The 72,089-nt window shown below is 47.5% G+C and overlaps 1 protein-coding gene across 1 annotated transcript; it reads left to right on the top strand.

The window, feature by feature from the left end:
* The first annotated feature begins 14,295 nt into the window (after positions 1–14,295).
* Positions 14,296–61,392, top strand: LOC141027321 (uncharacterized). Its single transcript, XM_073504322.1, has 4 exons — positions 14,296–14,420; positions 60,082–60,413; positions 60,503–61,174; positions 61,358–61,392. Exons 1-4 carry the CDS (start codon positions 14,296–14,298, stop codon positions 61,390–61,392), a joined length of 1,164 nt encoding a protein of 387 aa, XP_073360423.1.
* The last annotated feature ends 10,697 nt before the right edge of the window (positions 61,393–72,089 follow it).

Raw genomic sequence — 72,089 nt, 5'->3', positions numbered from 1 at the left:
TTGGTTGGAGTGAGTATTTGTCCAGTTATCAAGCAGATGCCTTGTTTATCTGTATTTGGTTGTTAGGTTGCTTTTTTTAGCATTTGTCCAGTTATCAAGCAGATGCCTTGTTTATCTGCATTTGGTTGTTAGGTTGCTTTTTTTAGCATTTATCCAGTTATCAAGCAGATGCCTTGTTTATCTTTATCTGCTAGTTAGGTTGGTTGCAGTGAGCATTTGTCCAGTTTTCAAGCATATGCCCTGTTTATCTGTATTTGCTTGTTAGGTTGGTTGAAGTGAGACTCTGTCCAGTTTTCAATGGCTATATTTGGTTGTTATACTGGTCATTTATGCCTTGTTTATTTCAGTCATTCACAATGTGTGGTTCATTGTGTGCAAGTCAGAACTGTGCCGCTCGACTACATCAATACCAGTTTGAACGGCTATATTTGGTTCCACTTATTCCTGGTATAGTTAACACATGCCCTTTATTTCAGTTTTACACATTTATCCAGTGTGATGTTTAAGCATTACCTACGTTCTATTCATTTTCAACAATACCAGTTTGAATTGCAATATTTGATGGCTGTTAAGCCTGCTGTCAGTAACATTGCCTTCCATTTTATATTTGCTTTAACAGCATGCTGAAACCAACACATTCAATCTATCATCTGGAGATGATGTTGTTTACCTTGCTATATTTGTTTGATGTTAAGATTGTTGTACTTATCATGCCTTTCCACTACTTATGCAGGACAACAACGGGAGTGGCCACCATTTTCTGCCGAGGTTAGCTTCATCCCTCGGCTTGTACTCCCCCCGTTGTTCCATAATGTAGTTCATATAGATCCAGGCCTGGACACTAGTTAGCTTCTAATATTGACTTGTTGCTTGTAGGTACATATGCCCTTGGCAAGGATTCACGCATCGACCCTTTTTGCGTATGGGGCAATGAGATATTGATGAACAAGCATCAAGGGAGGAAACTGATAAGGATTATTAGCAAAAAGATACGAATGGTGGCAAGCAAATTATTTGCTTATGCTCGATCCAACACAACAGTGAGCTGTAGGATGGTAACTACAAACTCTGCAGCCTTCTCTTTTTACTGCCCATAATGGGTTGTTAGACAACAACGTCTGAATCTTTTTCGTTCCCAGTGGTTCCCGAAGCAGTTCACTCAAGATTACCTCACAAAGTACATGATTGGTGGACACACAATGAAGGTTAAAGTATTTCATCCAGACTACAATGAGCATCGAGAAGTCCTAATGAAGACAGTGAAGGATGGACGGGCAGCCATCACAAGGGGTTGGCCTAGAGTCGTGCGCGCCTTACGCATGGAGGAGGGCACAATATGGGCATTCCGCTTCACCTTCTCCAGCAACCATAATGTCTTTCGCCTCTCTCTTTACAGTCTTTAGTACAACTGTGGTTCATCATTCTTTACTTGGTGCTTCTGTAGTTCTTCAGTATATGTGCCTGTGCATTGAATTATGGATTCATGGTTGAACCTATATTTGTAATGAACATGGTAGGATATGAAATAAGTGATTGCCTACTTTCAAATTCATAACATGTGATTTTTAAATTAGGGATTAATTGGATTAATTATGGATTAAATAGGGATTACACTGCACACGGTTTGCGAAAGCGAAACGTCTGCGATATACGTGGAGATCAGAAACGTTTCTAGGATCCACTACGTGTGCGATCAATCTCCACTGCACACACGACTTTCTCTTGAAAACTGTTTGCGTTAGGCCACCTTACGCAAACGTTTATCACATAAAAAGTGTGTGTGATTGACAGCCTTTGCCACACAGTTTCTTTCTACGCACCGTGTGTGATGCATTCAATAACGCAAATGATAAAATTATTAATATCGTGTGCAATGGCAACGCTATCACAAACAATTTAACGGGAAAAGTTGTGTGTGATGTACCTGTGAACTGAAACGTTTTCCTTGGAGCGGCTGTGTGGGATGTGCATACGAACGGAAACATTTAGCGGGGACTGACTGTGTGGGATGTACTTGCGACCGGAAACAATTTTGCCGTATAATTGTAATTTTTATCTGTACTATACGTATTTCCGTATCTGAGCGCTCGCTGGTCGCACACGACCTCATTTTACTGAACGTGTGTGCCAAGAGGGCATATCCCCGACGGTTTCTGGGTCGTGTGGGAAGGACCCCCCTATCGCCCACACTCACTTGGAGACGGTTCCAGATGCCGTCACGGAAAGGGGTTTTAAACCGTTTGTTTAGGACCGACGCGCACGAGTGTAATTTTCTTTATTGTGGCATGAATGTTCAGATCCATAAGATTCAAAACAAAAGTTTAATATTGACATAAAAACAATAATACTTCAAGCATACTAATAAAGCAATCATGTCTTCTCAAAATAACATGGCCAAAGAAAGCTATCCCTACAAAATCATATGGTTTTGCTATACTCCATCTTCATCACACAAAATATTCAAATCATGCACAACCCCGATGACAAGCCAAGCAAGTGTTCTCAAACCTTTTCAACTTTCACGCAATACATGAGCGTGAGCCATGGACATAGCACTATAGGTGGAATAGAATATGGTGGTTGTGGAGAAGACAAGAAGAAGGAGATAGTCTCACATCAACTAGGCGTATCAATGGGCTATGGAGATGCCCATCAATAGATATCAATGTGAGTGAGTAGGGATTGCCATGCAACAGATGCACTACAGCTATAAGTTTATGAAAGCTCAAAAAGAAACTAAGTGGGTGTGCATCCAACTTGCTTGCTCATGAAGACCTAGGGTAATTTGAGGAAGCCCATCATTGGAATATACAAGCCAAGTTCTATAATGAAAAATTCCCACTAGTATATGAAAGTGACAATATAGGAGACTCTGTATCATGAAGATCATGGTCCTACTTTGAAGCACAAGTGTGGAAAAAGGATAGTAACATTGCCCCTTCTCTCTTTTCTCTCATTATTTATTTTGGTGGGCTTCTTGGCCTCTTTTATTTTTTGTAAAGTCCAGAGACTCACCTCAACTTGTGAGGGAATCATAGCTTCCATCATCCTTTCCTCACATGGGACAATGCTCTAATAATGATGATCATCACACTTCTATTTACTTACAACTCAAGAATTACAACTCGATACTTAGAACAGAATATGACTCTATATGAATGCCTCCAGCGGTGTACCGCGATGTGCAATGACTCAAGACTGACATGTATGAAAATTTTGAACGGTGGCTTTGCCACAAATACTATGTCAACTACATGATCATGCAAAGCAATATGACAATGATGGTATGTGTCATAATAAACGGAATGGTGGAAGTTGCATGGCAATATATCTCGGAATGGCTATGGAAATGCCATAATAGGTAGGTACGCTGTCTCTTTTGAGGAAGGTATATGGTGGGTGTATGGCACCAGCGAAAGTTGTGCGGTACTAGAGAGGCTAGCAATGGTGGAAGGGTGAGAGTGCGTATAATCTATGGACTCAACATTAGTCATAAAGAACTTACATACTTATTGCAAAAATCTATTAGTCATCGAAGCAAAGTACTACGCGCATGCTCCTAGGGGGATAGATTGGTAGGAAAAGACCATCGCTCGTCCTCGACCGCCACTCATAAGGAAGACAATCAATAAATAAATCATGCTCCGACTTCATCACATAGCGGTTCACCATACGTGCATGCTACGGGAATCACAAACTTTAACACAAGTATTTCTACAATTCACAATTACTCACTAGCATGACTCTAATATCACCATCTTTATATCTCAAAACAATCATAAGGAATCAAACTTCTCATAGGAATCAAAGTGTTTATATATTCTGTTTTGGATGATTAATGGGCTTATTTATACACTTTTATATTATTTTTGGGACTAACCTATTAACCGGAGGCCGAGCCCAAATTGCTGTTTTTTGCCTATTTCAGTGTTTCGCAGAAAAAGAATATCAAACGCAGTCCAAACGGAATGAAACTTCCGGGAACGTGATTTTCGGAACAAACGTGATCCAGAGGACTTAGAGTGGACGTCAAGCAACCAACGAGGAAGACAGGAGGTAGGGGGGCACGCCTACCCCCCCTTGGCGCGCCCTCCACCCTCGTGGGCCCCTCGTGGCTCCACCGACCTACTTCTTCCTCCTATATATACCTACGTACCCCCAAACCATCAGAAACAGAGCCAAAACCCTATTTCCACTGCCGCAACCTTCTGTACCCGTGAGATCCCATCTTGGGGCCTCTTCCGGCGCTCCGCCGGAGGGGCCATTGATCACGGAGGCTTCTACATCAACACCATAGCCTCTCCGATGATGTGTGAGTAGTTTACCTCAGACCTTCGGGTCCATAGTTATTAGCTAGATGGCTTCTTCTCTCTTTTTGGATCTAAATACAAAGTTCTCCTCGATTCTCTTGAAGATCTATTCGATGTAATCTTCTTTTGCGGTGTGTTTGTCGAGATCCGATGAATTGTGGGTTTATGATCAAGATTATCTATGAACAATACTTGAATCTCCTCTGAATTTTTTTATGTATGATTGGTTATCTTTGCAAGTCTCTTCGAAATATCAGTTTGGTTTGGCCTACGAGATTGATCTTTCTTGCAATGGGAGAAGTGCTTAGCTTTGGCTTCAATCTTGCGGTGCTCGATCCCAGTGACAGTAGGGGAAACGACAGGTACTGTATTGTTGCCATCGAGGATAAAAAGATGGGGTTTACATCATATTGCATGAGTTTATCCCTCTACATCATGTCATCTTGCTTAAAGCGTTACTCCTTTCTTATGAACTTAATACTCTAGATGCATGCTGGATAGCGGTCGATGTGTGGAGTAATAGTAGTAGATGCAGGCATGAGTCGGTCTACTTGTCACGGACGTGATGCCTATATACATGATCATACCTAGATATTCTCATAACTATGCTCAATTCTATCAATTGCTCGACAGTAATTCGTTTACCCACCGTAATACTTATGCTATCTTGAGAGAAGCCAATAGTGAAACCTATGCCCCCCGGGTCTATTTTCCAGCATATTAATCTCCCGTCAACAAGTTATTTCTATTACCGTTTATTTTGCTTTCTTTACTTTTAGTCTTTATCATAAAAATACCAAAAAATATTATCTTATCATCTCTATCAGATCTCACTTTTGCAACTAGCCGTGAAGGGATTGACAACCCCTTTATCGCGTTGGTTGCAAGGTTCTTATTTGTTTGTGTAGGTGCGTGGGACTTGAGCGTGGACTCCTACTGGATTGATACCTTGGTTCTCAAAAACCGAGGGAAATACTTACGCTACTTTGCTGCATCACCCTTTCCTCTTCAAGGGAAAACTAACGCAGTGCTCGAGAGGTAGCAAGAAGGATTTCTGGCGCCGTTGCTGGGGAGTCTACGCACAAGTCAAGACATACCAAGTACCCATCACAAACTCTTATCCCTGGCATTACATTATTTGCCATTTGCCTCTCATTTTCCTCTCCCCCACTTCACCCTTGCCGTTTTATTCGCCCTCTTTTTCCGTTCGCCTATTTTTCGCTTGCCTCTTGTTTGCTTGTGTGTTGGATTGCTTGTTTGTCACGATGGCTCTACCTAGATTTGGTGATCTTCACCTTAAAAGGTTAGAAGAGATTGAAGCAACGTCAGAAGTTTTATGACTTTACAATTTGAGCATAATAATTTCTTTAGAAACGAGCTTAAGGAACAAAAAAGCTTTATGGGATACATGAATAAAGAGCTCGGTGATATGTCTAAAGAATTTTATGGTTCGAAATCTCAAATTTCTCATCTCGAAAAATTAATAGCTGAAATTTCGGATAAGCAGGCCACCTTAGTTAATAAGATGGCTGCAAAACTGGAAGTTTTTTATGAGAATAAAGATGAAGATTCAAAAGTTATTGATGTGTCCCCTATTAAATCTTTGTTTTGCAATATGAATCTTGATAATGATGGGTCTGGAGAGGAGTCAACTTTAGTTAGAAGGCGTCCCAAAAATTCGGAGTCTTTAGATCTTGATGCAAAAATTGGTAAAAGTGGGATTAAGAGGTCAAAACTTTAGATATCAATGAACCCACTATTTTGGATTTCAAGGAATTTAATTATGATAATTGTTCTTTAATAGATTGCATTTCCTTGTTGCAATCCGTGCTAAATTCTCCTCATGCTTATAGTCAAAATAAAGCTTTTACTAAACATATCGTTGATGCTTTGGTGCAATCTTATGAAGAAAAACTTGAGTTGGAAGTTTCTATCCCTAGAAAACTTTATTATGAGTGGAAGCCTACTATTAAAATTAAAATTAAAGATCATGAATCCTATGCTTTGTGCGATTTGGGTGCTAGTGTTTCCACGATTCCAAAAACTTTGTGCGGTTTCCTAGGTTTTCGTGAATTTGATGATTGTTCTCTAAACTTGCATCTTGCGGATTCCACTATTAAGAAACCTATGGGAAGAATTAATGATGTTCTTATTGTTGCAAATAGGAATTATGTGCCCGTAGATTTCATTATTCTTGATATAGATTGCAGTCCTTCATGTCCTATTATTCTTGGTAGACCTTTCCTTAGAACGATTGGTGCAATTATTGATATGAAGGAAGGAAATATTAGATTCCAATTTCCGTTAAGGAAAGGCATGGAACACTTTCGTAGAAAGAAAATAAAATTACCTTATGAATCTATTATGAGAGCCACTTATGGATTGCCTACCAAAGATGGCAACACTTAGATCTATCCTTGCTTTTATGCCTAGCTAGGGGCGTTAAACGATAGCGCTTGTTGGGAGGCAACCCAATTTTATTTTAGTTTCTTGATTTTTATTTATGTTTAGTAATAAATAATCCATCTAGCTTCTGGTTAGATGTGTTTTTATGTTTTAATTAGTGTTTGTGCCAACTGAAACCTATAGGATCTTCTTGGTTAATAGTTATTTGATCTTGCTGAAAATTCCAGAAACTTTCTGTTTACGAAAACAATTTTAAAAAATCACCAGAACGTGATAAAATATTGATTCCAATTGCAGTATATCAATAAAAAAATTATCTAGGTCTTCCTATTTTGGTAGGTTTTTCTGAGTTCCAGAAGTTTGCGTTAGATACAGATTACTACAGACTGTTCTATTTTTGACAGATTCTGTTTTTCGTGTGTTGTTTGCTCATTTTGATGAGTCTATGGCTAGTAAAAGAGTTTATAAACCATAGAGAAGTTGGAATACAGTAGGTTTAACACCAATATAAATAAAGAATGAGTTCAATACAGTACCTTGAAGTGGTGTTTTGTTTTCTTTCGCTAACGGAGCTCATGAGATTTTCTGTTGAGTTTTGTGTTGTGAAGTTTTCAAGTTTTGGGTAAAGATTTGATGGATTATGGAACAAGGAGTGGCAAGAGCCTAATCTTGGGGATTCCCAGGGCACCCCAAGGTAAATCCAAGGACACCAAAAAGCCAAAGCTTGGGGATGCCCCGGAAGGCATCCCCACTTTCGTCTTCGTCCATCGGTAACTTTACTTGGAGCTATATTTTTATTCACCACATGATATGTGTTTTGCTTGGAGCGTCTTGTATGATTTGATTCTTTGCTTTTTTAGTTTACCACAATCATCCTCGCTGAATACACTTTTGAGAGAGACACACATGATTCGGAATTTATTAGAATACTCTTTGTGCTTCACTTATATCTTTTGAGCTATATAGTTTTTGCTCTAGTGCTTCACTTATATCTTTTAGAGCACGGTGGTGGTTTTGTTTTATAGAAACTATTGTCTCTCATGCTTCACTTATATTATTTTGAGAGTCCTACAAAACAGCATGGTAATGTTCTTAAATTGTGAAATTAGTCCTAATATGATAGGCATCCAAGATTAGTAAAAACATTCTTATAAGTGCGTTGAATACTAAGAGAAGTTTGATGCTTGATGACTGTTTTGAGATATGGAGGTAGTGATATTAAAGTTGTGCTAGTTGAGTAATTGTGAATTTGAGAAATACTTGTGTTAAAGTTTGCAATTACTGTAGCATGCACGTATGGTAAATGTTGTGTAACAAATTTGAAACATGAGGTGTTCTTTGATTGTCCTCCTTATGAGTGGCGGTCGGGGACGAGCGATGGTCTTTTCCTACCAATCTATCCCCCTAGGAGCATGCGCGTAGTGCTTGGTTTTTGATGAGTTGTAGATTTTTGCAATAAGTATGTGAGTTCTTTATGACTAATGTTGAGTCCATGGATTATACGCACTCTCACCCTTCCATCATTGCTAGCCTCTTCGGTACCGTGCATTGCCCTTTCTCACCTTGAGAGTTGGTGCAAACTTCGCCGGTGCATCCATACCCCGTGATACGATACGCTTTATCACACATAAACCTGCTTATATCTTCCTCAAAACAGCCACCATACCTTCCTATTATGGCATTTCCATAGCCATTCCGAGATATATTGCCATGCAACTTTCCACCATTCCGTTTATTATGACACGCTTCATCATTGTCATATTGCTTTGCATGATCATGTAGTTGACATCGTATTTGTGGCAAAGCCACCATGCATATTATTTCATACATGTCACTCTTGATTCATTGCATATCCCGGTACACCATCGGAGGCATTCAGATAGAGTCATACTTTGTTCTAATATTGAGTTGTAATCATTGAGTTGTAAATAAATAGAAGTGTGATGATCATCATTCATAGAGCATTGTCCCAAAAAAAGAAAAAAAAGAGAAAGGCCAAATAAAAAAAAGGCCCAAAAAAAAAGAAAAGAAAATAAAAAGGGGCAATGCTACTATCCTTTTTCTCCACACTTGTGCTTCAAAGTAGCACCATGATCTTTATGATAGAGAGTCTCTTGTTTTGTCACTTTCATATACTAGTGGGAATTTTTCATTATAGAACTTGGCTTGTATATTCCAACAATGGGCTTCCTCAAATGCCCTAGGTCTTCGTGAGCAAGCAAGTTGGATGCACACCCACTTAGTTTCTTTTGTTGAGCTTTTATGCATTTATAGCTCTAGTGCATCCGTTGCATGGCAATCCCTACTCCTTGCATTGACATCAATTGATGGGCATCTCCCTAGCTCGTTGATTAGCCGCGTCAATGTGAGACTTTCTCCCTTTTTGTCATCTCCACATAACCCCCATCATCATATTATATTCCACCCATAGTGCTATATCCATGGCTCACGCTCATTTATTGCGTGAAAGTTGAAAAAAGTTTGAGATTACTAAAGTATGAAACAATTGCTTGGCTCGTCATCGGGGTTGTGCATTATGAGAGCATTCTTGTGTGACGAAAATGGAGCATGACCAAACTATATGATTTTGTAGGGATGAACTTTCTTTGGCCATGTTATTTTGAGAAGACATAATTGCTTAGTTAGTATGCTTGAAGTATTATTACTTTTATGTCAATATTAAACTTTTATATTGAATCTTTCGGATCTGAATATTCATGCCACAAATAAGAAAATTACATTGAAAATTATGCTAAGTAGCATTCCACATCAAAAATTCTGTTTTTATCATTTACCTACTCGAGGATGAGTAGGAATTAAGCTTGGGGATGCTTGATACGTCTCCAACGTATCTATAATTTTTGATTGTTCCATGCTATTATATATTCTGTTTTGGATGATTAATGGGCTTATTTATACACTTTTATATTATTTTTAAGACTAACCTATTAACTGGAGGCCCAGCCAAATTGCTGTTTTTTTTGCCTATTTCAGTGTTTCGCAGAAAAAGAATATCACACAGAGTCCAAACGGAATGAAACCTTCGGGAACGTGATTTTCGCAACAAACGTGATCCAGAGGACTTGGAGTGGACGTCAAGCAACCAACGAGGAAGCCACGAGGTAGGGGGCGCGCCTACCCCTCTAGGCGCGCCCTCCACCCTCGTGGGCCCCTCGTGGCTCCACTGACCTACTTCTTCCTCCTATATATACCTACGTATCCCCAAACCATCAAAAATAGAGCCAAAACCCTATTTCCACTGCCGCAACCTTCTGTACCCGTGAGATCCATCTTGGGGCCTTTTCCGGCGCTCCGCCGGAGGGGGCATTGATCACGGAGGGCTTCTACATCAACACCATAGCCTCTCCGATGATGTGTGAGTAGTTTACCTCAGACCTTCGGGTCTATAGTTATTAGCTAGATGGCTTCTTCTCTGTTTTTGGATCTCAATACAAATTTCTCCTCGATTCTCTTGGAGATCTATTCAATGTAGTCTTCTTTTGCGGTGTGTTTGTCGAGATCCGATGAATTGTTGGTTTATGATCAAGATTATCTATGAACAATATTTGAATCTCCTCTGAATTCTTTTATGTATGATTGGTTATCTTTGCAAGTCTCTTCGAATTATCAGTTTGGTTTGGCCTACTAGATTGATCTTTCTTGCAATAGGAGAAGTGCTTAGCTTTGGGTTAAATCTTGCGGTGCTCGATCCCAGTGACAGTAGGGAAGACGACATGTATTGTATTGTTACCATCGAGGATAACAAGATGGGGTTTACATCATATTGCATGAGTTTATCCCTCTACATCATGTCATCTTGCTTAAAGCGTTACTCCGTTCTTATGAACTTAATACTCTAGATGCATGCTGGATAGCGGTCAATGTGTGGAGTAATAGTAGTAGATGCAGGCAGGAGTCGGTATACTTGTCACGGACGTGATGCCTATATACATGATCATACCTAGATATTCTCATAACTATGCTCAATTCTATCAATTGCTCGACAGTAATTCGTTTACCCACCGTAATACTTATCCTACCTTGAGAGAAGCCACTAGTGAAACCTATGGCCCCCGGGTCTATTTTCCATCATATTAATCTCCCGTCAACAAGTTATTTCTATTACCGTTTATTTTACTTTCTTTACTTTTAGTCTTTATCATAAAATACCAAAAATATTATCTTATCATCTCTATCAGATCTCAGTTTTGCAAGTGGCCGTGAAGGGATTGACAACCCCTTTATCACGTTGGTTGCAAGGTTCTTATTTGTTTATGTGGGTGCGTGGGACTTGAGCGTGGCCTCCTACTGATTGATACCTTGGTTCTCAAAAACCGAGGGAATTACTTACGCTACTTTGCTGCATCACCCTTTCCTCTTCAAGGGAAAACCAACGCAGTGCTCGAGAGGTAGCACCCTCCGGCTGGATGTCGGAAAAGGCCCAAGATGGGACCTCATGGGAATAGAAGGTTGCGGCGGTGGAAAAGTGTTTTCGTGGATGCTTCTGGTGGTTCTGAAATATATGTGAATATATAGGAGGAAGAGCTAGGTCAGGGGAGTCCCGAGGGGCCCACAAGGTAGGGGGCGCCCCCCTAGGGCGTGCCCTCCACCCTTGCCGCCGCCTCGTGGCTCTTCTGACTTGTACGCCAAGTCTCCTAGGTGTCTTTTGGTCCAAGAAAAATCATCGCGAAAGTTTTATTCCGTTTGGACTCCACTTGATATTCCTTTTCTGGGAAGCTCAAAAACAAGGAAAAAACAGAAACTGGCACTGGTCTCTAGGTTAATAAGTTAGTCCCAAAAATAATATAAAATAACATATCAATGCATATAAAACATCCAAAACAGATAATATAATAGCATGGAACAATCAAAATTTATAGATACGTTGGAGACTTATCAGGTTCCATGGCCAACGACGTATCAAAAATTATAGATAAGTTCGTCTCCATTCCGTCGCTCCCATGGCCGACCCCCGCCAAATCTGCGTCGAGCATCGGGCTGCTTGCGTCACCCAGACGGCACGCGTGGGCTGCGGTTTCCTGCGCCACTCTGCTTCTCCCGCAGCTAACGCTGCCATTGACCGTGCCGCTCACAAGCAGCAGGATTCGTCGCTGCCGCCCTCCGTGCGTGGCGTCGTCCTCCCACGGTCGTCACGGGCTGGCGAATGCGCAGGCTGTGCTATTCATGGCGTGCGAGCTACTGCGGTACCGCCCCGCCAACGAGGGCTACGATGCCTGGCTAGGGCGCATCACCGAGCTCGTCAACGCCGCCAGTGAGGCCCCGGCACCGTCCCATTCGGTCCATCCCCCGCCCTCCCGGGCGGGCGACGTGGCCCATGGCGCGCCTCCTCCTCCTCCTCTGCACGGCACCGACCCCGAGCCTAGGTGCGACGTGCCCCTGCGTGACCCTCTGCATGGGGCACCGGCACCTGCTCGGGATGAGACAAGCTGCCAGGTGGGGCAGCGGCCACAAGGTGACACACGTGTGCTCCCCGCACCACCGCGCCAGCATCAGGACCACGCGCCGCTCGAGGCTGCGGTGCGTGGATGTCAAGAGCAAGCTCCCCTCGGGCATGCCGCGCCCATGAGTGCAGCGGACTGTCGCGCCTTCACACTAGAGCTTCGCCACATTGTTTGGCCTGCAAGTTCAAGCCAGACCTGCCTCCACGCTACGACGGCACCCCCGACCCAGCGGAGTTTCACCAGCTCTACTCGCTGAGAATCGAGGCGGCGAATAGTGACAACAAGGTCGTGGCGAACTGGTTCCCCATGGCCCTCAAGGACGGCACGCGCTCCTGGTTCCTGCACCTTCCAGAGGGCTCGATGTCGTCGTGGGATGAGCTCCGTGAGTGGTTCATCGCCAACTTCCAAGGCACCCGCGACGGCGCCCTTGCTGTCAACGACCTCTGACGTGTAAAGCAGCAGCCGGGTGAAACTCTCCGCAAGTACATGCAGCGCTTCACGAACGTCTGCCCCAAGATCCCGAAGGCCTCGGATGAAGCCATCATCTTGGCGTTCACCGAGGGTGTCAAGGATGTCAAGATGCGCGAGGAGCTCTCAATCCACGACGACTTGTGCTCGGCTTTGGAGATGTTCAACCTGGCAGACAGGTGTGCCAGGGCTGAAGAGGGCCGCCTTTCCCTCCTCTAACACCCTGAGGCTGACCCTGAACACAATAAAGCCAAGGCCAAATGAAGCAAAGTGCAAGGGACCCACGGTACTGGCAGCAGAGCCCGAGACGAAGCGCGACCGTGACCACGATGAACCTCCCAAGGATGACTGCCCATTCTGCGTCTTCCATGACGTGCACAACCACAACACCAATGATTGCCAGGAGCTCAGGGCACTCCGTGACGAGCGCCTCGGCCGCCGCCCCGAGCGTGGTGATCGTGGCTTCAGCCATGGTGTAGGTCACTGGGACAATCGCAACACTCGCCAGGACTAAAGCGACCAACCTCGCGAGGACCGCTGGAGTGATCAGCCTCGCGACGGCCCCTGGCGCGACCAGCCTCGTGAGGCCCGTCCTCAGGACAATACCGGCCTCCCTCCGCTGCCGCCGCCACCAAGAAGGAATGATGACAACCGACAAGATGATGGGGCTGGGGGCTTCCAGGAATCCCGCGTGATTGCCTGCATCCTAGGTGGTGCCCAGGCCCCTGCCTCAAACCGCATCTTCAAGTAGTTCTCCTGTGAGGTGTACGCGGCCCTCCCGAAGCTTGAGGTCGCGCGTCCCCTCAGGTGGTCGCAGTATGGCATTACCTTCGACTCCAAGGACCACCTCAAGTGCTCGGCCACCGCTGGCGCGCTCCCCATGCTCTGCGCGCCCACCATCAGCAATGTCTCGGTCAACAAGATTCTCATCAACGGTGGCGCCGGGCTCAATGTTCTTTCCGTCGAGACGTTCGAGATGCTTCATGTGCCCTATGATTGGCTCATGCCCAGCAAGCCATTCTCAGGGGTGACCGACGGCTCCACTGCCCCCCTGGGGCAGGTGCACCTCCTTGTCACCTTCGGCAAGCGCGACAACTACCACACCGAGCTCATCGACTTCGACGTCGCCCACATCAACCTCCCGTACAACACCATCCTGGGGTACCCTCCCCTCGCCAAGTTCATGGCGGCTGTCCATCATGGCTACAATGTCCTCAAGATGCCAAGGTGCAGCGGCATCATCATGGTCGCCTGCAATGAGAAGGATGCACTCTGCTCTCTTGAACGCGCCTACCGAGCCACAACGCCCGAAAACTCTGATGACAAAGGCGGCATCCTGCCTCTGGAGGCCACCCCCGCGAAGAAGAGGCAGCTCCTCCCCAAGAGCCGTCAGGAGGCCAAGATGCATGCTAGCGGCGCCTCAGGCTCCGCGCCCGCTGCTGGGGCGCCTCTCCCACCCGCATAGGAAGGCGCGCCCGGTGCCTCCCTCAGGACGGGCTCGAGGGCTTCCGGCTAGAGAGCCTCCGGCCTGACCGGTGCGACGAGGGAGGTGTTCGGGCACCACTTGGAGGCGTGCCTCGGTGCGCGAGGCGCCAGGCGCACGAGAGTTCATCACCAAGGCGACCGAGGAGCTTCAGGAAGCCCAGGCCATGCATGGCGAGCGCCCCCCCGCGCGATCCCCCAGTGCAGCTGCCGCCCCCGACGTGGGTGGCGGTCTGCGCGTCTGCGTCAACATTCCGGGCCTCAACATGGCCGCTTCACAGGACCTCTTCTGGTCATCGCGCGTCTACCGTAGTGGGGGCTAGCCCTGCAACTACATCTGCATGCCGTTCACCATAGTGAACATGGGCGCCTCATACCAGCGCTTCTCGCAGCATGCTGTATATGACGTCTCATGAGGCCAGGCACTCAGCGGTCGCGTCTCAGGAGGCCCCGGACCCTTGGGAGCCCCCTGGGCCACGTGAGCTCCCCAGGCTTCCGGAGCCGCCTAGGTTGCAAGGATCAATCTTCGCGGCACGCTTCTTCAGCTACCTCGACGCTTCTACAACACCGGTGCTAGGTGACTTTTGGGTTTGATCAAATGAGGGCGCCCTCCGGGCTGCATTATCCTTAAGTTGTGTGGGCCTGATCCTGCAGCCGTGTCACTTTGTTCATGTACCTTGAACCAATTATGCTTTCATGAGTCGCCGTGGTTGTTAACTTTGCATTTAATGATATACTAGTTGGGGAACGTAGTAATTTCAAAAATTTCCTACACACACGCAAGATCATGGTGATATGATGACCCACAAGTATAGCAGATCTATCATAGTCCTTTCGATAAGTAAGAGTGTCGAACCCAACGAGGAGCAGAAGGAAATGACAAGCGGTTTTCAGTAAGGTATTCTGTGCAAGCACTGAAATTATCGGTAACAGATAGTTTTGTGATAAGGTAATTTGTAACGGGTAACAAGTAACAAGAGTAAATAAAGTGCAGCAAGGTGGACCAATCCTTTTTGTAGCAAAGTACAAGCCTGGACAAATTCTTATATAAAGGAAAACGCTCCCGAGGACACATGGGAATTATCGTCAAGCTAGTTTTCATCACGCTCATATGATTCGCGTTCGTTACTTTTATAATTTGATATGTGGGTGGACCGGTGCTTGGGTACTGCCCTTCCTTGAAAAAGCATCCCACTTATGATTAACCCCTATTGCAAGCATCCGCAACTACAAAGGAAGTATTAAGGTAAACCTAACCATAGCATGAAACATATGGATCCAAATCAGCCCCTTACGAAGCAACGCATAAACTAGGGTTTAAGCTTCTGTCACTCTAGCAACCCATCATCTACTTATTACTTCCCAATGCCTTCCCCTAGGCCCAAATAATGGTGAAGTGTCATGTACTCGACGTTCACATAACACCACTAGAGGAAATACAACATACATCTCATCAAAATATCGAACGAATACCAAATTCACATGACTACTTATAGCAAGACTTCTCCCATGTCCTCAGGAACAAACGTAACTACTCACAAATCATATTCATGTTCATAATCAGAGGGGTATTAATATGCATAAAGGATCTGAACATATGATCTTCCACCAAATAAACCAACTAGCATCAACTACAAGGAGTAATCAACACTACTAGCAACCCATAGGTACCAATATGAGGTTTTGGGACAAAGATTGGATACAAGAGATGAACTAGGGTTTGAGAGCAGATGGTGCTGGTGAAGATGTTGATGGAGATTGACCCCCTCTCGATGAGAGGATCGATGGTGATGACGATGGTGATGATTTCCCCCTCCCAGAGGGATGTTTCCCCGGCAGAACAGCTCCACCAGAGCCCTAGATTGGTTCCGCCAAGGTTCCACCTCGTGGCGGCGGTGTTTTGTGCCGAAAGCTTCCTCTTGATTTTTTCCAGGGTGAAAGACTTCATATAGCAGAAGATGGGCACCGGAGGCCTGCTAGGGGGCCCACAAGACAGGGGGTGCGCCAAGGGGGGTAGGGCGCGCCCCACCCTCGTGGCCAGGGTGTGGGCCCCCTCTGGTTAATTCTTTCGCCAGTATTTTTTATTAATTCCAAAACGTGCCTCCATGAAGTTTCAGGACTTTTGGAGTTGTGCAGAATAGGTCTCTAATATTTGCTCCTTTTCCAGCCCAGAATTCCAGCTGCCGGCATTCTCCCACTTCATGTAAACCTTGTAAAATAAGAGAGAATAGGCATAAGTATTGTGACATAATGTGTAATAATAACCCATAATACAATAAATATTGATATAAAAGCATGATGTAAAATGGACGTATCAACTCCCCCAAGCTTAGACCTCGCTTGCCCTCAAGCGGAAACCGATATCGAAAAATATGTCCAAATGTTTAGAGATATAGGTGTCGATAAAATAAAATACGGACATGAGGGCATCTTGATCATTCTGATAACAACAACATATATAAATATTTTCATATAATTTCTTATGCTAAAGTAACAATCTATTCACCATGTCAAGTATGAATCAGAAACTTCATTGAAAACTAACAAACTATAATCTCCGTCATTGAGGCAATTGCAATTTGTCATAACATAGGAAAGAGTCAATATAAGAGCTTTTCAGCAAGTCCACATACTCAACTATCATTTAGTCTTTCACAATTGCTAACACTCACGCAATACTTATGGTTATGGAGTTTTAATCGGACACAGAGAAAGATAGGGGCTTATAGTGTTGCCTCCCAACCTTTTACCTCAAGGGTAATGTCAACAATAATAGTTCATGCTAACTTACATCCAATTGGATATATATATCAGGATCTTTCCAACACAATGTGCTTGCCAAAGGATAAAATGTAAAAAGGAAGGGTGAAGATCACCATGACTCTTGTATAATGTATAAGACAAGAATAAGATAGGCCCTTCACAGAGGGAAGCAAAGGTTGTCATGTGCTTTATGGTTGGATGCACAAAATCTTAATGCGAAAGAACGTCACTTTATATTGCCACTTGTGATATGGACCTTTATTATGCAGTCCGTCGCTTTTATTTCTTCCACATCACAAGATCGTATAAAGCTTATTTTCTCCACACTAAGAAATCATACATATTTAAGGAGAAATTTTTATTGCTTGCAACAATGACAACTTACTTGAAGGATCTTACTCAATCCATAGGTAGATATGGTGGACTCTCATGGCAAAACTGGGTTTAAGGATATTTGGAAGCACAAGTAGTATTTCTACTTGGTGCAAAGAGTTTGGCTAGCATGAGGGGGAAAGGCAAGCTCAACATGTTGGATGATCCATGACAATATACTTTATTTCGGATATAAGAAAACATAACCCATTACGTTGTCTTCCTTGTCCAACATCAACTCTTTAGCATGTCATATTTTAATGAGTGCTCAAAATTATAAAAGATGTCCAAGATAGTATATTTATATGTGAGAACCTCTCTTTCTTTATTACTTCCTATTAATTGCAACGATGACCAAAACTATGTTTGTCAACTCTCAACAAATTTTATTCATCATACTCTTTATATGTGAAGTCATTACTCTACATAAGATCAATATGATCTCTTTATTTCTTTTTATTCTTTATTTTTCTATTATTCCCTCAAGATCATAGCAAGATAATCAAGCCCTTGACTCAAAACTAATCTTTATTATATATAGCTCACGGACTCGATTACATAGGAGGATCATAAAGCAAAACTCAAAACTAGATCATACTAAAACTTTATTCTACTAGATCAAGATATTACCAAAAAGATCGAACTAAGAAAAACGGTAAAGATAGGAGTGTGATGGTGATACGATACCGGGGCACCTACCCCAAGCTTGGCAGTTGCCAAGGGGAGTGGCCATACCCATGTATTTATGTCTCTTTCTTCGAAGGTGGTGATGTTGTATTCTTGGCGATGATGCCCCTCAGGATACGATTCTCTTCCTCGTGCTTATTGAGTTGCTGCTTGAGGTCCATTATTTCCTTACGGAGCTTGCCCGTGACGGCTAAAGCTCCTTTCACCCAAGGATGTTGCATAGCTGCGGGAGAACAAGTGACACTCTTTTTCATATTTTCATAAGAGAGAAATCTAACATTGGAAGGGATGACCGAGTTTGGAATATATGAGCTCTGTAGTTCCCCCATCGTGAATCCGGCCCCGAAACGAGAAGTAACTTCTTGATCCTCCTCTATGGCATCTATCCTTTTCAAGTCGGCTTCCATCTCTTCCTCCGTTGATGGCCCAAAGTGCTAGGCATCGCTATTTGCTCCTAGACCCGGTGCCGGATGAGACACCCGACTCTCCCCGACTGACTCTTGAGAAGACATCTTGCTCTAATCTGCGGCAGAAACAAATCGAAACAAAAACAGAGGATATTTGCGTGGTACGGTGGTCAAAACCATTGGGAGATTATATAATGAGTTTTTACCAACCAAAAGAAGTATCGTGCAAGAAAACGGAGTCCGGAGAGCACATGAGGTGCCCACGAGGCAGGGGGTGTGCCGAGGGGGTAGGGCGCGCCCTCCACCCTCATGGATGCCTCGTGTCCTCCCCGGACTACTTCTTATTTTCCTATTTTCTTAAATATTCTAGAATGGAGAAAAATTGCCATTAGAACTATTTTGAAGTCGGTTTACTTACCGTACCACATACCTATTCCTTTTCGGAGTCTGAAACATTCTGGAAAGTGTCCCTTTTGTATTCCTCTGGGGTTACGGTTTCAATAACATTAGTTTCAACATTTATGGGATTACCTGAGATATAATGTTTGATTCTTTGACCGTTTACCACGTTCGGATTTGTGCCTTCGAAGTTGTTGATTTTTATGGCACCGGAATGATAGACCTCCTCGATAACATAAGGACCTTCCCATTTAGAGAGAAGCTTTCCTGCAAAAAATCTTAAACGAGAGTTGAATAGCAACACATAATCACCTACATTAATCTCACACTTTTGTATCCTTTTGTCATGCCATCTTTTAACTTTTTCTTTAAACAGTTTGGCATTCTCATAGGCTTGATTTCTCCATTCATCAAGTGAGCTAATGTCAGATAACCTCTTCTCACCGGCAAGTTTGAAGTCATAATTGAGCTCTTTAATGGCCCAATATGCCTTATGTTCTAGTTCGAGAGGTAAGTGACATGCTTTTCCATAAACCATTTTATAAGGAGACATACCCATAGGGTTTTTATATGCAGTTCTATAGGCCCATAATGCATCATCAAGTTTCTTGGACCAATTCTTTCTAGATCTATTGACAGTATTTTGCAAAATTAATTTGATCTCTCTATTACTCAATTCTACCTGGCCACTAGATTGTGGGTGGTAAGGAGATGCAATTCTATGATTAACGTCATACTTAGCAAGCATTTTACGAAAGACACCATGAATAAAATGTGAACCACCATCAGTCATTAAATATCTAGGGACTCCAAACCTCGGAAAAATAACTTCTTTAAGCATCTTAATAGAGGTATTATGATCAGCATTACTACTTGGAATAGCTTCTACCCACTTAGTAACGTAATCAACAGCAACTAAAATGTCTGTATACCCATTAGAGGAAGGAAACGGTCCCATATAATCAAAGCCCCAAACATCAAATGGTTCAATAACAAGTGAGTAGTTCATAGGCATTTCTTGACGTCTACTAATATTACCGATTCTTTGACATTCATCACAAGACAAGACAAACTTACGGGCATCTTTGAAAAGAGTACACTACTAGAAAAAGGCTTACTAGTGGCGCACCAGTTTTGCCTACTAATGGCGCACTACTGGTGCGCCACTAGCATCACGCCACTAGTAATTTTTACTAATGGCGCACCGCTGGTGCGCCATTAGTATCTGGTACTCTAATGGCGCACCGGGCAGCGCGCCATTAGTATAGGCCACGGTGCGCCATTAGTATGCCTCCCAGGGGGCCATATATACCCATGTGCTTTGCCATACTAATGGCGCACTGCAGTGTGATGCGCCATTAGTATCCTTCGGCATACTAATGGCGCACTGCTGGGTGATGCGCCATTAGTACCCTCTGGCATACTAATGGCGCACTTCTCTGGGATGCGCCATTAGTATCCTTTGGCATACTAATGGCGCACGTTGGCGTGATGCGCCATTAGTATGTATATTAGGGATTATTTTTTTTCTTTTCTGATTTTTGCACAGATTACAATATATTATTGGACAGAAAATAAGCAGCAGGACACAGCAACAACAGATTCATCGAATACAATAGAAGATTAGTCTCCGAATACAATTCATCATATTAGTCTCCAAATTCAAAAGACCGAACGAAGATAGAACATTACAAGTCTCGAGACCGCGAGTAGCGAGTTTGTCTTCACATTACAAGTCGATATCGATCATCTACACTACCATCACATAGAAGAGAGATGCGGTCATCACGATGAGCATCATCGCGATGAAACTGGTCTTCATCCGGTTCCTCCAACGCTCCCTCCTCTCTCCCGCTAGATAGCGCGCGTATCTAGATTCCGCCTCCGCCCTAGTGGTGTACCCTTTGTAACTGTTACCGCTGAAACGGTGAACCTGTCTCCGACACTCCTCCCAGTCGTCGTAGACTCCGGGAACCTTACCCTTGTACACGACATACGATGGCATCTCTATGCACTAGCCAAACAACAGACAATACATAAGCAATATATAAGTATGCAACAAAAGGATCGGAAGAGAAAAGCAAGACATTAATAGCACGATTCATGGTCCTACTAACAAATAGCATCGATTACATCTAAGTTAAACGACTGTCCAAACCAAAGAGACATACAAGTTCACTACAGTTTAATTACAACATGAGCTAATGAATGTTTCAGAACTACACATAGCATCACAACTTTCGACTCGACTCATGGGACCGGAGCGTGGATGAAGCCGCCGTCTGTCGTGATGGTCATGAAGTCGCGGGCGTTGTCAGCCTGCATTTGTAGCGTTGTGTCTATCTCGTTGTTGGACGGTTGAAATTTGAGGTAGAACTGCCCCGAGGTACGAAGGACATCTTGATGGATGATTTCTGCAAACTCCGACTGGATGCGAAAGAATTCTTGTCGGATGTCCGCGTCCTGGATTGCCCCCAAGCTTGCGGCCCAATCTTTGAGATTATTTGGTAGCAGAAGGTGATTATGGTCCCGCACGATCGCCCGCATGTGATGGAGGGCGTAGTAGGCATCCTTCTGACCGCCAGGCGGCTGCTTGACGCAGGGGAACGTCGTATTGTGGGTGAACACGTGCCTGCCGTACCTACGAACTGGCCTCTTAAAGGTGCCTCAAGATGCGGCGTAGCCGGGGAGAGCATCATCAAGAACTTTCTTGATATTTGTGTAGTCTATCTTGGAGTCACGGTCCGGGTCGAGATACGTGGCCATGGAATATTTCGGGCTTAAGAGGATGAGTGTGCAATGTGTGTCACTGCACAGAACACGGAATGTTAGAAAAAAAAAGAACGATCGAAATCTAAGAAATCATATGTTACGGGGCAGTTAGGAGATGACTTACTCGGGAAAGTAAGGCACGAGGAAGTTATCCTTATCTGGGTTTGCCAGAATGACGCCTTCGAGGTGTGAACTCGCGACTTGCCGGTCCCCAGCGCTGCCCAAGATCTTGGCACGCATGTAGAAGGGGTCGACTATCACAATGTCCGGGGTCTTGTCTCTAATGATCCGCATCTCCATACTCAGCGAAAACAGCTGAACGAAGGTGTAGTGCAACGGATGAAGGTTAAGCATAGCAAAGATGTCATCAAATCGCAGGACGATCGTACCCCCGACGGCGCTATCCACAAAGCTCTTGCCCTCTGGCACCTTGGCCACGAAAACCGGGTATGCCACATCATTCTCTCTGAGACGCCGCTTCTCCAAAGAAAGAACACTGTCATGCAGACTCCGCATAGCACCGGTTGCAGCATTGAGCATATTTGTCGGTAGCATCGGCCTACCCGCCACATGCACCCTCCTCGAGATATCCTTAGGTGAAGGTGGTCCGTCCTGAGCACGGATCGTACTCGGTGCCGGTTGGCTCGCACTGGCGCCCTTGTTAGTCTTTCGTTTCCGTCCCTTCTTCTTGATCTGCTGTAATGGGATCGAGTTCTGCTCACAGACCGCCTTCTTGAGCGTGTTGGGGCTGATAATATTTGGCACCTCAGCTATCTGAGGCTCGGTGAAGGCGGCAGCTGGAGGCGTCTCCTGAGAACTGAACGCCAGACGACGCCTGTTGCAATTGGGTTTCTCCGTCGTACCAGCTAGATCGCGGTCGTCTTTTTGAGGGTTGGGTTCTTGAGAAGGAGGCCCGCAGAACTCGTCACCGTACCCATGTTCGGCAAAGTACTTATCGACGTTGGTAAATGTACCGTCGTCGTTGTCATCGTCGTCCGGATCCTGTGCCATATGCATGTTCGGATCCTGTGCCATAGGGATGTCCGGCAGGTCTGGTAGCGTTGCGGCGTTCTTGCCATGGCTTGGCGCTGGCACGACTGGCGGTCTTGTCTGTGGGGTGGTGTCCCCCGCCCCCAAACGAATCTGGCACTTCGGCCAAAGCAGGGGCCAGCTTACACAGGCGCTGAGGGTCATCACATCATCTTCGTCGGCCCCAGCGGGTCGAATCGGAGGTAACAACTCGTCGCAGCTTGGCAGTACCCGAACCAGTTCAACCCTATAGAAGGTGGGTGGCATCGGATTACCGTGGAACACGCGGTTGCCCGGTTGAACGATTCTGCCCTTGGCGACATCGACCAACTCGCCGCCCACGAAGTGCAGGAGAGTGCAAGGAACATCGGTGGCGCCTTGCGAAAACATGTAGGGCGTCAGGGATGCCCAGTCAAAGGCAAGGAGATGAAGTCATCGGCCGAGAGGCTTAGTTACCGTGATGCCGTCGAGCTCGGCTAATGTCGAGGCACCGCCAACGGCGGGCGTGCGCGTGCAACTGACGGAGGGGCCGCTTGCTGGCGAGGTGCCGGCCGGCGTACACCCAGGTGCATTAAGCTCCAATGCCAGTGCCGGCGCCGGAGACATGAATACCGCCTCCGCCGGAGACACCAATGGCGCCGCCTGCGCGTTGTGCGAGTTGCTGGCCGTGAAGCTGGGAACCGGGGGAGGCCCCTGTTGGCCGCCCGCAATCCACGTCGTCAGCCCCTGAATCAAGGTAGGCACAATGGCGGTGAGCGTCGTTCCCAGTTGGTGGACCCCTAAGTTCAACTGCCGCATTTCTTTCCCCCACTGACTTGATTCGGAGGTTGCGCTGCTCTCGCACTTGATCTTGAACTCCTTGTAGTCATCTTCGCTCATCAAAGGATATTTCGCCTTGATCTTCTCATAACTATCACCTTTTTCAATCATTGCCTTCACCGTGCTTCTCCATGTAGATAGGGCCGTGCTCATCCTCGTGAGGGCGGCACTGTTCACTTTATTCCCTGAGAGGCATGTGTTTGCAAACTCATTGGGGAACTTGTATCGTTCGTGCAGCTTCGTGAAGAGGAGGCAGCGCAAATTCTCTCGGTCCTTATGCCTTAGGTTCTCGGTGTTGATCGAGACGGTGCTCCGGAGAATGCACCCGAGCTGAACCGAGTACCCCTTGACTACATGTTTGGGCGCCGTTGGATGCCCGTCGGAGTTCACTTCAGTAAATTCCTCCTTGACGGTGCCGAGCATGTTCGGGCGCCGGTCCTTCCGTTGCCTCTTCGGTTGGCTGCCATCTGTGCGTCCGCCGCCATCATCAGTGGTGGCATCCTCGGCGGCACCATCAGTGGTGTCATCCCCGACGCCACTAGGGGTTGTGTAGTCAGGATCGGTGTCTTCCGCGGCGTCCTCATAGCGGTGAGGTTCTTCCTCCATCTCCTGGGACAGCTCCCAGAATTGCTTGCCGCCCGAACCGCTGGCCTCATCGTTGTGGGCCATGTTTCGCTCTAAATAGGAAAAAAGTTTGGTCAAAAAGTTGGTTATTGTCAAGGAACAAGATCTCTAAGTTGACCAAATAACCTAATTCTCGAGGAATGTCGCCAAAAAGATGGTTATTGTCAAGGAACAATTGAGAGATGTTTGTGATATTGCCTAGGTGTTTTGGGATGGAACCTGTTAGTGTGTTGTTGCTAGGTGTTGTGGGATGGAACCAGTAGCTTCCTTGCAACCCACAAAAGAGAAAGGAAAAGGGGTGAAAAGGGGGAGATGGTTAGCTTTGATGAGCAGGCAACATCTTCCTAACCCCCTTCTTCTTGTCTCCTCTCACTATCTCTCTCACACACATGGCAAGCAAGGGTGTCTGAATGTGTGAAAAAATACTAAACTAATCCAACCACTAAAGCACTAGATCACTACTATTGGTTGATGTCAAGATACATGCTGATTAATTTTTGTTTCGGTTGAGAATCGGGCACCTTCTAGGTCAAGAAAATTGGGCATGACCTTTGCTAATTTTCTTGACCTAGGAGTGCCCCATTCTCAACCGAAACGGAAATTAATCAACATTTCAGGAGAAAGGGGTCATTTTAGAAGATCACAAGTAGCAGCAGCATCACTTGACAAAATCACAAGTAGCAGCAGCATCACAAGTAGTAGCAGCAGCATCACAAGTAGTACAGCAGCATCATCATCACAAGTAGTACAACAGCAGCAGCATCATCACAAGTAATACACTTAATTGGCATAAAATATCAAAAAACAGCATAAATTGGAAAACAAGCAATACTTCTAAAACCAGTTGCAAGCAAATGTACAGTAAAATAAAATGATCCCATAGTGTACTTAATTCAGAACACATGGAAGAAACTTGACTAAATGTACAGATTTTAGAAAAAAAATCCAAGTTAACTAAATGACTGATTCAATTTCAGGCAACTTGGAGAAGAGATCACTTGATCATTGACTGTACTTAATTCAGAACACATGGAAGAAACTTGTTAGAAACTGAAACGGTTAATATTGAGAATTAAGTTACTCTAATGGAGTACCAAATTTTGAGAACAAGCCGTCTGAAAAGAGCACTAGCTAAGATCTAATCCTTATGTCTAGTTAACCACTAATTTACTGTAACCAATGTTCAGAGGCAAATCAGACTTGACAGTAAAGATGAAAATTTCAGACTTGACAGTAAATATAGTGGAAACTGAAGATTATTTAGGAACACACTTGTTCCTAAACTTGATGTCGATTTAGCAACACAGTCTTCAGTGAGAGTATAAAAAATAACTACTCCATCTACTTAAGTGATTCTACACTAAACCAGAACAAGTTGATGTTCAGTCAAGTTGATTTCAAACTTAACACGTTCTCCACCTAGCAGCTAGCTAGGATGGCCATGAAATCCTAACACATTTTCAGTGAACATACACTTCAGAAAATTCAGTAAACATGCACTCGAGAAAATTCAGTGACTGCAGAACATACACTCCAGAAAATTTTCAGTGATCTTGTACTCAATTTTACAGTGAACTTGCTAAAGAAGCTCCCAAGCTTCAAGATAGACTAAATTTGACAGCTAATATACTCCAAAGAAGCATTTTGGAGTACAAGAAGGGGAAAGCGGGAGGCAAGAAGAGGGGGGAGCCGCACCTTGGCAGGAGGGGGCGAGGGGACTGTGTTGGGCTATGGGCAGACGGAGACGGGGGCGGGTGCCTTGGACCAGTCTGGGAGTTGGCGGCGCTTCCCGGACTCGGCGGCGTACGTGACCTCGATGGCCCAAGTGGGGAGCCGCACCTTGGCCCAGGTGGACGCGTTGCTGCTCCTCGGCGAGGTGGACGCGCTGCGCAGTGGGTCGGGGCGGCGCAGGTGGACGCGCTACGCAGTGGGTCGGGGCGGCGCAGGTGGACGCGCTGCTCCTCCTCGGGGAAGGCACCAAAGCATCAAACCCTAATCCCCAGCGTGGGCAGGGAAGAAATGGCTAGAGAGGAATTGGGGAAACAAAAGCGAACCTCCTTCTAGTCGTCGAACTGCGGCGGACGACGTGCAGGCGCGGCGGACGGAGGGGGCGGAGCAAGGGGGCGGCGGCGTACGATTGGGGTCGAGGAGTGGGGGATCTGGCGAGCGAGGGAGGGAGGGAGGCGACAGTGCGAGGGGAACAAGTAGGTCGATTCTAATGGCGCACCTCCCCCTGGTGCGCCATAAGTACGTCGATTCTAATGGCGCACCTCCCCCTGTTGCGCCATTAGAATTTTGTTTTCCTTACTTGCCCGACTGGTCAGGTTATATTCCACCTAACCCTATCTCCATCAGAACACGCCCACTAGCCCGACTGGTCAGCACGCAACACACACACTAGGAGGTCTTGGGTTCGATTCCCAGGCTCCCCAATTTTTGTTTTTAAGCATTTAAAATGCTGTTTGATATTTATTTGTGTTTAAATATGTTCAAACTTGTTTAAATCATAACAGTAATATTTTTTATATAAAAACAGTAATGATTTTCTAAAAAATATCATCAAATTTGTTATTTGAAAATATAATCAAATTTGCTTTTTTTGCAAATTTAGTTGCATTCATTTGTGACGGTGGAGCGGGCCGGGGAGGGTGCGGGGGAGAGGGTGCGGGGGGTCGTCGGCGACGGCCGGTGGAGCGGGGGAGGGTGCGGTGGGTCGGCGGCGGCGGTGGAGTGGGGGAGGGTGCGGGGGGTCGGCGGCAGCGGCCGGTGGAGCGGGGGAGATGGTGCCCATGAAATACAATCGAGAAATGAAGGCTACAATTTAAATACAATTGATCTTAGCTAGCTATCTGTTCACAATCTTCTTGCCCTTATTTTTCGTAAATGGAGTTCTTCTCTTGAACGCACGTCCTTTAGGTAGGGTGGTCCTGCTTCTTCTTGTGGTGTATGCTAATACTTCATCGTCGTCGTCATGTTCCATCTTCGGGTCGCCGTACTTGTCGAAGTCTTGCTCATTGGCGACTCCATCCATTCCGATGATCTTCCTTTTGCCTCTCCTCACGACAACACGACTGGGCTTTGATGGGTCGGTAATGAAGAAGCATTGGTCCACTTGGGAAGCCAGTACCCATGGCTCATTTTTCGCGGTGACGTTTGCGCCTGCGGTCTTGGATTTGGCTTCGGGTATAACCATGGTGGTGAAATACCGATCTTCTTTTATGACGCTCTTGGCCCATCTGACACGGAACATCGGGACCTTCTCTCCAGCGTAGCTCAGCTCCCAGATCTCCTCGATCCTTCCGTAGTATCTATCCTTATCGTTACCGGTGTAGGATTCCATCGTTACCCCGGAGTTCTGATAACCATCGCTCTTCATGTCCTTGTCCTCGGTGTAGAATGTGTAGCCGTTGATATCGTACGCCTCATACGTCATCAGGTTGTGCTCGGCGCCCTGTGACAAGGCGAATATGAGTTGTTCTTCCGCGGAAGAATCCTCATGTAAAGGGTACGACAGAAGCTTCTGCTTGAACCAACGCGTGAAACATGAGTTGTGCTCTTTGATTATATCTCCGTCTGTCCTCTGTTGGCCTCGGTCATTGTACGTCTTCTCAATAAACGTTTTGTGCTCTACCACCCAAGGATCGACCACGTCTATGTGTTGTAGCGCGACTAGGTTTGCTCTTTCAAAGTCGGCGAGTCGACCATCGAAGTCGACATGCATTTCGCGGCGACCCTCACGGTGACCCCATCCAGCGAGCTTGCCGAGGTGCCTGTTGATGGGCAGACCAACGGGGTTCTCGATGCCTAGATAATTCGTGCAGTAGGAGATGCACTCTTCGGTCAGAAAGCCCCTGGCTATGCTTCCCTCTGGACGTGACATGTTGCGAACGTATCCTTTGATGACACCATTCATCCTTTCGAACGGCATCATGCTGTGCAGGAACGTCGGCCCGAGTTGGATGATATCCTCCACGATATGGACCAGCAGATGCACCATAACGTCGAAGAATGCGGGAGGGAAGTACATCTCAAGCTCGCATAGTATCACCACGATCTCTTCCTGTAGCCTTCTGAGTTGCCTCACGCCAACCGACTTCCGAGAGATGACGTCGAAAAAGTTGCATAGGCCAAATAGCGTTTCACGGACGTGCGCGTCCATGATCCCACGGATTACAACTGGAAGTATCTCCGTCATCAGCACGTGACAGTCGTGAGACTTCATCCCGCTGAACTTCTGCTTCACTGAGTCTAGGTATCTGCTTATCTTCCCCGCGTAACCGTAAGGAAGTTTTACTCCTACGAGGCACGTGAAAAACTGATCGATCTCCTCCTGACTTAGAGTGAAGCACGCGGGAGGGAAGTCATTTCCGATCTTCTTGGCCTTTTTGCCTTTGCGACGACTTTCCGTGTCCTGCTTCGCCTCATCATCATCATCATCATCATCATTAGCGTGAAGCTCCTCCCTGATGCCCATTGATTTCAAGTCTGCCCTTGCTTTCGGCCCATCTTTGGTCCTCTCTGGCATGTTGAGCAGGGTACCAAGCAGACTCTCGCACACGTTCTTCGTGATATGCATGACATCAAGGCTGTGAGGCACACGGTGGATCTTCCAGTACGGCAAGTCCCAGAAAACAGACCTCGTTTTCCATACCTTCAGCAGTGGCTCTGGCGCCTTTCGCTTCTTTACCGGCTCTGGCGCCTTTTGCTTCTTTCCTGGCAGTGGGCAATCTTTCCAATTTTTCAACAGCTCGTCTATTTCCTCGCCGCTCCTCGTACACGGGCGTCTTCGGGGTTCGGTTTCACCATCGAACAGATCCTTGCGTTTCCTCCACGGGTCATCGTCGCGAAGCCACCTTCGATGTCCCATGAACACGGTTTTCGAAGACCCGGGATCTCTATCTAGCTGGCGATACGTTGTGTCATCCATGCACCTGACACATCCAGAAAATCCGTGGACCACCTGCCCCGTGAGATATCCGAAACCGAGATAGTCGTGCACCGTCGTGAGCAGTGCGGCTCTCATAGGGAAATATTCTTTCTCTGCGGCGTCCCACGTATTGGCTGGCGTTTTCCACAGCGTGTCTAGCTCCTCTTCCAGCAGCCCCAGATACAAATTGATGTCGTTCCCTGGTTGTTTCGACCCTTCAATTAGCATACTCATGTGAATGTACTTCCTCTTCATGCACAACCAGGGGGGAAGGTTGTACATCCACACAAACACAGGCCAGGTGCTATGTGTGCTTCTCTGGCTGCCAAACGGATTGACTCCATCGGTGCTCGCGCCCAGCACGATGTTCCTTGGATCGTTCCCAAATTCTGGGTGTTCGAAGTTCAACGCTTGCCACTGGCTCCCGTCCATAGGGTGACTCAGCATCTTGTCTTTTTTATTTATCTCCGGATCATTTGCGTCATCTTCTCGCTTCTCCTCCCTATCCGCGTGCGAACGCAAGAGCTTTGCTACCTTAGGGTCCGCAAAATACCGCTGCAGACGAGGAGTGATCGGAAAGTACCACACCACTTTTCGAGGAGCTTTCTTCCTCTTCTTGTATCGAGTGACACCGCACACCGGACATATGGTAGACTCCGTGTGCTCGTCCCGATAAGTGATGCAATTGTTCATGCACACATGGTATTTCACGTGCGGTAAATCCAGAGGACACACGATTTTCTTTGCCTCCTCGAAACTGGTCGGGCACTTGTTCCCCTTGGGAAGACGTTCGTGCCAGAATGACATGTTCTCGTCGAAGCATGCGTCGGTCATTTTGTGCTTTACCATCATCTCCAGAGCCATGAGCGTTACTTTCAGGCGGGTATCCTCGGGCCTGCATCCTTCATACAATGGAGTAACCACGTCTATCTCCAGTTGATCCAGCTTGGCTTTCTCTCAGGCGGCAGCTCTTGCGTTATTCGTCTGCTTGAGAAGCAGGTCTTGAATATGAGAGTCCTGCACCCAGCCCATCGATGGTCCATCGTCGTCTGCTCCGCCGGCATCTTCATCTTCATGATCATGCCCTTCGTCTGCTCACGCATCTTCCTCATCATCATGTCCGGCATCTTCTACATGATGACTGTGTACAGCATCACCATCGTGATCATGTCCTGGAGATTCTTCGTCTTCTCGCCCGCCCGAGCCGCGGTGGTTGTCTTGCTGCCCATCCTCATTTCTTGCCCGACCCCCATGGACACCGATAGCCATCCATGAAACCACGCAAGAGCAGGTGGTCCCGCACCTGCCCGGAATCCGGGTCCGCAATAAGGCTCTTCAGCTTGCATCTTCGACACGGACATCTTATCTCCGTCTCGTTCTTTTCAAGCATCTCGGCCTTCGCGGAGCTCAAAAACCTATTCACGATGCCTTCGGTCATCGTGCGGACCATGGTCACCTGCGGGGTAGAGAAAAATGATATTTTAGAACCAAGAAAAAATTTGGCATGACTTTCCCTAAAAATAGGACAAAAAAGAATGCATAGTGCCAAAATTCTCGCCGAAACGGAAATGAATCAACATTCCGGCAAAATATTGGCAACTATCGCATTTCAAATACCGGTACCTGCAAACACAAACATATATGCAACACCACAAACATATGCAACACCACAAACATACATAGATCTAGCTAGGACATAAAAAGTGCATGTGCACGTTGTTGGAGGGAGAACAACATAAAGATAGCTTCCCCCTTACTTACCTATCAAAAAAGGGCTTTAACCACGTAATTTGGATGAATTTATGTTGCAAATGAGGTGAGGAGGAGGAGGCAGCCGAGACAAGCTTGGAGGAGGGAGGAGAGAATGAAGTGGGGAAAGTGAGTGGGTAGGTGTGGCTGTCCAAAATATCTAGCTCGTCCCAGGTTACTAATGGCGCACCACCACATAATGCGCCATTAGTAACCCTGGTTACTAATGGCGCACCTGCTGGTGGTGCGCCATTAGTAGTTTTGCAAAAAAACACTAATGGCGCACGGGGGAGCAGTGCGCCATTACTAGCTTAAAATAGTAATGGCGCACTGCCCCGGGTGCGCCATTAGTAGTTTTGCAAAAAAGTAAAAAATAAAAAAAATATTTTAGTGGCGCACTATGTTGCTAGTGCGCCATTACTAGTTACAACTAGTAATGGCGCACTATGTCCTGGTGCGCCATTAGTATGTCTGGCAAAATAAAAAAAATAAAAATTGTTACTAATGGCGCACCGTGTGTCTGGTGCGCTATTAGTGTATTTCACACTAATGGCGCACCAGCACACGGTGCGCCACTGCTACATAGCAATGGCGCACCACATGTCTGGTGCGCCATTAGTGGCCATTCCATCTATAGCCCTTTTCCTAGTAGTGGTAGGCCAATAAAAACCGGATTGCAATACCTTATGTGCAGTTCTATCTCCAGTGTTGTGTCCTCCATAAGCCTCGGAGTGACACTTGCGTAGGATCTATTCCTGTTCATGCTCAGGTACACAACGTGTAATAACACCATCTACTCCTTCTTTATAAAGGTGTGGGTCATCCCAGAAGTAATGTCTTAAATCATAAAAAAAACTTTTTCTTTTGCTGGTATGTGAAGCTAGGTGGTATAAATTTAGCAACAATGTAATTAACATAATCAGCATACCATGGAGCAGTACGAGAAGCATTTATGACAGCTAACTGTTCATCAGGAAAGTTATCATCAATAGGTAATGGGTCATCAAGAACATTCTCTAACCTAGACAAGTTGTCTACAACGGGGTTCTCAGCTCCCTTTCTATCAATAATATGCAAATCAAATTCTTGTAGCAAGAGAACCTATCAAATAAGTCTAGGTTTAGCATCTTTCTTTTCCATAAGATATTTAATAGCAGCATGATCAGTGTGAACAGTTACTTTGGAATCAACAATATAAGGTCTGAACTTATCACAAGCAAATACAACTGCTAAAAATTCTTTTTCAGTAGTGGCATAATTTCTCTGGGTACTGTCTAGAGTTTTACTTGCATATTGAATAACATTTAATTTCTTATCAACTCTTTGTCCTAGAACAGCACCTACGGCGTAATCACTAGCATCACACATAATTTCAAAGGGTAAATTCCAATCAGGTGGCTGAACAATAGGTGCAGAAATCAAGGCTTTCTTAATTATTTCAAATGCTTCTACACAATCATCATCAAAGACAAAAGGAACATCTCTTTGTAAGAGGTTAGTTAGAGGCCTAGAATTTTTTTAGAAGTCTTAAATTAACCTCCTATAAAAACCGGCTTGACCAAGGAAACTTCTTATACCTTTAATGTCCTTGGGACACGTCATCTTTTCAATAGCATCAACTTTGGCTTTATCAACTTCAATACCTCTTTCAGAAATTTTATGCCCCAAGACAATACCTTCATTAACCATAAAGTGGCACTTCTCCCAATTCAAGACAAGATTAGTTTCTACACATCTCTACAAAACTCGATCAAGGTTGCTCAAGCAATCATCAAAAGAAGTTCCATATACGGAGAAATCATCCATGAAAACCTCAACAATCTTTTCACAAAAATCAGAGAATATAGCCATCATGCATCTTTGAAAATTAGCAGGTGCATTGCATTAACCAAAAGGCATACGTCTATAAGCAAAGGTACCGAAAGGGCAAGTAAAAGTAGTCTTTTCTTGTTCCTCTTTTGACACAGGTATTTGAGAGAAACCAGAATAACCATCTAGAAAGCAAAAATGTGTATGTTTGGATAATCTTTCTAGCATTTGATCAATAAAAGGTAAATGGTAATGATCCTTTTTAGTAGCTTTATTTTGTTTGCAGAAATCAATTACCATTCTATAACCTGTAACGATTCGTTGTGGGATCAATTCATCTTTATCATTAGGAACAACAGTAATACCACCCTTCTTAGGGACACAATGGACATGACTTACCCACTGACTATCAGCAACGGGATAAATTATACCTGCCTCCAGAAGCTTTAGTATTTCTTTTCTTACCACTTCTTTCATCTTAGGATTTAACCATCTTTGGTGATCAACAACCGGTTTAGCGTCTTTCTCCAATTTTATTTTGTGCTGGCATAGAGTGGGACTAATGCCCTTAAGATCATCAAGAGTATATCCAATAGCAGCACGATGCTTCTTCAGAGTTTTCAATAATTTATCTTCTTCCTTCTTTGAAAGGTTAGCACTAATAATAACAGGATATATCTTCTTTTCATCGAGATAAGCATTTTAACAGTATCAGGTAATGGTTTAAGCTCAAACACGGGGTCACCCTTGGGTGGAGGAGGATCCCCTAGAATTTCAACAGGCAGGTTGTGTTTCAAAATATGTCCCTGTTTAAAGAATACTTCATCTATTTCCCTTCTTTCATGCATAAACATATCATTTTCATGGTCTAGCAAGTATTGTTCTAAAGGATCATTAGGAGGCACGGCAATTGAAGCAAGACCAATAACTTCATCTTTACTAGGCAATTCTTCATCATGGGGTTGTCTACGAAATTTAGCAAAATTAAATTCATGAGACATATCCTATAAACCAATAGTAACAACATCCTTTTTGCAATCTATCTTAGCATTAATAGTATTCAAGAAGGGTCTACCAAATATAATGGGACAAAAGTTATCTTGTGTGGAACCAAGAATAAGAAAATCAGCAGGATATTAACTTTCCCACACAAGACTTCAACATCTCTAACAATCCCAACTGGTGAAATAGTATCTCTATTGGCAAGCTTAATTGTAACATCAATTTCTTCTATCCCAGCAGGTGCAATATCATGCATAATTTCTTTGTATAAGGAATGAGGTATTGCACTTGCACTAGCACCCATATCACATAAGCCATGATAGCAATGATCTCCTATTTTAACATAAATGACTGGCATGCCTACAATAGGTCTTTGTTTATTTTTAGTATCAGGTCTAGCAATTCTAGCAGCTTCATCACAGAAGTAAATAACATGTCCATCAATATTATCGGCCAAGAGATCTTTAACCATAGCAATACTAGGTTCAACTTTAATTTGCTCAGGGGGTGTAGGTGTTCTAGTGTTACTCTTACGGACCACAGTTGAAGCTTTAGCATGATCCTTTATTCTAACAGGGAAAGGTGGTTTCTCAATATAAGCAGTAGGAACAATAGGATCAACATTATAAGTGATAGTCTTTTCTTCAACTTTAATAGGTGCAACTACTTTTACTTCAATGGGAGGATTATATTTAAACCACTTCTCCTTAGGGAGATCAACATGAGTAGCAAAGGATTCATAGAAAGAAGCTACTATCTCAGAGTCAAGTCCATATTTAGTGCTAAACTCACGGAAAACATCGGTATCCATAAAAGATTTAAGACAATCAAACTTAGGTGTTATACCTGACTCCTTACCTTCGTCGAAATCCCAATCTTCAGAGTTGCGTTTAATTCTTTCCAATAAATCCCATCTGAATTCAATAGTCTTCATCATAAAAGAACCAGTACAAGAAGTATCGAGCATGGAGGGATTATTGAGAGAAAGCCGGGCATAAAAAATTTGAATAATAATTTCTCTTGAGAGCTCATGATTGGGGCATGAATATAACATTGACTTAAGCCTCCTCCAAGCTTGAGTGATGCTTTCTCCTTCGCGAGGCCAAAAATTATATATATAATTACGATCACGATGAACAAGATGCATGGGATAAAACTTCTGATGAAATTCCAATTTCAATTGGTTGTAGTACCATGATCCCATATCATCACATAGCCTAAACCATGTCAATGCCTTTCCCTCCAAAGATAAAGGGAAGACCTTCTTCTTGATAACATCCTCGGGCATACCTGCAAGCTTAAATAATCCACAAACTTCATCCACATAGATTAGGTGCAAATCAGGATGCAATGTTCCATCTCCTGTAAAAGGATTAGCTAGCAGTTTCTCTATCATACCCGAAGGAATTTCAAAGTTAAACATTTTTAGTAGGTTCAATAGGTTGAGGAGCAACTCTTTGCTCTACTGTTCGGGGTGAAGATACCCCGAACAAGCCCCTCAAAGGATTACTTTCCATAGTAACAAGTGACAGTAAATTTCAGCACACTATATAAATTTTTCCTTACCAAATTGCACTTACCAAAGGCGCTTCACTCCCCGGCAACAGCGCCAGAAAAGAGTCTTGATGACCCACAAGTATAGGGGATCTATCGTAGTCCTTTCAATAAGTAAGAGTGTCGAACCCAATGAGGAGCAGAAGGAAATGACAAGCGGTTTTCAGTAAGGTATTCTCTGCAAGCACTGAAATTATCGGTAACAAATAGTTTTGTGATATGGTAATTTGTAACGGGTAACAAGTAACAAGAGTAAATAAAGTGCAGCAAGGTGGCCCAATCCTTTTTGTAGCAAAGGACAAGCCTGGACAAATTCTTATATAAAGGAAAACGCTCCCGAGGACACATGGGCATTATCGTCAAGCTAGTTTTCATCACGCTCATATGATTCGCGTTTGTTACTTTGATAATTTGATATGTGGGTGGACTGGTGCTTGGGTACTACCCTTCCTTGGACAAGCATCCCACTTATGATTAACCCCTATTGCAAGCATCCGCAACTACAAAGGAAGTATTAAGGTAAACCTAACTATAGCATGAAGCATATGGTTCCAAATCAGCCCCTTACGAAGCAACGCATAAAATAGGGTTTGAGCTTCTGTCACTCTAGCAACCCATCATCTACTTATTACTTCCCAATGCCTTCCCCTAGGCCCAAATAATGGTGAAGTGTCATGTAGTCGACGTTCACATAACACCACTAGAGGAAAGACAACATACATCTCATCAAAATATCGAACGAATACCAAATTCACATGACTACTTATAGCAAGACTTCTCCCTTGTCCTCAGGAACAAACGTAACTACTCACAAATCATATTCATGTTCATAATCAGAGGGGTATTAATATGCATAAAGGATATGAACATATGATCTTCCACCAAATAAACCAACTAGCATCAACTACAAGGAGTAATCAACACTACTAGCAACCCACAGGTACCAATCTAAGGTTTTGGGACAAAGATTGGATACAAGAGATGAACTAGGGTTTGAGAGGAGATGGTGCTGGTGAAGATGTTGATGGAGATTGACCCCCTCTCAATGAGAGGATCGATGGTGATGACGATGGTGATGATTTCCCCCTCCCGGAGGGATGTTTCCCCGGCAGAACAGCTCTGCCTCGTGGCGGCGGTGTTTCCTCCCGAAAGCTTCCTCCCGATTTTTTCAGGGTAAAAGACTTCATATAGCAGAAGATGGACACCGGAGGCCTGCCAGGGGGCCCACGAGATAGGGGGGTGTGCCCAGGGGGTAGGGCACGCCCCCACCCTTGTGGCCAGGGTGTGGGCCCCCTCTGGTTAATTCTTTCGACAGTATTTTTTACTAATTCCAAAACGTGCCTCCGTGAAGTTTCAGGACTTTTGGAGTTGTGCAGAATAGGTCCCTAATATTTGCTCCTTTTCCAGCCCAGAATTCCAGCTGCCGGCATTCTGCCTCTTCATGTAAACCTTCTAAAATAAGAGAGAATAGGCATAAGTATTGTGACATAATGTGTAATAACAACCCATAATACAATAAATATTGATATAAAAGCATGATGCAAAATGGACGTATCATGGTGCATAGCAATGAGCGGGATAGTGATGTCCACGTACCCTCGTAGACCGTAAGCGGAAGCGTTATGACAATGCGGTTGATGTAGTCGTACGTCTTCACGATCGACCAATTGATACGTCTCCAACGTATCTATAATTTTTTATTGCTTCATGCCATATTATATTCTGTTTTGGATGATTAATGGGCTTTGTTATACACTTTTATATTATTTTTGGGACTAACCAATTAACCAGAGGCCCAGCCCAAATTGCTATTTTTTGCCTATTTCCGAGTTTCGCAGAAAAAGAATATCAAACGGAGTCCAAACGGAATGAAACCTTCGGGAACGTGATTTTCGGAACAAACGTGATCCAGAGGACTTGGACCCTACGTCAAGAAAGCAACCAAGAGGGCACGAGGCAGGGGGGCGCGCCCTCCAACCTCGTGGGGCCCATGTTGCTCCACCGACGTACTTCTTCCTCCTATATATACCTACGTACCCCCAAACCAACAGAAGCATCCACGAAAACCTAATTCCACCGCCGCAACCTTCTGTACCCGTGAGATCCCATCTTGGGGCCTTTTCCGGCATCCTATCGGAGGGGGGCATTGATCACGGAGGGCTTCTACATCAACACCATAGCCTCTCCGATGATGTGTGAGTAGTTTACCTCAGACCTTTGGGTCCATAGTTATTAGCTAGATGGCTTCTTCTCTCTCTTTGGATCTCAATACAAAGTTCTCCACGATTCTCGTGGAGATCTATTCGATGTAATCTTCTTTTGCGGTGTGTTTGTTGAGACCGATGAATTGTGCGTTTATGAACAAGTTTATCTATGAACAATATTTGAATCTTCTCTGAATTCTTTTATGTATGATTGGTTATCTTTGCAAGTTTCTTCGAATTATCAGTTTGGTTTGACCTACTAGATTGATCTTTCTTGCAATGGGAGAAGTGCTTAGCTTTGGGTTCAATCTTGCGGTGTCCTTTCCCAGTGACAGCAGGGGCAGCAAGGCACGTATTGTATTGTTGCCATCGATGATAACAAGATGGGGTTTATATCATATTGCATGAGTTTATCCCTCTCCATCATGTCATCTTACTTAAAGCATTACTCTGTTCTTTTGAACTTAATACTCTAGATGCATGCTGGATAGCGGTCGATGTGTGGAGTAATAGTAGTAGATGCAGGCAGGAGTCGGTCTACTTGTCACGGACGTGATGCCTATATACATGATCATACCTAGATATTCTCATAATTATGCTCAGTTCTGTCAATTGCTCAACAGTAATTTGTTCACCCACCGTAATACTTATGCTTTCGAGAGAAGCCACTAGTGAAACATATGGCCCCCGGGTCTATTTTCCATCATATTAATCTCCCGTCAACGAGTTATTTCTAGCGCCGTTTATTTTGTTTTGTTTACTTTTAGTCTTTATTATAAAAATACCAAAATATTATCTTATCATATCTATCAGATCTCACTTTTGTAAGTGACCGTGAAGGGATTGACAACCCCTTTATTGCGTTGGTTGCGAGGTTTGTATTTGTTTGTGTAGGTGTGAGGGACTTGAGCGTGGCCTCCTACTGGATTGATACCTTGGTTCTCAAAAACTGAGGGAAATACTTACGCTACTTTACTTCATCACCTTTTCCTCTTCAAGGGAAAACAAACGCAGTGCTCAAGAGGTACCAAGAAGGATTTCTGGCGCCGTTGCCGGGGAGATTCGCGCCAAGTCAAGTCAAGTCAAGTCAAGACATACCAAGTACCCATCACAAACTATTATCTCTCGCATTACTTTATTTGCCATTTGCCTCTCATTTTCCTCTCCCCCACTTCACCTTTGCCATTTTATTCGCCTTCTTTTTCGTTTGCCTTTTTTCTCGCCAGATCTATTGTTTGCTTGTGTTACCATGTACCTACTTTTTGCTTGCATATTCGCTTGCGAAAAGTTTATGGATCCTCATCCACTTGCTAATCTCTTTAAGAGATCCAATTATGATGAACCTATTGCTAGTGAGTTGAGTGCACTAGATTATCTATATGAGGTTTTGCTTGAAATCCGTGAATCTGAAAATTGTGATGAAGTGTTTTATGAAGTGATTCACGATAGATCTTTGAATAAAAAGCATGATTGCAATGTTTTACTATAAATTCTCTTGATGTCAATTGTGTTAATAATATGCAAAACCCTAAGCTTGGGGATCCTAGCTTTGCTATGTCTACTACTTGTTGCAAAGATCATGATTGGGGCGATTCTTCTTATGATCTTGAAAATTTATTTAAGCCCCATGATGAATATGAGATTGATAATAGTGTTTGCAATAATATTGAAAGTGGTTTTGGAAGAGTGTCAACTTTAGATCCCACATATTTGGAGAATGTTCAATCTTATGGTATTTTTGATAAAAGTGGGTTTGGAGAGGTCATGACTTTAGTTAATGTTAATCCCACTATTTTGGAAGAGTGTCAACTTAGCATGCATGTGGATCGTGTTGAAAATATTTTATATGATAGCTATATTGTTGAATTTTATTATGATCCTACATGTAATTATTATGAGAGAGGAAAATATGGTTGTAGAAATTTTCATGTTACAAAATTACCACTCGTTATGTTGAGATTGCTATTGTTTCTTTCTTCTTCCTTGCATATGGTAGTTTTTGCTTGCCTTGATAATTTTTTTTCTTATAAAATGCCTATACATAGGAAGTATGTTAGACTTAAGTGTGTTTGTCACATGTTTTATGATGCTCTCTTTGTACTTCAATTCTTGTCTTTCACGTGAGCATCATTAAGATCTCAATGCCTAGCTAAAAAGGGCGTTAAACGATAGCGCTTGTTGGGAGGCAACCCAATTTTATTTTTAGTTTTTTTGATTTTTGCTTCTGTTTAGGAATAAATATTTGATCTAGCCTCGTTTTAGATTTGTTTTTATGTTTTAATTAGTGTTTGTGCCAAGTTAAACCTATAGGATCTTCTTGGATGATAGTTATTTGATCTTGCTGAAAATTCCAGAAACTTTCTGTTCACAAAAACAATTGTTAAAAATCACCAGAACGTGATACAATATTTATTCCAATTTCTGCTGATCAATAAACCAATTGTATAGGTCGTCCTATTTTGGCTTAATTTTTTGAGTTCCAGAAGTTTGCGTTAGTTACAGATTACTACAGACTGTTCTGTTTTTGACAGATTCTGTTTTTCGGGTGTTGTTTGCTTATTTTGATGAATCTATGGCTAATAAAATAGTTTATAAACCATAGAGAAGTTGGAATACAGTAGGTTTAACACCAATATAAATAAAGAATGAGTTCATTACAGTACCTTGAAGTGGTGTTTGGTTTTCTTTCGCTAACGGAGCTCACGAGATTTTCTGCTAAGTTTTGTGTTGTGAAGTTTTCAAGTTTTGGGTAAAAGATTTGATGGATTATGGAACAAGGAGTAGCAAGAGCCTAATCTTGGGGATTCCCATGCCACCCCAAGATAATCTAAGGACACCCAAAATCCAAAGCTTGGGGATGCCCCGGAAGGCATCCCCTCTTTCGTCTACTTCCATCGGTAATTTTACTTGGAGCTATATTTTTATTCACCACATGATATGTGTTTTGCTTGGAGCGTCTTGTATGATTTGAGTCTTTGATTTTTAGTTTACCACAATCATATTTTCTGTACACACCTTTTGAGAGAGACACGCATGATTCGGAATTTATTAGAACACTCTATGCGCTTCGCTTATATCTTCTGAGCTACATAGTTTTTGCTCTAGTGCTTCACTTATATCTTTTAGAGCACGGCGGTGGTTTTGTTTTATAGAAACTATTATTCTCTCATGCTTCACTTATATTATTTTGAGAGTCTTAAACAGCATGGTAATTTGCTTAAATAGGAAAATTAATCCTAATATGCCAAGTATTCGAGACTAGTAAAAACTTTCTTATGAGTGTGCTGAATACTAAGAGAAGTTTGATGCTTCATGATTGTTTTGAGATATGGAGGTAGTGATATTAAAGTTGTGCTAGTTGAGTAGTTGTGAAATTTAGAAATACTTGTGTTGAAGTTTGCAAGTCGCGTAGCATGCACGTATGGTAAACTTATGTAACAAATTTGAAACATGAGGTGTTCTTTGACTGTCTTCCTTATAAGTGGCGGTCGGGGACGAGCGATGGTCTTTTCCTACCAATCTATCCCCCTAGGAGCATGCACATAGTGCTTGGTTTTTGATGACTTGTAGATTTTTGCAATAAGTATGTGAGTTCTTTATGACTAATGTTGAATCCATGCATTATACGCACTCTTACCCTTCCATCATTGCTAGCCTCTTCGGTACCGTGCATTGCCCTTTCTCACATTGAGAGTTGGTGCAAACTTCGCCGGTGCATCCAAACCCCGTGATATGATACGCTCTGTCACACATAATCCTCCTTATATCTTCCTCAAAACAGCCACCATACCTACCTATTATGGCATTTCCATAGCCATTCCGAGATATATTGCCATGCAACTTTCCACCGTTCCGTTTATCATGACACGTTCATTATTGTCATATTGCTTTGCATGATCATGTAGTTGACATCGTATTTGTGGCAAAGCCACCATTCCTAATTTTTCATACATGTCACTCTTGATTCATTGCCTATCCCGGTATACCGCCGGAGGCATTCATATAGAGTCATACTTTGTTCTAGTATCGAGTTGTAGTCATTGAGTTGTAAATAAATAGAAGTGTGATGATCATCATTCATAGAGCATTGTCCCAAAAAAAGAGAAAGGCCAAATAAAAAAAGAAGGCCCCAAAAAAAAGGGACAATGCTACTATCCTTTTTTCCACACTTGTGCTTCAAAGTAGCACCATGATTTTCATAGTAGAGAGTCTCTTGTTTTGTCACTTTCATATACTAGTGGGAATTTTTTGTTATAGAACTTGGCTTGTATATTCCAACAATGGGCTTCCTCAAATGCCCTAGGTCTTTGTGAGCAAGCAAGTTGGATGCACACCCACTTAGTTTCTTTTGTTGAGCTCTTATGCATCCGTTGCATGGCAATCCCTACTCCTTGCATTAACACCAATTGATGGGCATCTCCATAGCCCATTGATTAGCCGCGTTGATGTGATACTTTCTCCTTTTTTGTCTTCTCCACATAACCCCCATCATTATATTCTATTCCACCCATAGTGCTATATCCATGGCTCACGCTCATGTATTGCGTGAAGGTTGAAAAAGTTTGAGATTACTAAAGTATGAAACAATTGTTTGGCTTGTCATCGGGGTTGTGCATGATGAGAGCATTCTTGTGTGACGAAAATGGAGCATGACTAAACTATATGATTTTTTAGGGATGAACTTTCTTTGGCCATGTTATTTTGAGAAGACATAATTGCTTAGTTAGTATGCTTGAAGTATTATTGCTTTTATGTCAACATTGAACTTTTATCTTGAATCTTTCGGATCTGAATATTCATACCACAATTAAGAGGGTTACATTAAAAAATTATGCCAAGTAGCATTCCGCATCAAAAGTTCTGTTTTTATCATTTACCTACTCGAGGACGAGCAAGAATTAAGCTCGGGGATGCTTGATACGTCTCCTACGTATCTATAATTTTTGATTGCTTCATGCCGTATTATATTCTGTTTTGGATTATTAGTGGGCTTTGTTATACACTTTTATATTGTTTTTGGGACTAACCTATTAACCGGAGGCCCAACCCAAATTGCTGTTTTTTTGCCTATTTCAGAGTTTCGCAGAAAAAGAATATCAAACGGAGTCCAAACGGAATGAAACCTTCGGGAACATGATTTTCAGAACAAACGCGATCCAGAGGACTTGGACCCTACGTCAAGAAAGCAACCAGGAGGGCACGAGGCAGGGGGCGCGCCTACCCCCCTGGGCGCGCCCTCCACCCTCGTGGGGCCCACGTTGCTCCACCGACATACTTCTTCCTCCTATATATACCTACGTACCCCCAAACCAACAGAAGCATCCACGAAAACCTAATTCCACCGCCGCAACCTTCTGTACCCGTGAGATCCCATCTTGGGGCCTTTTCCGGCGCCCTGCCGGAGGGAGCATTGATCACGGAGGGCTTCTACATCAACACCATAGCCTCTCCGATGATGTGTGAGTAGTTTACCTCAGACCATCGGGTCCATAGTTATTAGCTAGATGGCTTCTTCTCTCTCTTTGGATCTCAATACAAAGTTCTCCATGATTCTCATGGAGATCTATTCGATGTAATCTTCTTTTGCGGTGTGTTTGTTGAGACCGATGAATTGTGGGTTTATGATCAAGTTTATCTATGAACAATATTTGAATCTTCTCTGAATTCTTTTATGTATGGTTGGTTATCTTTGCAAGTCTCTTCGAATTATCAGTTTGGTTTGGCCTACTAGATTGATCTTTCTTGCAATGGGAGAAGTGCTTAGCTTTGGGTTCAATCTTGCGGTGTCATTTCCCAGTGACAGCAGGGGCAGCAAGGCACGTATTGTATTGTTGCCATCGAGGATAACAAGATGGGGTTTATATCATATTGCATGAGTTTATCCCTCTACATCATGTCATATTACTTAGAGCATTACTCTGTTCTTTTGAACTTAATACTCTAGATGCATGCTGGATAGCGGTCGATGTGTGGAGTGATAGTAGTAGATGCAGGCAGGAGTCGGTCTACTTGTCACAGACGTGATGCCTATATACATGATCATACCTAGATATTCTCATAACTATGCTCAATTCTGTCAATTGCTCAACAATAATTTGTTCACCCACCGTAATACTTATGCTCTCGAGAGAAGCCACTAGTGAGACCTATGGCCCCGGGGTCTATTTTCCATCATATTAATCTCCCGTCAACAAGTTATTGCTGGCGCCGTTCATTTTGTTTTATTTACTTTTAGTCTTTATTATAAAAATACCAAAAATATTATCTTATCATATCTATCAGATCTCACTTTCGTAAGTGACCGTGATTGGATTGACAACCCCTTTATTGCGTTGGTTGCGAGGTTTTGTATTTGTTTGTGTAGGTGCGAGGGACTTGAGCGTGGCCTCCCACTGGATTGATACCTTGGTTCTCAAAAACCGACGGAAATACTTACGCTACTTTACCGCATCACAAATTTCCTCTTCAAGGGAAAACCTACGCAGTGCTCAAGAGGTAGCACCGATCCTTAGTACCGAAAGTACTGCACCTCCGCGATCTGCACACGTTCGGCTCGGTGACGTCCCACGAACTCACGATCTAGCAGAGTGTCGAGGGAGAGCTTCATCAGCACGACAGCGTGATGACGGTGATGATGAAGCTACCGGCACAGGGCTTCGCCTAAGCACTGCAACGATATGACCGAGGTGGATTATGGTGGAGGGGGGCACCGCACACGGCTAAGAACAATATCTGTTGTGCTTTTAGGGTGCCCCTGCCCCCGTATATAAAGGAGCAAGGGGGAGGCCGGCCGGCCCTTGGGCGCGCCAAGGAGGGGAGGAGTCCTCCTCCTAGTAGGAGTAGGACTCCCCCTTTCCTAGTCCAACTAGGAGGAGGAAGGGGAAAGGAAAGAGAGGGAGAGGGAGAGGGAGAGGGAAAGAGGGGCTGCGCCCCCTCCCCTAGTCCAATTCGGACTCCCCTTGGGGGGCGCCACCTCCTCGGATGCTACCCTCTCTCTCCCCTAAGGACCATTAAGGCCCAATACTTCCCCAGGGGGTTCCGGTAACCCCTCCGGCACTCCGGTTTTCTCCGAAATCACCTGGAACACTTCCGGTGTCCGAATATAGTTGTCCAATATACCGATCTTTATGTCTCGGCCATTTCGAGACTCCTCGTCATGTCTGTGATCATATCCGGGACTCCAAACTACCTTAGGTTCATCAAAACACATAAACTCATAATACCGATCGTCACCGAACGTTAAGCGTGCGGACCCTACGGGTTCGAGAACTATGTAGACATGACCGAGACACGTCTCCGGTTAATAACCAATAGCGGAACCTAGATGCTTATATTGGATCCCACATATTCTACGAAGATCTTTTATCGGTCAAACCGCATAACAACATACGTTGTTCCCTTTGTCATCGGTATGTTACTTGCCGGAGATTCGATAGTTGGTATCTCAATACCTAGTTCAATCTCGTTACCGGCAAGTCTCTTTACTCATTCCTTAATGCATCATCCCTCAACTAACTTATTAGTCACATTGCTTGCAAGGCTTATAGTGATGTGCCTTACCGAGAGGGCCCAGAGATACCTCTCCAACAATCGGAGTGACAAATCCTAATCTCGATCTATGCCAACTCAACAAACACCATCGGAGACACCTGTAGAGCACCTTTATAATCACCCAGTTACATTGTGACGTTTGGTAGCACACCGAGTGTTCCTCCGGTATTCGGGAGTTGCATAATCTCATAGTCATAGGAACATGTATAAGTCATGAAGAAAGCAATAGCAATATACTAAACGATCAAGTGCTAAGCTAACGGAATGGGTCAAGTCAATCACATCATTCTCTATTGATATGATCCCGTTCATCAAATGACAACTCATGTCTATGGCTAGGAAACTTAACCATCTTTGATTAACGAGCTAGTCAAGTAGAGGCATACTAGTGACACTCTGTTTGTCTATGCATTCACACATGTACTAAGTTTCCGGTTAATACAATTCTAGCATGAATAATAAACATTTATCATGATATAAGGAAATATAAATAACAACTTTATTATTGCCTCTAGGGCATATTTCCTTCAGTCTCCCACTTGCACTAGAGTCAATAATCTAGATGACACAGTAATGATTCTAACACCCATGGAGTCTTGGTGCTGATCATGTTTTGCTCGTGAGAGAGGCTTAGTCAACGGGTCTGCAACATTCAGATCTGTATGTATCTTGCAAATATCTATATCTCCTTCCTTGACTTGATCGCGGATGGAATTGAAGCGTCTCTTGATGTGCTTGGTTCTCTTGTGAAATCTGGATTCCTTTGCCAAGGCAATTGCACTAGTATTGTCACAAAAGATTTTCATTGGACCCGATGCACTAGGTATGACACCTAGATCGGATATGGACTCCTTCATCCAGACTCCTTCATTTGCTACTTCCGAAGCAGCTATGTACTCCGCTTCACACGTAGATCCCGCCACGACGCTTTGCTTAGAACTGCACCAACTGACAGCTCCACCGTTCAATATAAATACGTATCCGGTTTGTGAATTAGAGTCATCCGGATCAGTGTCAAAGCTTGCATCAGTGTAACCTTTTATGACGAGTTCTTTGTGACCTCCATAAACGAGAAACATATCCTTAGTCCTTTTCAGGTATTTCAGGATGTTCTTGACCGCTGTCTAGTGATCCACTCCTGGATTACTTTGGTACCTCCCTGCTAAACTAATAGCAAGGCACACATCAGGTCTGGTACACAGCATTGCATACATGATAGAGCCTATGGCTGAAGCATAGGGAACACTTCTCATTTTCTCTCTATCTTCTGCAGAGGTCGGGCATTGAGTCTGACTCAACTTCACACCTTGTAACACAGGCATGAACCCTTTCTTTGCTTGATCCATTTTGAACTTCTTCAAAACTTTTTCAAGGTATGTGCTTTGTGAAAGTCCAATTAAGCATCTTGATCTATCTCTATAGATCTTGATGCCCAATATATAAGCAACTTCACCGAGGTCTTTCATTGAAAAACTCTTGTTCAAGTATCCTTTTATGCTATCCAGAAATTCTATATCATTTCCAATCAACAATATGCCATCCACATATAATATTAGAAATGCTACAAAGCTCCCACTCACTTTCTTGTAAATAAAGGCTTCTCCAAAAGTCTATATAAAACCATATGCTTTGATCACACTATCAAAGCGTTTATTCCAACTCCGAGATGCTTGCACCAGTCCATAAATGGATCGCCGGAGCTTGCACACTTTGTTAGCACCCTTTGGATCGATAAAACCTTCAGGTTGCATCATATACAACTCTTCTTCCAGAAATCCATTCAGGAATGCAGTCTTTACATCCATTTGCCAAATTTCATAATCATAAAATGCAGCAAGTGCTAACATGATTCAGACAGACTTAAAGCATCGCTACGGGAGAGAAAGGCTCATCATAGTCAACTCCTTGAACTTGTCGAAAACCTTTCGCAACAAGCCGAGCTTTGTAGACAGTAACATTACCGTCAACGTCAGTCATCTTCTTGAAGATCCATTTATTTTCGATGGCTTGCTGATCATCGGGCAAGTCAACCAAAGTCCACACTTTGTTCTCATACATGGATCCCATCTCAGATTTCATGGCCTCAAGTCATTTCGCGGAATCTGGGCTCATCATCGCTTCCTCATAGTTCGTAGGTTCGTCATGGTCAAGTAACATGACCTCCAGAACAGGATTACCGTACCACTCTGGTGCGGATCTTACTCTGGTTGACCTACGAGGTTCGGTAGTAACTTGATCTGAAGTTTCATGATCATTATCATTAGCTTCCTCATTGATTGTTGTAGGGATCACAGGAACTAATTTCTGTGATGAACTACTTTCCAATAAGGGACCAGGTACAGTTACCTCATCAAGTTCTACTTTCCTCCTACTCACTTCTTTCGAGAGAATCTCCTTCTCTAGAAAGGTTCCATTCTTAGCAATGAATGTCTTGCCTTCAGATCTGTGATAGAAGGTGTACCCAATAGTTTCCTTTGGGTATCCTATGAAGACACATTTCTCCGATATGAGTTCGAGTTTATCAGGTTGAAGCTTTTTCACATAAGCATCGCAGCCCCAAACTTTAAGAAACGACAACTTTGGTTTCTTCCCAAACCACAGTTCATAAGGTGTCGTCTCAACGGATTTAGATGGTGCCCTATTTAACATGAATGTAGCCGTCTCTAAAGCATAACCCCAAAATGATAGCGGTAAATCAGTAAGAGACATCATAGATCGCACCATATCTAATAAAGTGCAGTTACGACGTTCAGACACACAGTTACGCTGTGGTGTTCCGGGTGGCGTGAGTTGCGAAACTATTCTGCATTGTTTCAAATGAAGACCAAACTCGTAACTCAAATATTCTCCTCCACGATCAGATCGTAGAAACTTTATTTTCTTGTTACGATGATTTTCCACTTCACTCCGAAATTCTTTGAACTTTTCAAATGTTTCAGACTTATGTTTCATCAAGTAGATATACCATATCTGCTCAAATCATCTGTGAAGGTGAGAAAATAACGATACCCGCCGCGAGCCTCAATATTCATTAGACCACATACATCAGTATATATGATCTCCAACAAATCTGTTACTCGCTCCATTGTTCCGGAGAACGAAGTTTTAGTCATCTTGCCCATGAGGCATGGTTCGCAAGTACCAAGTGGTTCCAAAAGTCCATCAGAATGGAGTTTCTTCATGCGCTTTACACCAATATGACCCAAACGGCAGTGCCACAAATAAGTTGCACTATCATTATCAACTCTGCATCTTTTGGCTTCAATATTATGAATATGTGTGTCACTACTATCAAGATTCAACAAAAATAGACTACTCTTCAAGGGTGCATGACCATAAAAGATATTACTCATATAAATAGAACAACCATTATTCTCAGATTTAAATGAATAACCGTCTCGCATCAAACAAGATCCAGATATAATGCTCATGCTCAACGCTGGCACCAAATAACAATTATTTAGGTCTAAAACTAATCCCGAAGGTAGATGTAGAGGTAGCGTGCCAACGGCGATCTCATCAACTTTGGAACCATTTCCCACGCGCATCATCACCTCGTCCTTAGCCAATCTTCGCTTAATCCGTAGTCCCTGTTTCGAGTTGCAAATATTAGCAACAAAACCAGTATCAAATACCCAGGTGCTACTGCGAGCATTAGTAAGGTACACATCAATAACGTGTATATCACATATACCTTTGTTCACCTTCCATCCTTCTTATCCGCCAAATACTTGGGGCAGTTCCGCTTCCAGTGACCAGTCCCTTTGCAGTAGAAGCACTCAGTCTCAGGCTTAGGTCCATACTTGGGCTTTTTCACTTGAGCAGCAACTTGCTTGCCGTTCTTCTTGAAGTTCCCCTTCTTCCCTTTACCCTTTTTCTTGAAACTGGTGGTCTTGTTGACCATCAACACTTGATGCTCCTTCTTGATTTCTACCTCCGCAGCCTTTAGCATTGCGAAGAGCTCGGGAATTGTCTTGTTCATCCATTGCATATTATAGTCCATCACGAAGCTCTTGTAGCTTGGTGGCAGTGATTGAAGAATTCTGTCAATTACACTATCATCAAGAAGATTAACTCCCAGTTGAATCAAGTGATTATTATACCCAAACATTTTGAGTATATGTTCACTGACAGAACTATTCTCCTCCATCTTGTAGCTATAGAACTTATTGGAGACTTCATATCTCTCAATTCGGGCATTTGCTTGAAATATTAACTTCAACTCCTGAAACATCTCATATGCTCCATGACGTTCAAAACGTCGTTGAAGTCCCGGTTCTAAGCCGTAAAGCATGGCACACTGAACTATCGAGTAGTCATCAGCTTTGCTCTGCTAGACGTTCACAACGTCCGGTGTTGCTCCTGCAGCGGGTCTTGCACCTAGCGGTGCTTCCAGGACATAATTCTTCTATGCAGCAATGAGGATAATCCTCAGGTTACGGACCCAGTCCGTGTAATTGCTACCATCATCTTTCAACTTAGCTTTCTCAAGGAACGCATTAAAATTCAAAGGAACAGTAGCACGGGCCATTGATCTAGAACAACATAGACCTGCAAAATACTATCAGGTACTAAGTTCATGATAAATTAAAGTTCAATTAATCATATTACTTAAGACCTCCCACTTAGATAGACATCCCTCTAATCATCTAAGTGATCACGTGATCCATATCAACTAAACCATGTCTGATCATCACGTGAGATGGAGTAGTTTTCAATGGTGAACATCGCTATGTTGATCATATCTACTATATGATTCACGCTCGACCTTTCAGTCTCAGTGTTCCAAGGCCATATCTGCATATGCTAGGCTCGTCAAGTTTAACCCGAGTATTCTACGTGTGCAAAATTGGCTTGCACCCGTTGTATGTGAACGTAGAGCTTATCACACCCGATTATCACGTGGTGTCTCGGCACGACGAACTTTCACGACGGTGCATACTCAGGGAGAACACTTGTACCTTGAAATTTAGTGAGAGATCATCTTATAGTGCTACCATCAATCAAAGCAAAAAAAGATGCATAAAAGATAAACATCACATGCAATCAATATAAGCGATATGATATGGCCATCATCATCTTGTGCCTTTGATCTCCATATCCAAAGCACCGTCATGATCACCATCGTCACCGGCGCGACACCTTGATCTCCATCGTAGCATCATTGTCGTCTCACCAACTATTGTTTCTATGACTATCGCTACCACTTAGTGATAAAGTAAAATCAATCACAGGGCGATTGCATTGCATACAATAAAGCGACAACCATATGGCTCCTGCCAGTTGCCGATAACTCTGTTACAAAACATAATCATCTCATACAATAAAATTTAGCATCATGTCTTGACCATATCACATCACAACATGCCCTGCAAAAACAAGTTAGACGTCCTCTACTTTGTTGTTGCAAGTTTTACGTGGCTGCTATGGGCTGAGCAAGAACCATTCTTACCTACACATCAAAACCACAACGATTTTTCATCAAGTATGTGCTGTTTTAACCTTCAACAAGGACCGGGCGTAGCCACACTCGATTCAACTAAAGTTGGAGAACTGACACCCGCCAGCCACCAGTGTGCGAAGCACGTCGGTAGAACCAGTCTCGCGTAAGCATACGCGTAATGTCGGTCCAGGCCGCTTCATCCAACAATACCGACGAATCAAAGGATGACATCCTGGTAAGCAGTATGACTAGTATCGCCCACAACTCACTTGTGTTCTACTCATGCATATAACATCTACGCATAAACCTGGCTTTGATACCACTGTTGGGGAACACAGTAATTTCAAAAATTTCCTACGCACACGCAAGATCATGGTGATGCATAGCAACGAGCGGGAGAGTGATGTCCACGTACCCTCATAGACCGTAAGCGGAAGCATTAGGACAATGCGGTTGATGTAGTCGTACATCTTCACGATCGACCGATCCTTAGTACGGAAAGTACGGCACCTCCGTGATCTGCACACGTTCGGCTCGGTGACGTCCCACGAACTCACGATCCAGCTGAGTGTCGAGGGAGAGCTTCGTCAGCACGACGGCGTGATGACGGTGATGATGAAGCTACCGGCGTAGGGCTTCGCCTAAGCACTGCAACGATATGACCGAGGTGGATTATGGTGGAGGGGGGCACCGCACACGGCTAAGAACAATGTATGTTGTGCCTCTAGGGTGCCCCCTGCCCCCGTATATAAAGGAGCAAGGGGGAGGCCGGCCGGCCCTTGGGCGCGCCAAGGAGGGGAGGAGTCCTCCTCCTAGTAGGAGTAGGACTCCCCCTTTCCTAGTCCAACTAAGAGGAGGAAGGGGAAAGGAAAGAGAGGGAGAGGGAGAGGGAGAGGGAGAGGGAAAGAGGGGCTGCGCCCCCTCCCCTGGTCCAATTCGGACTCCCCTTGGGGGGGCGCCACCTCCTGGGCTGCTGCCCTCTCTCTCCCCTAAGGCCCATTAGGGCCCAATAATTCCCCGAGGGGTTCCGGTAACCCCTCCGACACTCTGGTTTTCTCCGAAATCACCTGGAACACTTCCGGTGTCTGAATATAGCTGTCCAATATATCGATCTTTATGTCTCGACCATTTCGAGATTCCTCGTCATGTCCGTGATCATATCCGGGACTCCAAACTACCTTCGGTACATCAAAACACATAAACTCATAATACCGATCGTCACCGAACGTTAAGCGTACGGACCCTACGGGTTCGAGAACTATGTAGACATGACCCAGACACATCTCCGGTCAATACAATTCTACGAACCTGGATGCTCATATTGGCTCCCACATATTCTACGAAGTTCTTTTATCAGTCAAACCGCATAACAACATACGTTGTTCCCTTTGTCATCGGTATGTTACTTGCCCGAGATTCGATCGTCGGTATCTCAATACCTAGTTCAATCTCGTTACCGGCAAGTCTCTTTACTCGTTCCGTAATGCATCATCCCATAACTAACTCATTAGTCACATTGCTTGCAAGGCTTATAGTGATGTGCATTACCGAGAGGGCCCAGAGATACCTCTCCAACAATCGGAGTGACAAATCCTAATCTCAATCTATGCCAACTCAACAAACACCATCGCAGACACCTGTAGAGCACCTTTATAATCACCCAGTTATGTTGTGACATTTGGTAGCACACAAAGTGTTCCTCCGGTATTCGGGAGTTGCATAATCTCATAGTCATAGGAACATGTATAAGTCATGAAGAAAGCAATAGCAATATACTAAATGATCAAGTGCTAAGCTAACGGAATGGGTCAAGTCAATCACATCATTCTCTAATGATGTGATCCCATTCATCAAATGACAACTCATGTCTATGGCTAGGAAACTTAACCATCTTTGATTAAGAAGCTAGTAAAGTAGAGGCATACTAGTGACACTCTGTTTGTCTATGTATTCACACATGTACTAAGTTTCCGGTTAATACAATTCTAGCATGAATAATAAACATTTATCATGATATAAGGAAATATAAATAACAACTTTATTATTGCCTCTAGGGCATATTTCCTTCAATACTACCTCGGGAGTCACCTCAATGGGCTCTGTGTGTCGCGAGCGCTCCCCTTGAACGTCCCATGAGAGGGGGCTACCGGAACGGTGCCTGTGCTCGGGTCCGTCCCTGCAGCGCTTATAAATCTAAGAGACTGAGCTCTGGCTCGCGGGCCGGCCCCGTGTATGTCACCTCACCACGTCCTTAGTGCCTTCATCTTCTCGTGGAACGATCACGAGCAGATCAGTCTCCAACGTATCTATAATTTTTGATTGTTCCGTGTTATTATATTATCTGTTTTGGATGTTTTATATGCAGTAATATGCTATTTTATATTATTTTTGGGACTAACTTATTAACCTAGAGCCGAGTGCCAGTTTCTGTTTTTTCCTTGTTTTTGAGCTTCGCAGAAAAGGAATATCAAGCGGAGTCCAAACGTGGCGGAGGCAAGGGTGGAGGGCACGCCCTAGAAGGGGGAGCCCCCTACCTTGTGGGCCCTCAGTGACTTCCTGACCTTGCTCTTCCTCCTATATATTCACATATATTCCAGAACCACCAGAAGCAAGCACAAAAACACTTTTCCACCGCCGCAACCTTTTGTTCCCGTGAGATCCCATCTTGGGGCCTTTTCCGGCATCCTGCCGGAGGGGGATTCGATCATGGAGGGCGTCTACATGAACCCAAAGCAAAGCATGAGTAGTCTACCATAGACCTACGGGTCCAGAGATAGTAGCTAGATGGATTCTTCTCTCTCTTTGATTCTCAATACCATGTTCTCCTCGATGTTCTTGGAGATATATCCGATGTAATCTTCTTTTGCGGTGTGTTTGTCGAGATCCGATGAATTGTGGATTTATGCTCAGCTTATCTATGAATATTATTTGAATCTTCTCTGAATTCTTATATGGATGATTTGATATCTTTGTATTTCTCTTCAAATTATCGGTTTGGTTTGGCCAAGTGGATTGGTTTTTCTTGCAATGGGAGAGGTGCTTAGCTTTGGGTTCAATCTTGCGTGATTTCACCTAGTGACAAAGTAGGGGTAGCGAGACACGTATTGAATTGTTGCCATCGAGCATAAAAAGATGGGGTTTTCATCATATTGCTTGAGTTTATTCCTCTACATCATGTCATCTTACTTAAGGTGTTACTCCATTCTTTATGAACTTAATACTCTAGATGCATGCTGGATAGCGGTCGATGTGTGGAGTAATAGTAGTAGATGCAGGCAGGAGGTGGAGGCGGCAGCAGCCCCTCGCCCTTGGAGATCCGCGAGAGCCAATGGCACTTCCGGGTCGTGTGGTTGGACGGCTTCGCGCCGTTGTGGAACTTGCAGGGGGCATCAAGAGTTTACTCGTAGGAGAAGGCCGGCTGCCAAGCTGGCCTGCCGCCCTTCTTCTTGGGCGCGGGCCGCTCTTCGGGCTGTTCGTCTTCGACGGTGGCTACTTGCCGACTGGTGGAAGGCGACATAGGGGCCTTGCGCTTGTGGTCCCTCTGGTAGGGGCGTCGGTTGGAGTCACCAGCGGGCGTCTTGGGAGCCGGAGCGAGCACCTTTCCAGAGGCGTCCACTCGGAGCTCGGTCTTCATTGAGGAGTCGGCCGTGGCGTACTTGTCTGCTATGATCAGCAGCTCGTCGAGGGTAGTCGGCTCATCGCAGAGGAGTCGGTGCTTGACGAGGGTGCCCTCTCGGCACCCGGCGGTGAAGTACTCTATGGCTTGAACCTCGTGCACCCCCTCGCAGGAGTTGCGGACCTCGGCCCAACGCGCGAGGTAGTCGCGAGTCGATTCGCTGGGCCCTTGGACGCATAAGGAGAGCTGGCGGGGCTTGGGAGGCCGCTTGTATGTGCTAGTGAAGTTGCGGACGAAGACTTCCGTGAAGTCTAGCCAGCTGTTGACGCTATAGGGCTTGAGGCTGTTCAGCCGGGTGCGTGTCGTGCCTTGAAGCATGAGAGGGACGTACTTCACGGCAACGCGCCTGTTGCCGTTTGCTATGCTGACTGTGGTAGAGTAGTCGATCAACCAATCTTCCGGCTTCACGGAGCCGTTGTATTTTGGCGTGTCTCTTGGGAGTGAGAACCCTTTGGGGAAGGGCTCATCGCGGATGCGGGGGCCAAAGCAAGGCGGGCCGACATCATCTTCTTCTTCTAGCGCCAGGGATCACGCTAGGCGGTCGATCCGGTGGCGGGCATCATTCTCGCCGACTCCTTCGCGGTGGCCTAGTCGGCCGCCGAGAGTCAGATGCGTGACAGGCGGTGGGGTGGGATATCTCTCCCCACGAGGCGGGGGGGGGGGGGGGAGGCGGATTGCCTTGTCGTTCCACAGCTCGGGGGCGGCCTTCTGCGTCGCGCTCAATGGTGACCCGAGTCCGACTGCGGCTAGCAGCCGGCTCCTTGTCTTTTCTTGTGCGGGCGCCGCTTGCAGTCGGCGTCCGAGATGTCGCGGCGTGCTCTTGGCGTGGGGGAGGACTTTCAGCGTGGGCGCCGGCTTCATGCCGTTCTGCGGCCGCGTCGATCAGCTGCTGGATGCGTCTATTCATGTAGGGGAGCTCATCAGCCCCCAGCCCGTTTAGCTCGTCTACGGCTGCCTGAGCGGCACGTAGGTTCTCGAGTGGCGTGGCTTAGACTGGGCGGTCTGCTCCCAGCATGCTGGCGATGGCCGCGCCGCGCTTCTTGACGAGGCCGGCTCGGCTCGGCCCGCCAGGAGGCGGTGTACCAAAGGCGGCGCGGTCGACTTCGCGCTGGTGAGCCTCAGTGAGGCATTTCATGGATGCTATCTTCTGGCCCTCCGTGATGAGGGCGAGGCGGCGTGCCTCCAGATTCTCGGCGTCGGCGTCGGTCGGGATGGGGACGGACAAGTCATGTAGCGCCGCTTGTAGGGCGTCGTGGGCGTTCTCGCCCGAGACGGCGCCGTGGCTGATGACCAGCACCTCAGTGATAGCGCTGCTGCCACTGTCGGCTCGGGGGAGAGGGTCGTCGATGATCACCATGTTGGTGGGGAAGGCGTCAAGCGATGCCGTGTCGGAGTCGACAAGCATTGGGTCGGTGGAGCCGACCGACTCCAAGTCCACAGCAAGCTCGCTAGAGACGTGAAGCTGGTCGAGGAGGCTGAGGAGGCGGCTCTCGGGGTAGTCTATGCCCGCGTCAGACGCAGGCTCGCCGGAGATGCGAGCCTCGCCAAGAAGATCGGCGAGGCAGCTCGCCGCGCAGGCATCATCGACGCCTTGCAGCACGTCAGGGCAAGCGCCATCAGGCGTAGCGGGCTGGCTACGCTCGCGGGGGAGGAAAAGGGTTCCCGTCCAGAACAGGTCTCTGGACGACGGTGCACCTGGCCCCACGGTGGGCGCCAAATGTCGGGTGGTAGGTGCAACATATGCCAACGGGTGGCTTATCATTGTGGGAGCCAGTAAGACATCGCCGGTGCCTGGAAACGGGATAAGGCGAAGACATGCACGCTGGCGAATCTTACCCAGGTTCGGGGCTCTCCGTGGAGATAACGCCCATTGTCCTGCTCTGCGGGGTCTCCGCATGATCACTAGATCAACACAAGTAGCTACAAGTGCTCCTTGAGCTGTTTTGGCTAGAGGAGGAAGAAAGGCAAGGCTACCTCTCCTCTTCCGCCTACGTAGTGGCTAAAACTATCTTAGAGATCAACCCTTTGCATGGGTGTCCTGGGGGGGTTTATATAGGCCTACCCCCCAGGGATACAATGGTAATACGGCTGGATGCGGGTCCCAGCCGTCAGTGTCTGTGCTCGCCGGCTTCTCCGCCGGCCGCTGGGGCCCGCAGACTGGTGGGTCCCGCCGGCTGCCGGCCTCTTGGTTGACAGGTCGGCCCCACCGCCCGGGGGCTTTGTTGGCGGCTGGTTACTGTTGCCTCGCCCCTGATGACGAGGGCATTGTCGAGGTAAGCGTGGCTACAGTGCCGCCGCCTGGCGGGCTCTCACTGTAGCCTCACCTCGTCTTGTCTCCTTAATAATGCACATACTTCGAGGGAGGGAGGTAGCCAGCTATTGGGAGCCAGCTACGCCTCAGGCCGACTAGGGGAGGCCGGGCCGCCTTCGAGCGTCTCTCTGGCTGAAGGGGCCCGCCGCCCGCGGGCCGTACTGGCGCCTGTCGTGGGTGACGTCACGGTCAACATGGCAACAGTGCCGCGCCGGACGGGGGATGGCTGACCCGTACGGCGCATTGTGGCCATGCATGCTCCGGGATTCGGGGGTGGCAGGCTGTACTGTGGCCACGCACCGTCTCATCACCGTTATGTGGGTGCAGCCCTGGTGGGTGCAGTCTTGGTCGGCTTCCAGGAGTCGGTCTTCTTGTTGCCGGCTTCTCGGAGTCGGTCTTCTTGTGGCCGGCTTCTGGGAGTCGGTCTACTTATGGCTGGCTTCTGAGAGTCGGTCTACTTATGGCCGGCTTATGGGAGTCGGCCATCTTATGGTTATCTTCGGGAAGGTTTTTTGGAGGTCGGGTCGCCTTCCGGTAGTCGGCCTGTGAGATAGCTGACCAGGGGAAGCCGGCCCTGTGTTTTGGATACTTGAAGGCCCAATCGGCCTGATAATTTTTCAGAGAGCCAGGGGGAGTCGGTTAGGCTATCCGTGGCCATTTACTCCGACAGTAGTCCCCGAAGCTGGTGGGCCTTCGAGGCTGAGAAGAGGACGAGAAGCTCGGTCAGCTTCCTATCTTGAAGAGCCAGCAGCTAGGAGCCGGCTTCGGTTGGGTACGCCATCTTGGCGAGATTTTGAAGTCTGAAGGCGGGAGTCGGTTGGTGCGCACGCCGGGTTGCGGGCCGGCCGCTCGCCGCCCGCGTACCATGTGGCACCCTCCGGCTAAAAAAAGCCTGCCAACCCACGCGCCCGACGGGACGTCGCCGCAGGCCGGGGGCCCATCACTCCCACGCCTAGGCCCAGGCGCGGATTCTCTGTGGCCCAAAGCTGGCCGCGCGCCTTCCGGCGGCAGTTTCTGCATGTCGTTAGGGCACAGTAATCGCGGAACGTGGGGGAGTGGACGCAGTTAATCCCACGTTCCCCCACGCCTCGCCTCCTCGGCTTCGCCGCACGAGGCTATAAGTAGGGGAGGAGGGGGAACGGCAGGCGCTTGCACGCTCCCCTCGCTCCGCCATTTTCTTCCTTTCCTTCTCCGCCGCAGCAGCCCTTTGCCGCTGCGCCGTCCCTCTAGTCTTCGCACTACCCCGCAGCTTCACCGCCGCGGGGCCGTGATTTCGCCGTCGCCGCGCCCTTTCTCGCCAGCTTCTTGCCATCATGCAGCACGGCGGAGATTGGGATGGCTCCAACGTCCACGCGGACCAAATCGACTTCTTCCGCAAGACGCGGCGGATGCCCGGCGAGGACCAGGTGCGGGTCCTTCTTGCGCCGAAGAAGGAGATCACGCCGGTGCCGGAGGAAGTTGAGCGGGTAATCTTTCGCTCGCACTTCCTGCGCGGCCTCGGCCTGCCCGCGAGCGCCTTCTTCCGCTCCTTCCTCGAATTTTATCAGCTCCAGCCGCACCACCTCACTCCAAACACGGTGGTGCTACTGTCCGCCTTCGTCACTCTGTGTGAGGGCTTCCTCGGCGTCCTTCCCACCCTCGAGCTCTAGGGGGAATTCTTCCAATCCAAGCTTGGCACCCGCATGCAGGGCGTGCCGGCTCAGAGCGGCGCCTTCATCGCGGTGTGGAGGCCGGCAGCCGACAACCCCTTCCCTGCCATCACGCTGATCTAGTCGGTGAAGATCTGGCAAAAATCGTACTTCTACGTGAAGAACGTCGCCCACAAAGGCGACTACGTCAATTTGCCGGCTTACGTAGCCGGCCCGCCGGCTAGGAGGCGGCCCCAGTGGTCCTATCGGGCTAGGACGATGTCGCCGGCTGGAGCCGCCGCCGTCGCCCGACTCCGGGTAATGATCCAGTCGGAGGGCCTGACTGGGTCCGACCTGCTGGCGGCCTTCGTGGTGTGCCGGGTGCTCCCACTTCAAGGCTGCCCTCATTTGATCAGTCAAATGAGCAGCGAACTCGATCTGAGTCGGATGTGCACCAAGGAGATGCCTCATGACGAGGTGGCTCATATGGTGAACTATCTCGCGAACTGCAAGCTCTCCGCAGAGTGGCAGTTTGGCAAGGAGCCGTACTCCCGTGCCAATCCCCCGCCTATGGTATGCTTTCTTTATCTTCTCTTGTTTTAGTTTTGTCACCAAGTTTTTCTTGGCCGACTCTGACCAGTCGGCACGTCTAGGCAGAATCCCTCTCCTTCGACCTGCGGCCGGGACAGCGGGGGCAGATCGCCAATTTCTCCCCGACCGGGCGGAGCATGACTTGGAGGACCTCGACTTGGGGGCGGCCGCCATGGACGATAACACCGAGGCAAGAGGCGGCGAAGCAGGCGGCTCCGGGCTTGGAGCCAGCTTCAACGACTGGCCGGAGGACGACGAGGCGGAAATTGTCCCGCGCCGCCAGCCGGCATCCGACCATGGCGCGGGTTCCTCCGTCGCGTCGCCTGCTCGACGTGGCGCGCAGAAGCGTCGGGCCGCGTCGGTCTTGTTCGGAAGTCGGGCGAAGAAGCCCAAGAGCGGGGCAGCGGCGACCAGGCAGGATGAGGCGGCCGCGAAGGCGGCCCGCATCCGCAAGGTGGTGAAGCAGCCGCAAACGGTTTCGGCGTAAGTGTAGATTCTCTTGCATATTCCTTCTTCTTTTCTTGTCGATTTCTGAATCCTTGTCTTGTCTCATCAAACAGGGCTTCGCTCTCTCTTGAGCGGATCTCTGCCGCCTCCGTGGTTGGATCGTCTGGAGGATCCGCAAATACCCGCCGCGTGGACCCTCGTGCCGAGCTTCAGGCGGCAACGGAGCGGAATGCACGGGAGGCGCGGGAGGAGCGGGAGGCGGAGGAGCTGAGGGCGGCCTCTGCCAAGGCGGCGCAGGAGATGGCGGAGGAGTCGGCGAAGGCACAAGCCGATGCGGCAGCCAAGGCCCAGGCGGAGGCTACAGCCGCAGCGGCAGCGGAGGGGGCCTTGCTTTTCACCCCCTGCGTGTCGCGGCGCCCGAGATCCCGAAGCTCCCGCCGGAGGAAGACGGCGGTGACCTGCCGGGGATGGAGAGGGAGGAGGACGATGTCGTCGTCCGGGAGAGGGAGGCGACACCGCCATCGCCGACTGGGGCGGACCGAGGCGGCCGACTTGACGCGCCGCCCGTGCGGCCGGCTGGAGGTGAGCCGACTGCGAAGACGGACCTGGTGGTCCGATCCTCATCACGCCAGCGCGCGGGGAAGGCAACTTCGGCGCCGGGCTCTAGCTCGTCGACCCAGGATCCGGAGACAGCCAGCGCCAGCTCGGGGTGGACGCCGGGTGGCGGGACGGCCATGGTGAACGTGGCTGCGCCAGAAGTCCGGAACCGGCTTCAGTCCCAGGCCGCCGTGCTGGGGCAGTACAATGACGAGTTCCTCGCAACATGGGCGGCCATTCGGGTGAGCCTTCCCGCTTTTCTGTTTCTTGATCTTGCTCTCTTCCGTGGGGGCGCGTCAGCGCACCCACTGGGTGTAGTCCCCGAGTTCCGAGTCGGCTGCTGAGCAGGCGGCTTGGAACTACTTAGTAGACTTTGATTGCTTATCTTGCTCTTGTTCGCTTCTCTGTCCGACTTGCAGGACTACCACAACCTCCGTGCGGCTGCCTTCAACTCCCAGGCTCGGGAGCTGACCCAGAAGACTGCTGATCTAACTGAGAGCCGGAGTAAGTGCTTCATCTTTTATCTCACGTGGGCGCACGTTAGCGCACCCACTGGGTGTAGTCCCCGAGATTCGGGCCGACGGCTGAGCAGTCGGGTCGGATCTTTCCTGACGACTTCTTTCTTATTGCTTTTTTCCTTCTTTGCCATATCTGCAGAGGCCAATGCCAGCCTGAGGGAGCAGCTGGGTGGGACCCAGACCGCCTTTCGCGCCAAGGAAGCCGAGTTTGACGCCTTGGTTCTGGAGCGTGACCGCCTGGTCAAGAGGCTGGCCGACCAGGAGGAGAGCCACAAGGCGGCCCTGAAGGCGGTGCAGGACAGCGAGGCCGCCCTTCAAGCCGAGTACGAGACCGAGGCGGCGAGCTGGGCTGAGGCAAGGCAGTCGCTGATCAGCGGCTACGGCCAGATCGAAGACTTGGTCGATGGTAGGCCGCCCTCTTCTTCGTTTCTTGCATGCTCTTGTCATTTAGTCCATTCTCTGACTTTGTGTTTTTTCTCTTTCTTTCTTGTGCAGAGTACTTCCCTGGTTACTCTACCGCCGCCAACCAGGTTGTCGAGGCCCACCACGAGGCACGAAGGCAAGCCGGTGTGGAGATCGCGCCGAATGCTCGTCGGTCGCTTGAGGAGCATCTTCTGGCAATCCAAGCCCGCCTCCAGCCGGCTCACCGCATGCTCCGCCGTCTTCAGCGCGTTGGGGCGCAAGTGCTGGCCGCCCTCTGGCCTGGCGAGGCGGTTCCCCGTACCCCCAGTCGGACTGCCGACTGGCTGGAGGTAGCGGTTGGCCGCTTCGAGGCCTGGAAGGCTTCTGCAGCTCGGTCAGGCACCAGGCGGGCGCTGGAGTTCGTCAAAGCCTGGTATCCCGAGTTGAGCTTGGACCAGCTGGCCACCTGGCGGCAGGAGGCTGACGAGGAGTTGGAGGCGGTGCGGCCGGCTATCATCCAGCGCGCTTCGGCAATCGCCGACTACACCGACACCAGCGCCTTTGCTCCTGAGGTGGATGATAATGGCATTGCTCAGCCGGAGGAGTGGTTCGGGCTGAACCCGGCGGATGGTGAGGACTCGGCGGAGGAGATCGACTCAAGCGACGAGGGCGAAGAGGAGGAGGGAGAGGATGGTGAAGACGCCATGTCAGATGGTGGAGCAACTGGCCAGTCTCAACTTGATCGTGCCTCCGGCAACGAGGCGCGTGCGAACGCGCCGCCTGGAGCCGGCGATGATCAAGCCGAGACTCGCCAGCCGGCCACTCCTCCAGCCGGCACTGCCGTCTCCACCGACCAGCCCGGCTCGCCTATTGCGCCCTTAGTCTGATCCGCCATCTTTGCTTTCCTGTTTATTGCTCTTCGAACAATATTCTGTTAAGTCTGCGCAGTTCCACCCATGGGGGGTGTATTCAAATTATGTTGACTGTCGGCCTGTTGAAGGCCTTATGTGTAAATATAATCATGCATGTGTTTGGCTTCCCATTGTTCTTGCTTTTCATCCTTTGGCTGTTTCCTTTGCCGCCCTCCCTTGGTTGCCGCCTTCCCAGCCGGACAGCTGCTCTGCAGTCTGTGGCTGGAGAAGTGCTTGGCCAGTTGGGAGGGAAAGTACTCTAGCTTTCTTGGATTGTAGCGAAGTGACTGGGAAGCCGGCCAGCCGGCTGTTCTGACAGCCGGTAGGTGTGGTGGGAGGCCAGCTTGTGTTATATAGGTTCGTTAGTCCTTAGCCGTTTTTCGTGTGGGCATCCTTTCCTGCCTTTGGCTCTTGCCAGTCGGGCAGTCGGTTCTTCGAGCTGCGACTTTCCATAAGAGAGGGCTCGGGTGCCGGCACAGTACTTCTCTGACTTCAGGTAGAACTTTTAATATAACTCAAGGCGGCCAGTCCCCGAGCCGACTAGTCAAACCCGGTGCCAGATAGAAAATCAAATGTAATAGTACATTCATGGGTATGACACTCGTCATTCATAGATAAAAGAGGGTAGTCCCCGAGTGCGCTTCGGGGGGCCCGTTGTCTTGTACTTAATACAAAAAGGTAGCGTGATACATACTGCTTTTAACTGTAAAATCTTCTCAGGAGATTGGCGTTCCATGGTCGTTCCGACTCCTTGCCGGAATCATCCCGCTTGCGTGCCTTCGGCTTCTGTGCGTCGATCAGGTAGTAGGAGTCATTGCCTAGGGCCTTGCTGATGACGAATGGGCCTTCCCAAGGGGCCGAGAGCTTGTGCTGGCCAGCTGTTCACTGGATCAGCCGGAGCACAAGATCGCCTTCTTGGAAGGATCTTGGCTTGACCTTCTGGTTGTGGTAACGGCGCAAACCCTGCTGGTAGATGGCGGACCGGCTGAGTGCTAATAGCCGACCCTCTTCCAGCAGGTCGACACCGTCTTCTCGCGCTTCCTTGGCCTCCGCCTCCGTGTACATGGTGACCCGAGGCGAGTCGAACTCGATGTCAGTTGGGATGACAGCCTCGGCACCATATACAAGGAAGAAAGGAGTGAAGCCGGTTGACTTGTTCGGGGTAGTACGCAGACTCCAGAGGACAGCCGGCAGCTCATCGAGCCAGCAGCCGGCTGAACGCTCCAGTGGTACGACCAGTCGGGGCTTGATGCCGGAGAGGATGAGGCCGTTTGCTCGCTCGACCTGGCCGTTTGACTGCGGGTGGGCAACGGACGCTAAGTCCAGTCGGATGCCCTGTGTCGCGCAGAAACGTGCCAGTGCTCCCTTGGCAAAGTTTGTGCCGTTGTCGGTGATGATGCTGTGTGGTATACCATACCGAGTGGTGATATCTGTGATGAATGTCACGGCAGTCGGCCCGTTCAGCTTCTTGATTGGCTTCGCTTCAATCCACTTGGTGAATTTGTCCACGCCGACAAGCAGGTGTGTCATGCCACCGCGGGCTGTCTTGAATGGGCCCACCATGTCCAGCCCCCAAACAGCAAAGGGCCAGGTGAGGGGGATGGTCTTGATTGCAGAAGCCGGCAGGTGTTGCTTGGAGCTGAAGACTTGGCATCCTTTACAGCATTTGACTAATTCCTTGGCGTCTTCCAAAGCAGTCGGCCAGAAGAAACCATGGCGGAAAGCTTTGGCGACAAGTGATCTTGAGGCCGCGTGGTGGCCGCATTCGCCTTGGTGGATATCCTTGAGGATTGCTATGCCCTTCTCTGGCTCGACGCAGCGCTGGAAGACTCCAGTGACGCTACGCTTAACAAGTTCTCTGTTTATTATTGCGTATGCTCCGGCTCGGCGTTGAACTAGTCTTGCCGAGATCTCATCAGTCGGTAGCTCTCTGTTTACTAGGAAGTTGAGGATGGGCTGGGCCCATGATGGAGCTGTGACTTCTTCTGTTGTCAGTACGGCTACTGTGACATGGGTGGGTGGGTTGGGTGGTGAAGAGTTGGAGTCGGCCACCGTCTGTTGTGTCGTTGCAGTCCCCGGGCCGACTGCTGTAGTCCCCGGGCCGACTGCTGCAGTCCCCGGGCCGACTGCTGCAGTCCCCGGGCCGGGTTCTGAAGTCCCCGAGCCGGGTGCGACTACGGCAGTCCCCGGGCCGCTTGTCGAAGTCCCCGAGCCACTTGCTGGGTTCCCCAAGTCGGATCCGACTGCATCAGGGGCAGGCGGTACGAAGATGGAGTCCGATTCTGGAGACGGCTTGACAGACTGTTTGAGGAGGCGTTCGAGAGAGACGCCGGTTGGTATGGCTTGTCAGGTGGAGCCGATCCGTGCCAGGGCATCTGCTTGCTCGTTGTCCGCCTGTGGCACGTGGAGGAACTCGCACCCTTCAAAGTATCCGCTGATTTGCTGGACGAGGAATCGATAGCTCGCCATGTTTGCGTCCTTGGCATCCCAGTCGCCAGATGACTGCTGGACCACCAAATCCGAGTCGCCATAACACAGGATCCGGCGTATGCCGAGTTCTTTGGCTAGCCGGAGCCCGTGTATGAGCGCCTCCTACTCGGCCACATTGTTGGAGGCGGCAAAATGAATTTGCAATTTGTATCTGAGCTTGTCGCCCTTGGGAGAGGTGAGGACGATGCCGGCTCCCAAGCCGGTGCGCATCTTGGATCTGTCGAAGTGCATCCGCCAATGAGTGGAGTCGGGAGCCGGCGGTAGGTACTGGGTCTCGGCCCAGTCGACAAGGAAGTCGGCCAATGCTTGGGACTTGATGGCGGTGCGGGGCTGGTAGAAGATCGTGTAAGGAGCCAGCGCAATGGCCCACTTAGCCACCCGGCCGGATGCATCCCGGCTGCCTATGATCTCGGCAAGCGGGGCAGTGCATACTGCCGTGATGGGATGCTCTTGAAAGTAGAGCTTCAGCTTCTTGGCGGCGAAGTACACTCCATAGCACATCTTCTGGTAATGCGGGTAGTTTTGCTTCGAGGTGGACAGTACTTCGCTCAAATAATATACCGGCCTCTGGAATAACTGAGCTTGGCCTTCTTCTGGGCGTTGGACCACGATGACTGTACTGACCACTCGGCTAGTCGCAGCAATTTAAAGGAGCATGGGCTCTTTCTCAGTCGGCGCTGCCAGGACAGGCGGTGTGGTCAGCATCTTCTTCAACTCGTGGAAAGCTTGGTCTGCTTGGTCGTTCCACTCGAAGTGGGTGGACTTCTTCATGAGTCGGTACAGGGGGAGAGCCTTCTCCCCTAGCCGGCTGATAAAGCGGTTTAGGGAGGCCAGGCACCCGGTAAACTTCTGAACGTCTCGCAGCTTGGTAGGAATCTCCATTCTCTCTATGGCCTTGATCTTCACTGGGTTGCACTCAATGCCGCGTTCGGAGACCAAAAAGCCTAGAAGCTGGCCGGCTGGTACTCCAAACACGCATTTCTCAGGGTTGAGCTTGATTTGAAATTGGCGCAAGTTGGCAAATGTTTCTCTGAGGTCTTCCAGCAGGGTGCCGTGCTTCTCCGTCTTCACCACAATATCGTCTACATAGACGTGTGCAAATCTGCCGAGTTGCTTGAGGAGGCATTTCTGCATGCAACGCTGAAAAGTGGCACCAGCATTTCTCAAGCCGAATGTCATAGTCAGGTAGCAGAAAGCTCCGAATGGTGTGATAAAGGCGGTCTTCAGGCGGTCGGCTGGGTCCAACTTGATCTGGTGGTAGCCTGAGTAAGCATCCAAGAAACTCAATAGCTCGCATCCGGCTGTGGAGTCTATCACTTGATCGATCCATGGTAGGGCAAACGGATCTTTGGGGCAGGCTTTGTTGAGGCTTGTGTAATCTATACACATACGCCATTTATTGTTCTTCTTCAACACCAAGACCGGGTTGGCAAGCCACTCTGGAAAAAACACCTCCATAATGAAGCCGGCTGCCAGGAGCCGGGCTATCTCTTCTCCTACGATCCTTCTCTTCTCCTCCGACAGTCGGCGGAGAGGCTGCTTGACTGGTTTTGCGTCCGCTCGGACATGTAGCTTGTGCTCGGCGAAATCCTTCGGAACACCTAGCATGTCCTTTGGGGACCATGCAAAGATGTCCCGATTCTCATGGAGGAAGTCGACGAGCTCGCCTTCCTATTTGCTGTCCAGGTTTGCACCAATGACAGCAAACCTCTCCGGGTTCTCCGGGTCCAGAGGTATCTTCTTTGTTTCCTTGGCTGGCTGGAAGCCCTGAGCATCATATTCCTTGGGGTTGGGGGACAGGGCCGGCTGCTTGCCGTCCATGGCCACGACTCGGTCCAGCATCTTCTTCTCTTCAGCAATCACGAGGGACTCGGCCAGTCGGCTGCTGGGCGCAGCGCACTCGGTGGACTTCTTGTAGTCTCCGGCTATGGTGATGATCCCCTTTGAACTCGGCATCTTCATCTTGAGGTAGGCGTAGTGGGGCACAGCCATGAACTTGGCCAGGGCAGGTCAGCCAAGCAAGGCGTGGTAAGGGCTCTCTAGATCCACTACTTCAAACCAGATCGCTTCTCGGCGAAAGTGATCCTTGTCTCCGAAGAGAACATCCATCTTGATCTTGTCGATTGGGGAATAGGACAAGCCAGGTACGATGCCATGGAACACAGTCCGGCTTGGCATGAGTTGCTTCGCCTTGATGTTCAACTTCTCCATGGTGTCACGGTACAGTATGTTGATGCTGCTCCCACCATCAATCAGCACATGGGAGAAACGGGCAGCTCGCCTTTCTGTCGCGAGGGTGGCGTCCAACACCAATGCATAAGAGCCGGGAGACGGCATCACCTCTGGGTTATCGGCTCGGCTCCAGCTGATAGGCTTCTCAGACCAATGCATGAACTCGGGGTTGCTGGAGGCGACCGCGTTGACTTCTTGGTGCTGTCGGCGCCGACTGCGCTTGTCTTCAATTTGGCTCGTGAAGACAACGTAGGCGGCATGCTCATCTGGGAACTCATCTTGAATGGCTCTGACTGCTGGTCAAACAGCCGGCTGCTGAGGGGCTGGAGGCGGCGGGCCAGGAGGTGGAGGCGGTAGCAGCCCCTCGCCCTTGGAGATCCGCATGAGGCAATGGCACTTCCGGGTCATGTGGATGGACGGCTTTGCGCCGCTGTGGAACTTGCAGGGGGCATCAAGAGTTTGCTCATAGGAGAAGGCCGGCTGCCAAGCCGGCCTGCCGCCCTTCTTCTTGGGTGCGGGCCGCTCTTCGGGCTGTTCGTCTTTGACGGTGGCTACTTGCCGACTGGTGGAAGGCGGCATAGGGGCCTTGCACTTGTGGTCGCTCTGGTAGGGGCGTCGGTTGGAATCACCAACCGGCGTCTTGGGAGCCGGAGCGAGCACCTTTCCAAAGGCCTCCACTCGGAGCTCGGTCTTCATTGAGGAGTCGGCCGTGGCGTACTTGTCTGCTATGATCAGCAGCTCGTCGAGGGTAGTCGGCTCGTCGCAGAGGAGTCGGTGCTTGAGGAGGGTGCCTCTCGGCACCCGACGGTGAAGTACTCTATGGCTTGAACCTCGTGCACCCCCTCGCAGGAGTTGCGAAGCTCGGCCCAATGCGTGAGGTAGTTGCGAGTCGATTCGCTGGGCCCTTGGACGCATAAGGAGAGCTGGCGGGGCTTGGGAGGCCGCTTGTATGTGCTGGTGAAGTTGCGGACGAAGACTTCCGTGAAGTCTAGCCAGCTGTTGACGCTATAGGGCTTGAGGCTGTTCAGCCAGGTGCATGCCGTGCCTTGAAGCATGAGAGGGACGTACTTCACGGCAACGCGCCTGTTGCCGTTTGCTATGCTGACTGCGGTAGAGTAGTCGATCAACCAATCTTCCGGCTTCACGGAGCTGTTGTATTTTGGCGTGTCTCTTGGGAGTGAGAACCCTTTGGGGAAGGGCTCGTCGCGGATGCGGGGGCCAAAGCAAGGCGGGCCGACATCATCTTCTTCTTCTAGCGCCAGGGATCGCGCTAGGCGGCGGATCCGGTGGCGGGCATCATTCTCGCCGACTCCTTCGCGGTGGCCTAGTCGGCCGCCGAGAGTCGGATGCGTGACAGGCGGCGGGGTGGGATATCTCTCCCCACGAGGCGAGGGGGAGGCGGATTGCCTTGTCGTTCCACCGCTCGGGGGCGGCCTTCTGCGTCGCGCTCAATGGTGACCCGAGTCTTACTGCGGCTAGCATCCGGCTCCTTGTCTTTTCTTGCGCGGGCGCCGCTTGCAGTCGGCGTCCGGGATGTCACGGCGTGCTCTCGGCGTGGGGGAGGACTTTCAGCGCGGGCGCCGGCTTCATGCCGTTCTGCGGCCGCGTCGATCAACTGCTGGATGCGTCTAGTCATATAGGGGAGCTCATCAGCCCCCAGCCCGTTTAGCTCGTCTACGGCCGCCTGAGCGGCACGCAGGTTCTCGAGTGGCGTGGCGTAGACTGGGCGGTCTGCTCCCAGCATGCTGGCGATGGCCGTGCCGCGCTTCTTGACGAGGCCGGCTCGGCTCGGCCCGCCAGGAGGCGGCGTACCAAAGGCGGCGCGGTCGACTTCGCGCTGGTGAGCCTTAGTGAGGCGTCTCATGGATGCTATCTTCTGGCCCTCCGCGATGAGGGCGAGGTGACGTGCCTCCAGAGTCTCGGCGTCGGCGTCGGCCGGGATGGGGACGGACAAGCCGTGCAGTGCCGCTTGTAGGGCGTCGTGGGCGTTCTCGCCCGAGCAGGCGCCGTGGCTGATGACCAGCACCTCAGTGACAGCGCTGCTGCCACTGTCGGCTTGGGGGAGAGGGTCATCGATGATCACCACGTTGGTGGGGAAGGCGTCAAGCGATGCCGTGTCGGAGTCGACAAGCATCGGGTCGGTGGAGCCGACCGACTCCAAGTCCACAACAAGGTCGCTGGAGACGTGCAGCTGGTCGAGGAGGCTGACGAGGCGGCTCTCGGGGCAGTCTGTGCCCGCATCGGACGCAGGCTCGTCGGAGATGCGAGCCTCGCCAAGAAGATCGGCGAGGTAGCTTGCCGCGCAGGCGTCGTCGACGCCTTGCAGCGCGTCAGGGCAAGCGCCATCGGGCGTAGCGGGCTGGCTACGCTCTCGGTGGAGGAAAAGGGTTCCCGTCCAGAACGGGTCTCCGGACGACTGTGCACCTGGCCCCACGGTGGGCGCCAAATGCCGGGTGGTTGGTGCGACATATGCCAACGGGTGGCTTATCATTGTGGGAGCCAGTAAGACATCGCCGGTGCCTGGAAACGGGATAAGGCGAAGACATGCACGCCGGCGAATCTTACCCAGGTTCGGGGCTCTCCGTGGATATAACGCCCCTAGTCTTGGTCTGTGGGGTCTCCGCATGATCACTAGATCAACACAAGTAGCTACAAGTGCTCCTTGAGCTGTTTGGCTAGAGGAGGAAGAAAGGCAAGGCTAGCTCTCCTCTTCCCCCTACGTGGTGGCTAAACTATCTTAGAGATCAACCCTTTGCATGGGTGTCCTGGGGGGTTTATATAGGCCTACCCCCCAGGGATACAATGGTAATACGGCTGGATGCGGGTCCCAGCCGTCAGTGTTTGTGCTCGCCGGCTTCTCCGCCGGCTGCTGCGGCCCGCCGACTGGTGGGTCCCGCCGGCTGCTGGCCTCTTGGTTGACAGGCCGGCCCCATCGCCCGGGGGCTTTGTCGGCGGCTGGTTAGTGTTGCCTCGCCCCTGATGATGAGGGCTTTGTCGAGGTAAGCATGGCTACAGTGCCGCCGCCTGGCGGGCTCTCACTGTAGCCTCACCTCGTCTTGTCTCCTTAATAATGCACATACTTCAAGGGATGGAGGCAGCCGGCTATTGGGAGCCAGCTACACCTCAGGCCGACTAGGGGAGGCCGGGCCGCCTTCGAGCGTCTCTCTGGCTGAAGGGGCCCGCCGCCCGCGGGCCGTACTGGCGCCTGTCGTGGGTGACATCACGGTCAACATGGCAACAGTGTCGCGCCGGACGGGGGATGGCTGACCCGTACGGCGCACTGTGGCCATGCATGCTCCAGGGTTCGGGGGTGGCAGGCTGTACTGTGGCCACGCCCCGTCTCATCACCATTATGTGGGCGCAGCCCTCGTGGGTGCAGTCTTGGCCGGCTTCCGGGAGTCGGTCTTCTTGTGGCCGGCTTCTGGGAGTCGGTCTTCTTGTGGCCGGCTTCTGGGAGTCGGTCTTCTTGTGGCCGGCTTCTGGGAGTCGGTCTACTTATGGCCGGCTTCTGGGAGTCGGTCCACTTATGGCCGGCTTCTGGGAGTCGGCCATCTTATGGTTATCTTCGGGGAGGTTTTTTGGAGGTCGGGTCGCCTTCCGGTAGTCGGCCTGTGAGATAGCCGACCAGGGGAAGGCAGCCCTGTGCTTTGGATACTTGAAGGCCCAATCGGCCTGATAATTTTTCAGAGAACTAGGGGGAGTAGGTTTGGCTACCCGTAGCCATTTACTCCGACAACCAAAAAATAAAAAATATTTTATCTTTTGTTTAGTTCTATCTATCTCTATCAGATCTCACCTTTGCAAGTGACCGTGAAGGGATTGACAACCCCTTTATCGCCTTGGGTGCAAGTGTTTGATTGTTTGTGCAGGTGCATCTATTGGGGACTTGCGCGTTTCTCCTACTGGATTGATACTTTGGTTCTTAACTGAGGGAAATACTTATCTCTACTGTGCTGCATCACCCTTTCCTCTTCAAGGGAAAAACCAACGCAAGCTCAAGAAGTAGCAGGAAGAATTTTTGGCGCCATTGCTGGGGAGATCTACGTCAAGCCTACCAAGTACCCATCATAAACTCTCATCTCTTGCATTACATTATTCGCTATTCGCCTCTCATTTTCCTCTCCCCCACTTCTAAAACGATTTTTGAAAATATTTGCCATTTTATTCGCCCTTCTTTCCGTATGCCTTTTTGCTCGTTTGCTACCTTTGCTTGTGTTGCCATGTGCCTTCTATTTGCTTGGATCTTTTCTTGCTAAAAATCTATTGATATGGATCCACTTAAAGTTTTCTACTTGAATCATCTTCGATCCATATGTGCTCGTGTTGAACCCCCAACTAGTTTAGTTGAGGGAAAATCTTTAGATGAGCATTCTCATTTTGTGCGTCACCGTTTGTCTGACAAAGGGAGACTCTTATGGAATAAAATAAATTGTTTGCTATGTTATACTTGGAATCTTTGTGAACTTTTTGATTTTACTTGTTGCTCTAAGAACCCTAAAAAACACCTTACCTACCTATGTGAGTTTAATGATAATGAAACATTATCTTCTTATGAAAAGGGTGTTTACAGTTACTATGATATCAAACAAATTGAAGAATTTGTTGCTTTTAAGGGTCCTTATGAAGTTGCTTCTTTGATTGAAAAGTATGATATTACTCTCTACAAATATGAAAATTTTGACATACTTAAATATTGCTATGAAAACTATGTTCATAATGTCTCTGTCAAAGAATTTATTGAGAGAATGACTGTTGCTTTGGAACAAAATAAGGATATGCATGAATCTATAGATAATTATGACCCCGATGATTTGATTGAAATATCCCTTGATGAACATGATGCTTGCTATTCTTATGGCCATGATGCCAATATTTATGGAGATAAATTGGTATAGTTCCTTATGTTAGACATGAGATTATTGCTATTGCACCCATACTTGATAGTTCCTTGAATCAAAAGCATGATTGCAATGATGTTATTTAAATTCTATTAGTGTTAATTGTGCTAATAATATGCAAAACTCCAAGCTTGGGGATCCTAGTTTTGCTATGTCTGCTACTTACTGCAATGATCATGATTGGGGTGATAATGCTTCTTATGATCTTGAAAATTTATTTAAGCCTCATGATGAATATGTTTGCTATAATATTGAAATTGGGTTTGGAAGAGTGTCAACTTTAGGAATTAATGATCCCGCTAATTTGGAGATTGATCGATCTTATGATTTTTTTGATAAAAGTGGGCTTGGACAAGTAATGACTTTATTTTATGTTGATCCCACTATTTTGGAAGAGTGTCAACTTTGCATGCGTAAGGATCATAAAGAGAAAATTTTATGTGATAGCTATATTGTTCAATTTGATTATGATCCTACATGTAATTATTATGATAGACGAAAATATGGTTGTGGCAATCTTCATGTTACTAAATTACCTCTCGTTACGTGGAGATTGCTATTGTTTCTTTCTTCTTCCTTGCATATGCTAGTTTTTGCTTGTCTTGATAATTTGTTTGCCTATAATATTCCTATGCATAGGAAGTATGTTAGACTTCGATGTGTTCTTCACATGCTACATGATGCTTTCTTCATGTTTCAATTGCTATATTTCATGAGAGCATCATTAAAATTATCAATGCCTAGCTAAGGGTGTTAAACAATAGTGCTTGTTGGGAGGCAACCCAATTTTATTTTTCTTCTTGCTTTTTTGGTTCTATTTTTCTATAAAGAATTCATCTAGCCTCTGGTTAGATGTGTTTTTGTGTTTTAATTAGTGTTTGTGCCAAGTAAGACCTTTGGGATGGCTTACGGTGATAGTTGATTTGATCATGCTAAAAACAGAAACTTTTGCGCCCAGAAAAATAATTTTCTTGTTTTACAGAAGTGTGATTTTGATCTGATTCTTTTTGCACAAGATTGGTATAGAAATTGCCCAGGTTGTCCTAATGTTTCGGAATTGTTGGAGTTATAGAAGTATTAAAGTTTACAGATTTCTACAGACTGTTCTGTTTTTGACAGATTCTGTTTTCTTTGTGTTGTTTGCTTATT

The sequence above is a fragment of the Aegilops tauschii genome, chromosome 7, assembly GCF_002575655.3.
Source record: "Aegilops tauschii subsp. strangulata cultivar AL8/78 chromosome 7, Aet v6.0, whole genome shotgun sequence".
Lineage (NCBI taxonomy): Eukaryota > Viridiplantae > Streptophyta > Magnoliopsida > Poales > Poaceae > Aegilops > Aegilops tauschii.
This window is presented reverse-complemented; position numbering and strand designations above follow the sequence as displayed.

Bases quoted from the DNA above. Each gene is read 5' to 3' on its own strand.
- LOC141027321 (XM_073504322.1), top strand. From the start codon at position 14,296: ATGCATGGCGAGCGCCCCCCCGCGCGATCCCCCAGTGCAGCTGCCGCC. The intron at 14,421-60,081 runs GTCATCGCGCGT...ACGGCTGAGCAG, and splicing joins GCTTCACAGGACCTCTTCTG to TCGGGTCGGATCTTTCCTGA. The intron at 61,175-61,357 runs GTGCGAACGCGC...AAGTCTGCGCAG, and splicing joins TGCCTCCGGCAACGAGGCGC to TTCCACCCATGGGGGGTGTA.